The sequence below is a fragment of the Pelobates fuscus genome, chromosome 1 (assembly GCF_036172605.1).
Source record: "Pelobates fuscus isolate aPelFus1 chromosome 1, aPelFus1.pri, whole genome shotgun sequence".
Lineage (NCBI taxonomy): Eukaryota > Metazoa > Chordata > Amphibia > Anura > Pelobatidae > Pelobates > Pelobates fuscus.
Genome location: NC_086317.1, coordinates 81,106,229 through 81,178,317, shown reverse-complemented (window position 1 = coordinate 81,178,317; position 72,089 = coordinate 81,106,229). Strand labels below are relative to the sequence as shown.

Here is a 72,089-nt window from a genome sequence, read left to right as displayed (position 1 = left end):
CTACAACTCACTAACCATGTATACAACAGGGCATACGCTTCCAGGGCACTATGTAAGCGGAATGGGGTGGAGATACTGATCCATAAAAACTGCCCGTTCACGATGACTCACACCTATGAGGACGGGGAGGGCCGGTACGTGGTCCTTTCGGGCACGCTTCACTCCAATACTTACCACCTCGTAAATGTATATGCCCCCAATGCTTCCAATAGGGAATTCTGGACTGAATTAGAGACCCTGATTATGGGCCTCCCTAGGGGACTTCTGATACTGGGGGGTGACTTGAATGCCACGCCATGCCCAGCACTAGATAGGGGGGGAGGCCTTTGTTTGCCTAGGTCCCAGAATAGGGGAGGTCAGGACAAACTCTTGCACACATTTCTCCAACGCACGGGCCTACTTGACCCGTGGAGGCTCCAACACCCAAGCGTGCGGGATTACACCTTCTATTCGGCAGTGCATACAACGTACTCCCGTATAGATATGTTCCTGGTCAACCCTTTAGCCATGTCGTGGATCACAACCTCTAACATAAACCTCATATCATGGTCTGACCATGCTGACATTGCCATAACCGTCAAACTACCAGGCCCACACGCCCCATGGAAATGGAGGTTAAATGCCACATTACTCAGGCACCCCCAAACCAAAGAGACAATACTTACAGAGCTCACACGTTATTTCCAGGAAAATGATACCCCAGACATCTCCCCCACTACACTATGGGCGGCCCATAAACCAGTAATCAGGGGTTTGCTAATTAAGACGGCCACACACTTAAAAAAACAGAAACTTGGGAAGTTAGCGGACTTACAAGGCCTCTTACGCAGGGCCGAACTGAAAAACAAACAGGGAGCCACCCCGCACACGATTAGAGAATTAACAGACATCAGGCGCCAACTCCGAGAGCTTATGCTTGATGATGTTAGCAGAGACATGGTCCGCACTAGGCGTTTTTTCTACGAAAAAGCAAATAAAATGGACACATTATTAGCGCGAGCCCTTAGACCTAAGCGCACAACGTCTAGTATCACAGTCATTAAAGACACGCAGGAACGTATCCTCAACAGCCTTAAGGACATTAGCGAAGAATTCACCAAATTTTACGCCCAAGTGTACAACCACTCCCCAGCCCTTACCTTTGAGAACAGAACACACATAGCTCAAATTACAGAATTTCTGCGGAAAGCCAACCTACCACTCCTACCGACGCATGACACCGCGCCCTTAGGAGCGCCGATAGAAAATTATGAAATAGACAGGGCAATTACAGCCCTTAAAGGAGGGAAGGCCCCAGGCCCAGATGGGTTCGACGGCTCCTACCAGGGCCGCCATCAGGGGGTGACAACCATGACTGTTGTCATGGGCCCGGCGGTCCTGGGGGGCCCAGGCACCCAGGCCCCCCATTCCCAATGTGCATACATATATATAGCAGTTATCGCTATATACATGTGTTTTGGCAGTGGCAGAACTACCTGAGGGGGCCCATCGGGTGGCCCATGCACTTAGGGCCACCCGATGGGCATATCTCTGAAGGGGCCCGATCAGTGCCGTGGATTTTTAATAGCTATTCCGGGCCCCTTTAAGGATCCTGGCACTAGCAATGCTGGGAGGAAGTGAGCTCACTTCCTCCCAGCTAACACCCGCGCGGGAGGAAGCACCGGAGAGTGTGAAGAGCAGAGGAGGACAGGAGGACCCACACCCACATCAGCCCCAGGCCCCCAGCCAGCAGAGTCCACCCTCCTGCAGCCTAAAGGTAAGAAACAGGAGGGTGGGAGGAAGCATTGGGGAGTGTGAAGAGGAGGACAGAGTCAGACCCACACTCACATCAGCCCCAGCCAGCAGAGTCCACCCTCCTGCAGCCTAAAGGTAAAAACATGAGGGTGGGGGGAGAGGAGGACAGAGTCAGACCCACACTCACGTCAGCCCCAGCCAGCAGAGTCCACCCTCTTGCAGCCTAAAGGTAAAAACATGAGGGTGGGGGGAGAGGAGGACAGAGTCAGACCCACACTCACATCAGCCCCAGCCAGCAGAGTCCACCCTCCTGCAGCCTAAAGGTAAGAAACAGGAGGGTGGTTAAAAAAAAAGTGTCAGTGTGTCTGTATCTATGTGTACCTGAGTGTTTGTGTGTGTCTGTCTGTATCTATGTGTACCTAAATGTGTGTGTGTATGTGTCTGTCTGTATCTATGTATCTATCAGTGTGTGTATCTGTGTACCTAAATGTGTGTGTGTGTCTGTCTGTATCTATGTATCTATCAGTGTGTGTATCTATGTGTACCTGAGAGTGTGGGTGTTTGTCTGTATCTATGTATCTATCAGTGTGTGTATCTATGTGTTTGTTTGTATCTGGTTGGTAGTGTGCACCTGAGTGTATGTTTTTGTTATTGTTTTATTCTTTGATTTTTTTTTTATAGCAGTGCTGCAGCTTTTATGTTCATGGTTTTATAGTGTCTGTGCTTTTGATTTTTATGTACACTTTTTGTCCACAATCATTTTCACTACTTAGTTGATATTCCCCATTTATTTTAGTTTTAGTTGTGGCTCTATTTAAATGTTTAAACAGATTGTTAGTTTGTTTTGGTAACTTTGTTGTAATGTATATCTTTTCTATTTGGCGCTGCCTGTCCATGTTGTGTACGTTTTTATCTTGCATAGCCTGTCTTATATTTTATTATGTGCATGGCCCATTTTCGGTCGTTTGCATTTATTTTTGAAAGTGTGTTAGTTAGTGCAATACATAATATATATATAGATATAGATATAGATATATATTTTGCTGGAGCGCTCACGCTTTCTTTGTTTTCTGAGATTCTCAACTAAAGCTGTGTTTATTTGGTGTTAATCTGCCCATAGAATTGATTACTTTATTGTTGTTTTTCTACATTTTTACACATATATTTTATTTATATTTAGTTTTTACGTGTATCTGTTTATGTGTGTCTGTATGTATCTGTGTCAATGTGCACCTGAGTGTGTGTGTGTCTGTATCTTTCAGTGTGTCTGTATATTTACATGTATGTCAGTGTATGTATCAGTGTTAGTGTGTGTATCTGTGTATATATGGGTGCCAGATTGCACCTGAGTGTGTATCTCTGTGTGCGTGTATCTGTGTGTCTGTATCTGGGTGTCAGTGTGTAACCGTGTCTGTATATTTCCATGTATGTCAATGCATGTGCCTGTATCTCCTATGTGTGTGCATGTATGTATATCAGTGTGTGTATGTGTCTGTGTGTCAGTTTGCACCTGAATGTGTCTGTGTATATGTTTGTATGTCTATGTATCTATGTCAGTGTGAACCTGAGTATATATGTGTGTGTGTAACTATGTGCCAATATGTGTAACTGTGTGTCTGTGTATTTGCATGTATGTCAGGGTGTGTATCTATCTGTGTGTGTGTATACACTACAGACAAATGCACGCTTGCATTCAAACACCAACATTCAAATACACACATGCTCCATTCAATACCATGTTTATATTCAAACACACATACACTGCTGAGTGCTAAATACAGCCCTGCAAATTGTAGATCCCCAGCTAGCAAAGCATTCTGGGACTTACAACAGATTCAGAACTACATTTGGCCACTTTACACACACTGCATCCACTAAACACACACTGTGCATTGACTACACACAGAGACTCTGCATTCACTCTACACACATACAGCATCCTTGTGGGCAGATTCAAGGACAGCCCTGTGGGCGGACTCGTGAGTGGGCTCTAGGGGCCCAGACCTTGAACTTTGTCAGGGGCCCCAAAATTTCTGATGGCAGCCCTGGCTCCTACTATAAAACCTTCAGGGAGCTATTAGTCCCCCGCCTAGCTGCGATGTACAAGACCTGGACGGAAGACGACCAGCCCAACGCCGACCTAGCCACAGCAGATATTGTCCTGATCCCCAAGCCCGATAGAGATGCCACGAATGTGGCAAACTACCGCCCCATCTCCCTCATCAATTTTGACCTTAAAGTCTATGCGAAGATCTTGGCGACTAGACTTAACCTCGTTCTCCCCAAACTGGTCCACGCGGACCAAGTGGGGTTTGTCCCCAACAAACAACTCTATGGTAACACTAGACGGGCGGTGGACATAATGTGGTGGGCGGGCAAGACGCGAGCGCCTTCTCTGGTCCTTTCCCTGGATGCAGAGAAGGCGTTCGACAGGATTCAATGGCCCTATATGTTTGCCCTACTAGAGGCAATGCACCTCCCCGCCGCGTTCATCACGGCGACAAAGGCACTTTACACCTCCCCAAGAGCGCAAATATCAATCCCAGGGGTCCACTCGCCCCCCTTCGAATTGAGAAATGGCACCCGTCAAGGCTGCCCCCTCTCCCCCCTCCTCTTTATCTTAGCCCTGGAGCCCCTATTACACCTCATACGCACAAACCCGGAGGTTCGGGGAGTGCGGGTGGCCACCGAAGAATTTAAAATATCGGCTTATGCCGACGACATCTTGCTCACTGTCACAAGCCCTCGAACCACCATCCCCCACGTACTAGGGATCCTAGACAGTTATCACCAGGTATCTGGATACAAAATCAATATTGACAAATCCGTCGGCATGCCGATAGGGCTGACCGAGGCGGATATTCAATGGCTGCAGCAGACGACAGCCCTGAAGATTAGCACACAACCCATTAAATACCTGGGGGTTAGGCTAACGCCAACTTACGAGGACCTGTATAAGGAAAATCACCAGAGGATGATCGCGGCGCTACGGCGGGATTTGGATAGATGGCATGATAGGCCCATCTCATGGCTGGGTAGGCTGCATGCCCTAAAAATGAATCTCCTCCCACGCCTCCTTTTCATCTTCCAGGCATTGCCGGTCGCCGTGACTAAATCTGACCTTACACCCCTACAAACCGCAATAGACAACTTCATCTGGGCGGGAAAGAGACACAGAGTAGCACGACACACACTATACACCCCGAAGAGCAGGGGGGGACTGGGGCTCCCACACCTCCACCTATACTACTTGGCAGCCCACTTAGCGCAAATTATAGAATGGCACTCACCACCTGACACACATCGATGGGTTGACCTAGAAACGCACCTCATGAGGACTGATCTCCCCCAGTTCTGGATGTGGGTCCCGAAGCCCGACCGCCCGGAAATCCGCACCTCCTGCCCCGCCATCCTTAACTCGATTCGGATCTGGAATGCAACCGCACACAAATATGCACTTACGCACTCTGTCTCGCCATTGACACCCTATCTCCGCAACAAAGCGTTTCCACCAGGTATGACCCCTAGAGACTTTCGAGGCCTTGAGAATACGGGAGTACAGCGCTACTGTCATTTGTTCCATGACGGTTCCTTTCACACCTTTGACAACCTCAAAACGAGGGCCCCACTAACCAATAAAGACTATTTCCGCTATCTCCAACTCAGGGACTTTGCCAAGAAACCTGAAATAGCGATAGCGGCCAAGGCAAAGCCCACATTCTATGAGGCGTTATGTATGTCTGACGGACCACGTGACGGCCTCATCACCCGCCTCTACGAGCAATTAAGTGCACCCACCAAAGACTCCCACACACCCTCCTATATACTACAATGGGAGGCTGAACTCCAACAAACCCTTGACAGTGGGGACTGGCAAGATATTTGGGAGGCAGCGGCCAAATCCTCAATCTGTGTCATTCACCAGGAACAGTGCTATAAAACACTGATGAGGTGGTACACCACCCCAGTGAAGCTACACAGAATGGGGAAAACACCCTCAGATGTCTGCTGGAGAGGCTGTGGAGCCAAGGGTACTTACCTCCACATGTGGTGGATGTGCCCTAAGGCTTCCCTATACTGGGAACAAGTAACTAAACTCCTGACTGACGTACTCCACCAACCGATTAGACCGGACCCCTGGACGTGTCTCCTAGCCAAACCCATTGACAATCTCCCACCCAGGGAACAGAAGCTAGTAAACAAAATCAACTTGGCGGCCAGACGCGCTTTGGCGCAAACGTGGCTCCAGGTAGACACGCCACCACTGGACAGAGTTATAGGTAACATCAAGGAAGCATTCCTCATGGACAAGCTCACTGCTCAGGTGAGAGACACATACACGCAATTTCTCAGGGTCTGGGAACCATGGGAGGCATACACAGACCCGTGAGCCTACACTCCACATCCCCGCACGGGGACGGAGACTACACCCCCTTTTTCTCTTTTCCTGCTGGCCCCTGCCGTCTCCCGACAGGGGGCCCCACCCCCCCCTTCTTCCCTTCCCCCTCCTCCCCCCCCCCCCATCCGGGGCCACTGCCCCCTCCCTTATTGGTAGGTCTCGGCCTGTAGGCCGTACCGGCTGCAACACCCGACAGAAGTACCCCACCGAGGAAGAGGTTGACCGAACTGACATGCACGGGGTAACTGAGTGCATAAGCAGGCTGAGCCGGGGGCTCAAGGGCCATGGTTGAGGCCCTAGTAAGAACCTCACTACCAACTAGCGCGGCCCCTTACTTTGCCTGGAGTTGAATAGGAGGAGACTGGCACAGGCATCTTCCTGGCCCCCTTCCCTCTCCTCTGCATTTCAGGTTAGGTGTTTCAACTTCTCCACACAGTTTTGCAGTTTTTAAAGTATTAAAATCTAACAGTGACCGTACAGTATGTTGCAGTGAACACTGGAAACACCACAGAAACTCTATGTACCATGAGGTCGGTGGAATACGTCATAACTGAATCCATATGCAGCGCAGGGGTGTGGGAATGGGGCAGCGGGCTTCCGCACAGGCCCTCACGGGGCTGCCGACCGGGAGGCCTTCGGGTGTCACGGCGTCAATGTACCCCATCTTTGGCAGGTCCTACTCTCACAGTCTAATGTCTGCTCTTATGAGATTAACCACTTACTTGGGAAAAAAGTAAGTAAATCCCCCCATGTTTCCTATATATATTTGGGAGTCTAGCCAACTCCTTGGTTTTGCACCCCTCCCTGTTACAGGTGCCTCATCTCAGGTCCCTATTTAGCCTTGTACTGCAGAGAGCCTCAGATGGAATTTTTTCCCAAGTAAGTGGTTAATCTCATAAGAGCAGACATTAGACTGTGAGAGTAGGACCTGCCAAAGATGGGGTACATTGACGTTGTGGCAGGCTTATGCAATGTATGATCATATAATGTAACTAAATCCCCATTATTTTTTTGCCTAGATATCGGTGTTTTAAAAAAAAAAAAAATACCTTTACAAACTAATAAAATCTGTCAACATTGAAGTTGCTGTTTAGTAGATAGGAGAGTGCGCTGGATCTTGTGTATTGTTTATTGTATAATATGGCCCCCAGCAGCACCCCATTTAAGCATGTTTAGGTGAGTGCAACCATCCCCCCATGTTTCCTATATATATTTGGGAGTCTAGCCAACTCCTTGGTTTTGCACCCCTCCCTGTTACAGGTGCCTCATCTCAGGTCCCTATTTAGCCTTGTACTGCAGAGAGCCTCAGATGGAATTTTTTCCCAAGTAAGTGGTTAATCTCATAAGAGCAGACATTAGACTGTGAGAGTAGGACCTGCCAAAGATGGGGTACATTGACGTTGTGGCAGGCTTATGCAATGTATGATCATATAATGTAACTAAATCCCCATTATTTTTTTGCCTAGATATCGGTGTTTTTAAAAAAAAAAAAAAACCTTTACAAACTAATAAAATCTGTCAACATTGAAGTTGCTGTTTAGTAGATAGGAGAGTGTGCTGGATCTTGTGTATTGTTTATTGTATAATATGGCCCCCAGCAGCACCCCATTTAAGCATGTTTAGGTGAGTGCAACCATCCCCCCATGTTTCCTATATATATTTGGGAGTCTAGCCAACTCCTTGGTTTTGCACCCCTCCCTGTTACAGGTGCCTCATCTCAGGTCCCAATTTAGCCTTGTACTGCAGAGAGCCTCAGATGGAATTTTTTCCCAAGTAAGTGGTTAATCTCATAAGAGCAGACATTAGACTGTGAGAGTAGGACCTGCCAAAGATGGGGTACATTGACGTTGTGGCAGGCTTATGCAATGTATGATCATATAATGTAACTAAATCCCCATTATTTTTTTGCCTAGATATCGGTGTTTTTAAAAAAAAAAAAAAAAAAAAAAACCTTTACAAACGAATAAAATCTGTCAACATTGAAGTTGCTGTTTAGTAGATAGGAGAGTGCGCTGGATCTTGTGTATTGTTTATTATATATATATATATATATATATAATTATCTTACATATGAAAAGTTTTAGCAAAAAAATCAGTTGGCTTAGTCTGGCAATTGTTTCTATGTGATAAGAGTCAGCTTACTTATACTGTACTATGAACCAGTGCTCTGGCATTCTGTGATCAGAATTCCCAATCCCAATGTATTAACCACAAAAAAGTGTCCAAACAAAGGCCTGCTCTTTGTGTAAAGCTGAAAACACAAGTCACTGTCAGGAAGACCCAACCTTATCACTGGATCTGTTCAGGAAAAATGTGTTTCCTACAAAACTGCTGACTGCTCTGAGCAATAAACTGTGACCAGGACAAGTAGAGACTGCAAGAATCGTAGGGACGTGCAGTTAAAAGGGTGAAGTGCATGCTAATGGCTTAAAACACGTTATCCTGTACCGATCCCAAACTCCTACCCTTTCAGTGCCAGGCCGCTGGTCAGAGCTCGCTGTTCAGAGCTGGTCTATGGTTTATTATAATAGTGATTTCCTAACTTGTTTTTGTTTCATAGTCCGGTTAGATCCGTACAGGAATGACTAATCCTGACCTCACTGAAGTCTAGACTGTAAACAGATACTGAAATCTCCTTCCAGTGTACAAATTATTTTTATGGTTATTTACGAAACTAGGAATTGTATAAAGCTGATAAGGGATATGCACATTTAGGCAATCAGAAAATATAACTGAACTTGAGCATTTTTTTTTTTTATTCTTTATTTTTGCGGGTATGCGTAGAGATCACTTTACATCTTGTGCATAAAGGAACAATAAGCATAGGGTATAAAAAAAAAACGTGTTTAGCATGCATAACAGCACAGATAATGTTTCCACCCATTTTTATGTTATTAAGTCAAGTTGAGCCCCCTCATGTCTACGCAAAGGTTGTTGCCTAGGAGGGTACGGATAGTTTGCGTTATGTGCCCTACTGAGTAATGGTGGGGTAGTACGCCGTACGTAGGTTAATGCACGGGTTGGTTGGAAGAACTTGGACATAATGGCCTTTAGTTACCTAGGGCCTTGGGCAGTTATCTTGTAATAGTTAAGGAACTCCAGGTAAATAGCCGAATGCATGGCAAGGAACTTAGAATGAGAAGAGTGGAACTTAGCACGTTTGAGGTGGGGGAGGGGGGAATATTGCTTAGTGGTCTAGTTGGCGCTCTGCTTACGGAGCCAGATTATAAATTTTATGGCAAGACAGGAGGCTTCATATTTGCTTTACTTTCTTTACTGAATCCTCCCAGCAGCAAAGAAACAGTTAAACAATTGAAAACAAAATCAACCAATCAGAAGACATCCATACAGTAATATGTGGCTATGAGATTTCTCCCAACTCCTCTTTCTTTGCTGCTTGCCTCCCAGGTGAGTCTATTCTAATTACATTAGCCTTAGTGCTGTATATTTACCTCAGTTTTTTACCATTGTTTTAATTGTATTTTTTGGCCTTAATTATTACTATTACATCTTTATTTATACTTCATTATATAGATTCTCCCTTTAGGGCCGACCTCTTGTCTGCCCACAGGGTTTTTTATTTCACTCCCACTGTCTTTTAAGCCATTTTATCCTGTTACCCTCAGCTCTAATTTTCCCCCTCCCTTTCGGTTTAGGGTTTTTTGCTGAGCTAATCTAATCGCATTTTTTTCTTATCTTCCCGACGCTCTACTAGTCGGGCTTCACTGCTGCGAGTATTGCGCAGCCAATCTGCCCGTTTTTCCCGCCTTTTTCCTGTGACGCGGGTGGCTGCCGCCTCCTTCAGTGCTGGCGCTTGACGTTTGTCAGGGTGGCACACTGTTTTTTGTAACGGTCCCAGGGCTGCGTCTATGGCCGTTCGTGCCACTCTGGAGCTCTTGAGGGTCTCCTCCACAGACACCATGTGACCATTAAGCGTAGCAATTTCCTCTCAGGCACGCGCCATGTCGGCGTCAAACATCGCCTTATAATTTAGCATCAGCGCCTTTATGTCTGCTTTTGTGGTAGGAGCTGCGTCTCCTGGCTCGGTATGCTGCTGGGGCACAGTTGTAACTTGGAGGGTGCAGATAAGGAAGTAGGTAAGCTGTCGTCGTCCGACAACTGTGAGGAGTAGGACTCAGCCGGCGCCATTATAAAAGGGTCAGGACGTGGGGTCAGGTGCATGAAAACGCCAATTTCCCTGGATCCGGAGCCAGGATCTGCTCTGTGTTTCTTTGTTTTTTACATTAAGCTCTAGTTGTTCTGGTGACTATAGTGTCCCTTTAAGGAATACAAATCCTTCAAACTGTGAATGTCTTATTTTTTTAATTTCCCTAGTAATATTACTCATTTGTTTGTCTTTTTTTTTTTTTTTTTTTAATAATTCTTTATTTTTGCAGTGCAGGTCCTGAGTTACAATCAGTATAGCTCAATATGTTATGCTTTAAGTAAACAAATTAAGTCATTGTCTTTTTTTTGTGATTATATTCAATGGTAAGAAGCAAAAAAACAAACAAAGCAAAGAGGACTACTGTATAACGTGTCAAATAACAAGACAAATTTTGTCGTATTGCAGAAAAGGTGGGGGGGGGGGATTTACGAAATGTTAAAGGTGTAGTAACAGTTTTATACATAAGAAATTGGTGCGTTCTCACAAAACTGATGTGAAAGTGAATTAAACTTTTTTCCTTCTTATGTTTTTGTTTTGCACTTCTTGTTATTGCCCCGTTTGTGTCATTTCTCCTCGTCACTGTATGTGTTCGCAATGCTGACTGCCAGGTGCAAAGGACGGAGCTTAGAACAATGATTGAAACAAAGCCAAGATGCAGATATGGATTTCTACATTTAATTTTTTACACCTCACAAATACATATTTGAAATATAGGGATACAGAAATATCATATTAAGAATCATGGCTAGTGACATTTTCCCAAAATGGAAAGATTTTTTTAAGTCCACTGTGTTTTCGGTTCGGACTCGGGCCTTACATTTTAAATTCGATTTGAATTCACTAAGCATTACCAACAATTCTCACTTTAGTAAGTAACTTTGTAAAGTGCCAATAGTTGATAATTTAAAGTGAATTTCAAATTTACGCTCAAAATTGCAGAAACTTTGTACAGATTGTCTGTTACTTTGTAACTCTTTTCTCTGTACTGTACTGACTTTTTCCATACATAAAGAATTATTTAAAAAAAAAAAAAAATTGCTGAAACTGGATGAATACTGACTGGAAGAATTTGTAAATTTTCCCCCCAAAGTTTCTATTTTGGCATTACATTTCTAAATTCACTTTCAATTCCCTTTCAATTCCCCAAAATTCTCACTTTTGTGAATAAATGTGATGTGATAACACAGCAGCCGTGGCTAATTTATTCAGTTCAGCTATTCACCTGTGCTGTTGGATTTTTTTTAAACTATGCTGCAATTATTTTATGGCGAGAAATAAATGCAGTCTACTTCTATTTTTGGTGGTGGCCTATGTTGGTCACTACAGAGATTACTACATGATTAAAAAAATATCCGTACAATCTGTAGACAAATGGAAACCTCTCCAATTTTATAAATAGATGCCATTTTTTGTAGTATTAGTGAGACATTTGGCATGTGTCGTGTATTGCTTACTACACTATACTTCAGATCCTGTGTCACTGTTCCCCCCTCCCTGCGTTTTAGATTCAATGGCAGGAATTGTGCACCCACCTCTGCTTCCTCAGGAAGACGAAATATCAAGAAAGAGTTTGATCCAGAAGGGCATTCACACTGGGCTGTGGAGAGGGAAATCGTATCTAGATATGGGACTATGGTGGAAGATTTTTAGAACAGCTATTTGCGCTTATGCCTAAAATCACACTTGGCTCTTACACTTGGCCGGCTCTACCAGTAGTCGCTGGGGTTGCCAAGGATAATGTGGAAACTACAGCTGGCTGTCTTGTTTGGGAGTTGGCTTCAAGGAATGTGTTCCCCTGATCTAGATCCTGCTGGGGCAAATGTTTGTAAATCTGAAAGGTATGTACTAAATTCTCAAAAGACCACAACGTAGATATATGGATAAATGTACGACAGAGTCACAATTAGCAATGTGCCAAGTTTGGTTGTCACTACCCCACGCTGTGGAAGCGACTGCCACAATACTCAGCCAGCCGCGTGGATGGGTACGAATCCCATTAACCTTGGTCAGCTGAAAAGTTGGCTAAGAATGATGAGAGTAGTTACATATATTGTCCACTCCTGGAAGAATTACATAATAAAGTTAATATTAAAAAAAAAAAAAAAATTCACTTAGCACTGAATTGTAGTTCATTTTTAAAAATGTACAGCATGATTTTGGCAGACAGATTTATTCACTAAAGTGTGAATTGACAGGATTTTAAAGTAAATTCAAAGTGAATGTTAAATTGTTTTGCCTAAATAGCTAAACTGAAAACATATCATTGTTTCTGATATGGCTATTGTGGCCTGATGTGTGAAATTCACAAAAATTCACTATTTACTGGATAAACCCAGGAAAAATGCTGATTTGGAAACTATAACCAACTCCGCTATAGTACCAGCTTGGCAATTTTAACTTAACTTTCACTATTTGGTTGTCAATCCTTTACAATATACAGATTTTTTTGTTTTGTTTTAGCGAATACAACTCTATACATTTTCCTAAAATAAAGGGATAACACGGTCACATTATTTATAACAGATTCATAGATGCAAGGGTTACCATGGTACCTATAGAAAATGCAATTAAAGTTGAACAATTGCAGTTGTCCCCCACACTCTGCGGCTCTTCCAGTGTACAGACCAAGCAAAATACAGAAAAAAGGCGGGAAGAGCAAATATAGTATTGCACAAAGTGCTACCTCAGATTTATTTGCAGAACAAGCAAGAATACAGACATTTCGGGCAGTGCCCTTTCTCAATGCATCTTCTTCTCCAACTACTATAGTTGCGCTTCCCTCCGTTTTTCCGTATTTCACCTGATTTATAAACTGCCCTGTTTTAGTATGATAGACACTACCCTTAGTAAAACGTACATTATATATTTTGCTTTATATGTAAAATAATAAAAATGAATAAAAAAAATGTTTCCGTGTAATTTTCTTTTCCTAATCATTCAACATGGCAGCATTAAAGAGATACTGTAGGCACCATAACTGCTTCAGCTCATTGAAGTGGTTATGGTGTCTGGAATCTCTTGGCGCTGCCGTTCCATTCAGCATTAAAACATGTTCAATGCTAAACAAGAGTCACCAGGAACTTCTGTGCTGCTTGGGCTTATAAGGAAGCATTAACCTGCACTGTAATGGTAGCTATGATTGGCTGAGATTGTCAGCTGACTGCATTGCTGGTATGAATCAGAATGGCTATAAGGAAGTGTACAATATCTCTCTGAGCTATACCTCAAATGGGGGCGGGGTTATGGGATGCCAGGGATACTCATTTAATGTAAAACTGGTCAGAAATGGTTTACCACTGAATGGTGGGACAGTACCAGGGGACTCCAGACTCTATTAGCAATTCAATTAAATTATTATATTGCCTACAGTGTCCCTTTAACAAATGGGTTAGCTCCTCCCCCCATAGGACAGGAAACCGAATTCTGAAAGTAGTGTAAAAAGAACCTCCCCCAGAACATATGTAAACATCTAACCTGGTATAATTATACAGACATTGCAAATGAAAACTAGCAATTGATTGGGATAAAAAAAAAAAAAAAAAAAAGACTTGTGAGCTTAGTCATCAGTCTTTTTATTAGGCAATCAACGACTCTCGTTGCCTTTACTCGGTTTTTGGACGACACTTCTTAAAGGCCTTAGTCAACCTCATGTACAAAGTTTTTTTTTTTTTTATTTGACTATTATTACTACCCGTGCAACACCAGCTACTGGTTGTATCACACAATGTATTCATCAGGCTAAGCTGCAACTCCATCACACCTCACTGCCTCTGTCTATCTCACATAGGATGGTAGTTGTACATTTCCAGCTGTAGGCAGCAGCATAAGCCCAGCCAGAGGAGAATATGAGCCTGCTTTGTCCTGAATGTGTGTCAGATGTACTCACTTATGCTTTCTACATTAGGAAACATAGTTTCTTGGCCTAGACTTTGTTTTGTTTTCAAATGCACCATCCATCTTACTGAGACATCACATAGTGTGACATGTTTTCGTACTTGTATGAATAGTTTTTGTACTTTATGTTCTTCAGGGCAGAGCACCGTGTTATTGTACTGGCAAAGCTTGTTTTTTGTTGTTGTTTTTTTAAATTCTTTATTTTGGTGTGGATGAAGTCACACTGTGAAACTGTGAATGTGATATTATGGGCAGTCTAGGGCTGCTAGCGTATACTTCTTGTTCTTATTCTGTAAAGATTTCAGACCCTCATATTATAATTCCTATTCACTCCTTTCATAACTAACATGGCTACTTACTAAAGTAAGAAGCCAAAGTAAATTCAAAGTGGATTTCAAATTTAAGGTCAAAATAGACAAACTGGAAAACTTCTTCTAACTCAGCTCAGGGTTTCAGTTTGACTGCTCTGGCCTTAAATGTCTAAAATCTCATGTTGGTAAATAACCCTGTTGTTGATCGTATACAATGTAATAAATAAGAGTCGCATTTTTTTTCACTATGACAAATTTGTGTTAAATCTCTTTATTTTTGTATGCCATATGAACTAATTCTTCCTCAGTATGACAAATTTGTAACTACAACTCCCAATATGCACATCCCTAACCACAGTTAATCTGGAGGGATTACCCTGATTTGTAATTGCTGTTCTGCCAGCCGGGGTTAGTTTTCGACTATTCAGCGAACTGGAGAGAATTGTTAAACATGTACATTTAGATACACCATAGAAAACACGTTGATATTTATGATAGCCCATAGAAGAATGTGATACTTCTCTGGACATTCTCACAAGGCTCTCTGCATATAAGGTCAATACGTTTATTCCGTAACTGATAAAACCCATTTTAGCCATGTCTCCACTGCACCTCAGATATCCGATCTCTAATGCTGGACGGCGAATGTGTCTGGCTGGCTCAGGATACTGGGGACTGTAGTCCACAGTATGTACAGGGTTAGCCATTGTCATAATACGCATTCACTTTTTCTGCTTGATTACTGTTCATTTGAAAATCTGGATGAGAATGCTTTTTGTTAATAGTAAATGGTTTGACAGAGGTTGTCTCTGGTTGCTGAATATCATTTTAAATTTGAAATTAAGCCGGAGTGTGCTTGGGGTTGTAGTGTACAAAATGGGAGTGGAAGAGCGTGTCTGTCTCATACTTCTTCGATTTAACAACTTGAAAAAATTTGCCCTACTACACTACAGTTAAACCAAGAAGATACAATCAAGCTGCCTGTTTAATTCTAGTCTGGGTTTTGTAACAGTGTATCATAATGTTTTAGAACTTAAAGGGACACTGTACTCACTATAATCATTTCATCTCTTTGAATTGGTTATGATGCCTGGAGTCCCCTGGCACGGTCTCGCCATAAAATGTTAAATCATTTTAGAGCAGTTTAACACTAAATAAGGGATCCAGGCCACCAACAGTCAGGCCTCTTCTGGAGATGTGGCCAGGGCAGAGATTATACACTTCCTTGTAGTCATACCCTTCATACCGTCAGTTGGAGCTCTGACAGGCTAAAAACAGACAGCTGACACTCTCAGCAAATCATAGCTGCCCATTGCTGCTCATGCAAATATTTCCTCATTCGCTGAAGCAGCACAGAGGGGAGGGGCTGCCGAGGACTCTAATTTTGTATTTAAACATAAAAATATGAAAAACTATTTAAAGGGACACTATAGTCACCTGAACAACTTCAGCTTAATGAAGCCGTTTTGGTGTATAGAACATGCCCCTGCAGCCTCACTGCTCAATTCTCTGCCATTTAGGAGTTAAATCCCTTTGTTTATGAACCCTAGTCACACCTCCCTGCATGTGACTTGCACAGCCTTCCATAAACACTTCCTGTAAAGAGAGCCCTATTAAGGCTTTCTTTATTGCAAGTTCTGTTTAATTAAGATTTTCTTATCCCCTGCTATGTTAATAGCTTGCTAGACCCTGCAAGATCCTCCTGTATGTGATTAAAGTTCAACTTACATCTGTTTGAAAGTGAAACCAGTTTTTTTTTTCATGCAGGCTCTGTCAATCATAGCCAGGGGAGGTGTGGCTAGGGCTGCATAAACAGAAACAAAGTGATTTAACTCCTGAATGACAGTGAATTGAGCAGTGAAATTGCAGGGGAATGATCTATGCACTAAAACTGCTTTATTTAGCTAAAGTAATTTAGGTGACTATAGTGTTCCTTTAATGCTGAATGAAATTATGGAACTGGGGAACTCCGGACATTATAATCAGTTTCATGAAATGAAGCAGATACAGTGTCTACAGAGTCCCTTTAAGTATTTTATTGAATATAAATATGATTTCTGTGGGAAAAGCAAGTCTTATGGCATGACTGGTGTGCAGATTTTGTTAAACATTGTATTAACTATATATATGTCGATATGTCTATAATTTATTTAACACAGCTCAATCCTAAATTCTGCCTGTAACTACTGTGATAACAGTCTGGGAAATCTGCCAAATTGAATGTCGCTAGATATTTTTGCATTGTTTAAGCTTCTGCTAACTCTTGTCCTTGAACACACAAGGCATGGCTGGACAAGAAGCATCCTCCCTCGGACACCCCATCCCTCCCTCCTAAATAAATTTCACTTCATGATAATGAGATAGACAGGCGTCTGGCTTCTCCTCAACTGGCGTCCCTAGGCAACCTTCGACTTGGATGCCATTTGTTGCAAAATTTGTTGACAGCTTTTTTTTCCCCCCCACCAATATCCTAAATGTGCTATTTTTATATATATTTTTTTTTTTAATCTTCAGTAGAAATTTATTTATATTTATAAGAAAATAACATTTAGACAAAGTAGAATAATGGAAATCTGGATACAAAAGTAATAAGTGTCCAGGTTTATATATAGGTATCCGTCATGCAGGTTTCATGTGTATGACATTAATATGCTTCCAAAACCTTGAGATCAGGGCCTTTTCTGAGTCCAGGTGACAAGACACAACCAACTTTTTATATGTGCGCTAGTAGGTCTCATTGTGATGTAAGAGAAGTGATTCTGTTCAAAAGGAAGGGGGCTCACCAGTGACTCTGTTCACCATATCATACATTGTGTGCCAGAAATCCTGAGTCTCAGAACACTGCCACTAAATATGGAGAAGGCTGCATCAGGAACCATCTCTGTAGTATTTATTGGGTGTAGTACCAGTGAGTCATACATTTATATTATAGTTCCTGTGTTTTTGCATCTTTGGAGCGTTTATGGGTCAGCTCTACGGTCTTATCCTACTCATACTCTACGTTAGCCACAGGGCTTCCTCCCACTGCCCCATGAAAACTGGTGGTAGAGAATATCTACTCTTTATCAATATGCCAAATAGTAGAGATATCATCCTACGGGGAGGGGTCTCATCACAGCATAGCTTTACAAGCTCAGTCATCGCTAATATGTAGAGAAATAACTGATGGTGTGTAAGAGTCTGCAGTACTGTGTGTGTCTAGGGAGCAGTTCCTCTAGAGAGTGGATTTTATCACCAGGTAAAACTAAGTGCTTCACCTTGGGCTATTTTATCTCGGGGAAAACTAGTTTCTGTGTAACTCTGTTACCTGCCGGAAGTACTGGGTTATCCAAAAGAGGGAGCATGGGTTTTGGGTGGGTTGATAAAAAGTACCTTGGGTCTGTGTGATGCCAGAATGCTATTATTGCCTCCACCAACAGGTGAGCCTTTGCTGTCCCTGCACCCTCCTACCCATGGGCGTCCGCAGGAATATTTTCAGGGGGGGCATAATTGTAATGACATCCATGCTCGACCCTATTTTGACAGTGTCATTAAGGGGAGAGGCATAGTCATTATCACATGAAGCGCAAGCAGGCAAAGAGTTAAGAAACCTGATGCAAAATCTTATTAGAAGAAGGGTGGGGGGAAATGTGGAATACCCCCCCAGGTGACTAGGGGTCCCCAAGTCCCTAGTCACCCTCGCACCCAAAAAAACCCTACCCCGTAACCCTAAAAATAGTGAGGGGGAGACCATAAATCTAAATCCCTGTAAATAAAAAAATAAAATACTTACCATTTCATGTCTTCCTTTTTCTAAAACCTTCTTTTTTCAGCCCCAAAAAAGGCCAAATAAAAAACCATGATACCCGTCGAACTTATTTAAAAAAAAAAAAAAAAAACAGAGTGCAAAAAAAAATAATCAGACGGAAAAAAAAATCCCGACGCTAAAAAAAATAATCCTTCTTCACTCAGCGAGGGCATGGCACAGACTGAGCTCCGCAGGGCGGGGAAAGGCTTATAAAGCTTTCCCTCGCCCTACAATTAGGCTCAGAGCGCTCCGATTGGTTGGTTTAAGCCAACCAATCAGAGTGCTCTGACAGGTAAATGAAGAGACTGACAGGTAAGTCTCTACATTTACCTGTCACAGCACTCTGATTGACAATAGGTCCCAACCCCTCATTTTCATTCAGGGCCCCCACCCGCTGCTCGGGGGGGGGAGGACAATAGGTTCTTCCCCCTCATTTTCATTCAGGGCCCCCCGCTAGTTAATAGATGCCCCACCATGGGATCATTTTTTAGAAGGGTGGGGGGCTTTTTTTTTTTACATCATGGAGCAGTTTAGTAGACATGCCCCTACTGCTCACTGTTTAGTAGACATGCCCCTACTCACGGCATAGCGGAGGTCATGAGGGGCTTAGGAAGTGACGGGGAGCACAAAAAGGTCTAAGTTCATTTGTTTGAAATTTCTATTCATTTATTTGTCTTTCGAATGCCCAAGTGTTTACCTGGGTATACGCAGGAATCTCACAGCGCTATCTAGTGTGGGCAAATGACGTGTCCCACAGGGACTTCATCTACCCACACAAAGCGGGCGGCGCCCATGACCTAGGTCCGGCAGAAAATAAAGATTTTTTTAAAAAGGAAATATGGTAGGCTTAGGGGCATTTGGGGTTGACTAGGGGGACAATTAGATGCAGTGTAGTCAGGACGGGGGGTTAAAAAAAACTGGATGACAGTGCCGCTTTAACAGACACAATAATGTGTGTGTTATTATTACTTAAAACAGACTGTGTTTGTTGATTACTGTAACGTAGATGAACATCAAACCAGGTTTTAAGACAAATTAACTTTTTCAATGTATATGTTAAGTATAGAGACTTTTGGAAAACACTATCTCATGGCATTATTTGTGGAACCAGTCTGAAATTAGGTGTACTGACATGTAATCCTTCTGGAGGAGGTCTTTACAAGATGGTATAATGTAGACTGTCTGTCACCATAGAGAGATGCATGTGGTTATCACTGATTATGGAATGTATATCATGTTCAACTGTTAAAAGAAAATATTCCACAAACCATTACACCTCAACCAACAGTCGTAATCATTGATGCAAAGCAGGGTGGGTCATCGATTGATGTTGTTTACATCAAATTCTGACAAAACAATCTGCATGTCACAACAGAAATCTAGATACATCTAGAGGTAAAATGTTTCCAATCACCTTCCCTATAGTGTGATATGGTGAATGTATTGTACATTCGGAGACGCTCTTCTGCTTAAAATAATATGTGGTTATTTTAGTTATTGTCACCTTCCTATCAGCTTGCACTAGTCTGGACATTCCCCTCTGCCGAGTCTAGCTAGCTAGGCAAATCTGCCCACAGAACTTCTGCTCACTTGATATTTTGAATTTTCACATCGTTCTCTGTAAATTTTAGAAACTGCTGTCTGTAGAAATCCCAATAGATCAGTAGTTACAACAGTGGCTGCTCTGCTGTGTGTCCATGGGGTGTGAGTTAAGGCATGTATAAATAGTGTAACAGCAGTACAAGAAAATATGTTTGTATTTATTGCGTTAATGCTTTCTATTATTTATTCTAATGTCATACAGAGTTTTTCAAATATAGCAACCATGCAATGCTCAGATAAATAACTCTAGGCATGACTTTTTTGACTGGCACACCACCGTACATGAACAAGCACCCATTTTCACACAATAAGAGGGGGAGAGATGTCTCATCCTTTCTGTATAATGTACCTAATCTTAAATTACTGGTCATTTATCCAAAATGTGATCTTAAATCCCAGACATAATTTCCAGGAATTCAATGAGAAGGGGAACATGTTCATTAACCTGCCACTTAGTAAATACTCTTTATCTGTGTGACTACACTACATTGTACATTAAGTGTGCTAACAAGATTTTTAAAAAGCATCCATCTTGATAACAGACGTCTTAGGGGGGCTCTTACAAACACCAGCTGCCGCACAGAATTAAGTGAAATTATTTCATTTACATTGAACAATAACAATTTTTCCTGTTATGTTTTTCTTTTATTTCTTTGTTACTGCAGTCCACCGTTAGAAAAACACGCCAAGCTCTATCACCAGTACAGCCCACTATAGTGGTTATGGTGCCAGCAATGCCCTGACACCCTCCTAGAATAATTTAGCAAACATTTTAAGAATGTTTGATAACTTACCTGGGATCCCCAGGCACCCCAAGGGAACAGCAACAGCTAATAATCATGTGTGACAGCTTCTTTTCAAATGGTTATTACGTAACACAGACCAGCACTTTCCATGTAGTGCCCAGTAGTAGCATTTGCCCAGGGAAACACTGCAGATTGAGCAAATCAATATTATTATCCTTATCAATGTATTCCACCCTTGCATATGTAAACTGCTATTGGATATCCATATATCAATGTATCAAACATGCTACAACCACTTTAATTTTATGCAGCACAGGTTAATAGTTTTTGCACGACTAGCTCTAGTTACAAGATGTCATCAAAACAAAATGGCAGCATTAACCCACTTCCTGTTTCTCTTTTCTCTCAGTGTCACCAATGGACTGGTGTGCTGTCCAGGCTGGAAACAGGAAGGGCGAGCATGTACGGTGGGTAAGTTATAATGCACATCCTTAAGGAAAATCCTTCACAGATAAAGCAGCATGTCTGAGGGGAAGACAAAAGCCTTGATCAGAGCCAACACTTCTGCTTCCTCTGCTTTTTTTTTAAATATTCAATTATCCTAGGTCAATGAATGCATTTACTTACAAACAAAATACTGGGGGGGAAAAACCAACGCAAAATTAGGTTAGAAGAAGAGTTATAAGTGGACTATGCAACAAAGAAAAAATATACATTTTATTAGGCATTCTATTCTTCGATTTGCTTAGATTATTCTTAGAAATGCTTCTGGGAATCATTTTCTAGTAATTTGATAATGAAGACATTGAAACCTTGTAATACAATGATGGCAGGAAATATTGCACAAGTAACAAAGGCTCACTATAGGTTGGGTGTCAGTCCCCTTCACTACGAATGTGAGTCATGAACTTCATACAATGTGTTATTTTTATAAGAATTCATGCGGGCCCCCGCCTTTCATTTTTCTTATGTTTCATTTCTGTTACCGGACTCCAATGAGTTCATGAAAACATTCATGTAAGAATAAACATTTCTGCATATTGAGTCAAATCAGCAACTCTGTATATTCTGGTAGATGTTCGGTTGTTTCTACAGACAAGCATCCATCAAGGGCTGTTAGTGATCTAAAATCTAAAACTACTTTAAATCACTGAATCTGAGCTGGTGAATTGCTATTCTTATATTTATCAAAACTGATATTAAACTAAGTAAAAAAAAAATGTTTAGTGAATAAACCCTGGTTAGCAAAGAGTAATACAATGCAGCCGTATTCATCAAAATGAAAACTATTATTTGCACATTCCCATTACCGTGAAATGAAAGAATTGAAAAATATTAATTTCAAAATTAAATTGAAACACATTTTCAGTGGCAAATATGTTAGTGACACAGCTAGATTACATGTTATTAAACAAACATATCTTTCTAGTTATATTCTTGTCCTTCAAGCCCACATGATCCAATGTATAAATTGTAACCCCCCACATGTTTATATATCTCTCCTATAAAAATCATATTGATTGAGTTGGAGAGATCTGTCCCAAATGAGTCAGGACTATTTTCATCTGGCATGTCCTAGAATAACATTTCATATCTGATAATCTCACTAATAATGAAATGGAACCCTCCCTAGATCCCTTTATTCTATTTAACTAACTGCTTGTTCACTTAACTCAAATTTAACTATCGATCACTGTATATAACTGACTAATAAGAAGCTTGATCAGTTCTCTTCACCCTGTGTTATGACTCCTTGATATTGGTAGATCTGTACCAAGGGAAGGCATGCTGATTTTCCATAATCTTTCCATGGAATTCAGAAACGTTAGCCTCTAGATTGTAAGATTCTAGATTGTGTTCATTTGTAGATCAAACAAAACAAAACTAATTTGCAATAATAGCACTTTCCCCAAGAAGGACTCACAGTGTCATACAATAATTATTTTCCACTCTTATTTTCTCACACTTTAGTTTTTTTCTGTACATTTACTATCGTATCCTATAATATTCAAAACAACTCTCCATTATATTCCTTACATTATTTCACCTCTTAATACCTTTACTGACCATTTTATCCTATAACATTATATCAGATCTTCAAACCTTCACCCATGATTTTAGCCCATAACCTCTATACCATTATAGCCCATAACATGATATCGTATTTCAATACCCTCGCCTATCATTATAGCCCATAACATTATATCGTATTTCAATACCCTCGCCTACCATTATAGCCCATAACATTATATCATATTTCAATACCCTCGCCTACCATTATAGCCCATAACATTATATCGTATTTCAATACCCTCGCCTATCATTATAGCCCATAACATTATATCGTATTTCAATACCCTCGCCTACCATTATAGCCCATAACATGATATCGTATTTCAATACCCTCGCCTACCATTATAGCCCATAACATTATATCGTATTTCTTTTTTTAGACATTCTTTATTTATAATAGTTTTCAAAATAGGGAGGGAGACAGAAAAAAGAAAAGGGGGGGGGTGGGGGAGCAAGATACACTTTACAGAGTACAGTACACTGATGAACAGTTTGATTGGCTACCTCAAGTCAAAAGCAATTTCTGTAAAACCTGTACGATTGACAGCTAGCCTGCCCGTACCTTTGCTGCAAGGGCGGAGTCCCGCCGGGGAGCGGGGCCATGGAGAGGGCAATTGACTCATAGAGCAGGCCGGTCCGGGGTAGCAGAGGAGTGTGTACCCAATTCTGGGTCGGCAGGTGGGGGTCACCCTACCTGGGAGAGTACCTGACTCGTAGGGGGGGCAGGGCTCTAGTCATTGAAGACCGTGTCCTGGGTCAGGCACAGGGGAGGGGGGGAATGGGAGGGAAGGAGGAGAGAAGAGGAAAGGCTGAGACCAGGGCTATCCCCAGGGGGCGCGGAACAGAACTGTAAGTTTAGTCGCCTATGGTTTGTCGGAGGCAGAGTAGGCCGGTCAGGCCTGTCCACGGGCGATGTAGGACGTCCATGGAAACCACAGGAGAGCACATTTGTCCGAGCGTTCCTGCAGGGAAGCGGTCAACATTTCCATGTTCTGAATTTCCTCTACCTTATCCACCCATTGTCTATATGTGGGCACTGCCTGGCTTTTCCAGAGCAGAGGGATGAGACTTTTCGCGGCAGAGAGCAGGTGTATCGTGAGCGTCTTCTTATACCTTTGGACCGACATGGCTGTGTGGTGCAGAAGCATTGGTAGCGGTTGCAGTGGGAGGTCCGGGTCTACAATTTCGGTGATCTTAGTGTGTACCAACTGCCAGAATGGGATAATGCGGGGACAGGTCCACCATATGTGAAGGGTGGTGCCCGGGGCAGAGCCACATCTCCAGCATTCGCCAGAGGAAGTGCCATACATACGTTTAAGCATGTCCGGGGTTCTGTACCATTGAGTGAGCAGTTTATAGCTCATTTCCTGGTACTTAGAGCTAATGGAGCACTTGTGGGTTAAGAGGAAGATTTTGTCCCACTCCTGGGCCGTCAGGTGCATCCCTGTCTCCCTTTCCCATTTATCCGTAAATCCTAGTGGGCTTTCATTGCCTAGGGCTTGTAGCATAGTGTAAAGATATGATACGGCATGGTCTAGGTGTTTCCTGTCAGTACATAGGCGCTCGAAGTCTGTCAGTGGTCTGTGTAAGTGGTCTATACCTTAGAGGCTCATGTAGTAGGTCTTCACCTGGTGATAACGGAACCTGTCCAGTGTGATTGGTCTCTGTGCCGTAACTACGTCGGTCAGTGGTTTAAGGGCTCTGTCTCCTGTCCATTGACGAAGGTAGATCCAGTCCGTCTGTGTGAAATTTCGGAATGCCGAGGGGGGGGGAGACCCCCTGCTAGATTTGGGTTGTATGCTAGAGGAGTAAGTGGGTTCGGAGATGTGGTGAGTCGGTGTGCGTAACGCAGTGTGCACCATACCCTGAGGGTAGCATCGATGAGTGGGTTGTGGGTCCGGAGTTCCGCGAACGTGAGGGATCCAAGCCATAGCCTGGCCGGGATCGTCCCCCCGGCCTGCTGCACCTCCATGGGTACCCATCTTTTGGCCCCAGGGCGCGCATGCCAGTCCACTACCCGTTGAAGGTGTGTGGCGCGATAGTATTGCTGCATGGAGGGCAGCCCGGCACCCCCCGCCGATTTTGGTCTTTCTAAAGTGGATCTACGGATGCGGGATGCGGAGCGATTCCAGATAAAGTTGCGTATTTCCCTCGTAAGGATGCGGAAAACCGCTTGGGGTATCGCGACAGGTAGAGCCGCGAAGAGGTACAACAGTCTAGGGAGGACGTTCATTTTAAGTGCCTGAATGCGGCCAAACCCGGTGAGATATTGTGGTGACCAGCGAAGGAGATCTTTTTGAATGTTCGTTAGGAGGGGCGGAAAGTTAGCTGTGTACAATTGTGTCAGATCGCGTGGTAGCCAGGTGCCTAGGTATTTTAGTTTGGTGGGTTGCCAGGAAAAGGAGAACAGACTTTGCAGGCGGTCAGCGAAGCCGGCGTCACTCAGCAGTGACATGGCTTCAGATTTATCTAGGTTGAGTTTTAGATTGGAGACTTGACGGTACTCACGGAACGCTTGAAGGAGGTTAGGAATGGAGATTAGAGGCTGTTCTATAAAAAAACAGCATATCATCCGCGTAGGCGGCCAGTTTGTGTTCCTCGGCTCCCATCGACACCCCTGTAATGCCCCCATCCCGTCTGACCGCCTCCAGAAATGGTTCTAGAGAGAGGGCAAACAGGAGGGGGGACAGGGGGCATCCCTGGCGAGTGCCGTTACTGATGGGGAATGGTTGTGTAAGGGTCCCATTGACTCGGATCCGCGCTGTCGGTGTCGTGTACAATGCCGACACCCAGGTGCATATTTGGGGGCCAAATCTAAAGTGGCGGAGAGTGGACGCGAGGTATGTCCAGTCTACCCGATCGAACGCCTTTTCGGCGTCCGTCGAAAGTAGGACAGCCTCGCGCCGCTCGGATGTAACCGAATGTATTATATTGAGCGCACGTATCGTGTCGTCCCTGGCCTCCCTCCCTGCGATGAACCCGACCTGGTCTGGGTGGACCAGATCCGGGAGGAGTGGGGAGATCCGTCGAGCTAGGGTCTTGGCAAAAAGTTTTAGGTCTGAATTTAACAACGATATTGGGCGGTAGCTCGAGCAGTTAGTCGGATCCTTCCCTTCTTTGGGGATTATCGTGATAGTGGCAGCTAAGGTGTCAGTGGGGAATTGCCCGCCCTCACGGATCGAATTCAGCCCCAACAAAAGTTTGGGCAGGAGGGTGTCCCTGAACGTGCGGAGGTACGCAATCGGTAACCCGTCAGGGCCGGGGGCCCTGTGCGGTTTCATGAGTTTCAGTGTGCCGTTGAGTTCCTCGAGTGTTATGGGTTGCTCTAGGCCGTCTGATTGATCTTGGGTGAGTGTCTTGGAGATGTGTTTGGTGAGGTAGTCCGCGACCCTCTTCTGGTGTGTCTGGGTGTCTGTCCCTGGTGTGGTTTGCGATCGATTGTACAGGTCTCTGTAGTATGCCTGAAAGGCGTCAAGTATCCCGTCCGGTCGTCTCGTGCTATGTCGGTCATGCGTGTTTATTTTGTGAATGTGTTGTGCCCTCCTCTTTGCCTGAAGCATCCTCGCCAGAAGCCTACCGCTTTTATTGGAATGTTCGTAGAAATACCTGGCGGATTTCGTAATAGTGTGTGAAAGACCCTGGGAAAGGTGATCTCTAAGCTCTCTCCGTGCAGCGATCAGTCGTAGGTAGTCGTCGTCGTCCAACGTTTGTTTATGTATGGCTTCCAGGGTTGACACTTTAGTTGTGAGGTCTGTGAGTTGTCTGCGTCTGTCTTTTTTGCGCTGCGTACAGAGGGCGATGTAATGGCCCCGTATAACACATTTATGTGCCTCCCAGACCGTCAGGGGGGGGTGTCGGGTCCCTCGTTCGTGTCAAAGTACTGTGAGAGTGTTTGGAGCGTAGATGCACGAACGGCTACGTTGTTCAGCAGGGATACATTGAGTTTCCATTGTCTGTCCCTAGGTCTGTGGAGGGGCGAGCTCGTACGAATTTTAACCGGTGCATGGTCAGAGTGGGTCGTGAGCCCGATATGGGCATCGTGGAGTAGTGAGAGGAATTCCTGAGGCATGAATATATAGTCGATACGACTGTAGTGGCGGTGGACATGGGAGAAGTGGGTATAGTCGCGTTCATCGGGGTGTGCGGTCCTCCAGCAGTCCACGAGGCCTAAGCCGTTCAACGCTCTAGCAGCGGTTCTAAGGCAGTGGGGGGGGATTGTGCTGGTCCCGCGAGACGTGTCTCGGAGCGGGTCAAGGGGCATATTTAGATCGCCAGCAACCAACAAAAGGCCCTCTCTGAATTTACCAAGTTTGGTCAGGGTGCGGGAGAGGAAAGTGTGTTGTCCGCGGTTGGGGCAGTATATGCAGGCAAACGTGTATTTGTGGTCAGCAATGGTCCCCTTAACGAAGAGGAAGCGGCCCTCGGGGTCAGGGAGAGTTTCCGTATGGCTAAAAGGTACAGAATTCGCAAAGAGTATCGCTACACCTGCTCTCTTAGACGACTGGTGGTTGGCATAGTAAGCCAGATTATAGCGGTTATTTTCGAGTTTGGGCGCGTCAGGACCCCTAAAATGCGTCTCCTGCAGGAAAGCCACAGACACCCTCTCCGCCCAAAGACGGCGTAGCAGGTGGGAGCGCTTCTCCGGTTGGTTGAGGCCCCCGGTGTTGTTGGACCAAAACGTGAGCAAGTCTGGTTTAAATCCCATCCGTACCCCCGTGGGGAGAACCCTGGTGGGAGGGGGATCCATAGGTGGGGGGCGGGGAGGGTAGGGTCAAAGAGGCAAGGGAGGTAAAGGCAACTAATGAACCTAGACCGGTATGTGGTGTTCAGGAGACAAAGAGAACTAAAGGGTCTCACCGAACCCCGGTCCTATGTACAGGGAGAGGTCAGTTGCGTGAGGTGCGAAGAAGTCCGCACACGGAGACTGTCGCGTTAAAGTGTGGGTGGTCAGCGCCCGCATCCCTCGGCACCCAACCCGCTGTCCGAGTTTAGGTGTCAGGGATTTCACATGTCGGGGGGGGGGGGGGGGGAGGGGACAAGTCCTGAGATGCCGTGGAGTGTGGCCGTCAACTTCCCTAGGGAGGAGAAATACAGCGTACTCCAAAAAAGCAATTAAAACAGCAAACAGTTACAGTACATAATACGACAGAGATCAAAGCTTAACCCAAGGGAGGTATCCGGGGCAACGCTGGGGGTATAGTTACTATCTGGGTGAGCGTTGTGGAGTAACATCGTAGTAACATAACATTCTAAGACCGAAGCAAGACTGCAAACTGTCATTAGTGTTTTAAGTTACGTTCACAGAAATGCTAGAGGTATCCAGGGGTTAATTTAGTAATCACATTACCTCATGTACTGCATAAAACAAATATGTATACCATAAGCCTTTCAGAGAACGTTAACGTGTGAGCCATATAAACCTCTACACTGCCCTGGGTAACCCAGGCCCTCACGAGTCTCGATTCTGCCCTTGTGGACACCACGTAGAATGCGGATAGGTCTGCGTAGTGCATTCAACATAAACTGTACTACCTGCACTAAGGGGATACTTTTATGGCTAGGTCCGTGCCCCGGGGGCGTGTAAGTGAAAAAACCTGGTACATGAGGCGAAATTATAACACACACCCTGGGCAAATTCAACGACTTGTTCTAGGCTTAAGGGGCAGCACGGGGCGCCATGAAAGCAGAGGGGTGTCCCTCCCCCGGCGGCATTACTATATACAACGGGGGTGAGATGAGTCGAGGTTGAATCATAGAGGCCATCACAGTAGCCACAATAAGTAAATGGGAACGAAATATATAATGGCGTTGTAGCGTGCGGAAGGGGGAAAAAGCAACTGCTCGGATCTGGCTCATGGCACCACGTGGCGAGGGCCCCAAGTTGTAGGATATGTGCTATACAAATACTAACTTCGCCCACCCCAGAGGGAAGTATATGGCGTTAGTTAGGTCCCCCGTACCACGTAGGTAACATGTGAGGCAGTTTAAAAAACATCGTACAGTACCCTCGTGGCATGTTCCCAAAAAAAGGGGGGGCGATGGTCCAAGGGCAGCGAGGGCACTGTAGGAGGCACAGTAGGTTACGCGGCTGCCCGCTACCAATTGGGAAATTCGTGGTAACCTAACCAGCAAAGTGAAGAACGAGGAACATATAAATGCAAATGTGAATATAATAAAGAGAAAAAGCGACTGTTACAAGGAGTAGGAACCATCACCCATAAGGGCGTTTAACTTACAGGTCGCAGATACAGGTTCATGCATACGAAGTCCAGAAATGCACGGCCCAGTCCCCCACCCCATACTGGCCGAAGCAAAGCGGCTCGCTGCGTGCGGCCTGCCAATCAAGCAGCATCCCACCCTCTGTGAGTCCCCAAGACCCGTGTTGCTGGGTGATGTTCTCGGCTTCGGCCCGTTCCCCGGTGATCTAGGCCTGTAGGTCATATCCCCCCTTGTGACACGGTGTGGAGACGCCAAAGGCCAGCAGCAAACAAATGTCCTCTCCTGATGAGTGGGAGAATGTTTTAAGAAGTGGTCCGTGGTCCGCAGGGCAGGGGATCAGCAAGAAAGCGTTAGTGCCTCATTCTTCCGGGCCGTCAGGGCCGCCACGACGTTGCGGGGGGGGTGCAGCGTGTCCCCCTGTGAGGTTCTCTGCCGCCGGGTAAGGTCCGGTGGGGCGAGCAGGTGGGAATTCAAGAATCCAGTTCGGGATGTGGACATGTGGCAGTCCAGTGGACAGTAGAAATCGAGGAACGTCATTAGGCCAGCGTAGCGTGTGCCAGCGGTTCTCGATCCTAGCTTGTAGGCTGAACGGGAAACCCCATTTGTATGGAATCCGTTTTTCAAGCAGCATGTTCGTCAGGGGTTTCAGCGCCCGACGGGCGTCCAGTGTGAGAGTCGACAGGTCCTGGAACAACCAAACCTGGGTGCCCATGTAGGTGATTGTGCGCTGGGCCCTGGCCGCCCTCATTATGGCGTCTTTCTGTGGGAACGAGGAAAGGCAGCAAATTACGTCTCTGGGTAGGCCGTCTCTCCTGGGGCCCCGTAGAGCCCTGTGGGCACGTTCCAATGGAATGTCAGCCGGTGAGTCCTCACCAAGCAGTTGCTTGAAAAGGCCAAGCAATAAATCGCGGGGAGACTCGTCGTCCGCTTCAGGGAGGCCCCGCACCCGTATATTGTTACGGCGGCCTCTATTGTCCAGGTCCTCGACCTGTCTACGCATTTCGAGCAGGATATTCCCCTGTCGCGTCGTCGCCAGGTCTGCGGCTTGTTGGTGGTGCGTCGAGTGGAGGCGGTGTTCCTCTAGGTCGGTCACCCTCTGTTCCAGGACCGTTAAGTCTCTACGCACCCCTGCAATTTCCTCTCGGATGATGGTGCGCAGTTCAGTGATCATGGCAGCTTTATCACCCCTCGTAAGCATGTTTGCCGATATGACTGCTAAATCCCTGGACATCTGGGTTAAGGCATCGGCATCGGGTGTTCTCTTCGCGGAGCCAGCCATGCTGCTGGTGCTTGGGGAAGGAGGGGAGGGAGGCGCCATCTTGTCTGCGCCTCGTGTGCCTCCAAGTTGTTGCGGGGTGGACATAAACTCGTCCATGGGACCCAGTCGAAGGTTCGTGTGGGGAGTGGGAGGATGGCGGGGGGTGTTCCGTCTGGGTTTCCCCATGTGGGTCGCGGGTTCTGCTCTGAATTCGGGCTTATGCGGGTTGGGGCCTGGGAGCGAGTGCAGCGTGCGACTTACTCCATGAGTGGTCAAGCCACGCCCCCATTATATCGTATTTCAATACCCTCGCCTACCATTATAGCCCATAACATGATATCGTATTTCAATACCCTCGCCTACCATTATAGCCCATAACATTATATCATATTTCATTACCCTCGCCTACCATTATAGCCCATAACATTATATCGTATTTTAATACCCTCGCCTACCATTATAGCCCATAACATTATATCATATTTCAATACCCTCGCCTACCATTCTAGCCCATAACATGATATCGTATTTCAATACCCTCGCCTATCATTATAGCCCATAACATTATATCGTATTTCAATACCCTCGCCTACCATTATAGCCCATAACATGATATCGTATTTCAATACCCTCGCCTACCATTATAGCCCATAACATGATATCGTATTTCAATACCCTCGCCTACCATTATAGCCCATAACATTATATCGTATTTCAATACCCTCACCTACCATTATAGCCCATAACATGATATCGTATTTCAATACCCTCGCCTACCATTATAGCCCATAACATTATATTGTATTTCAATACCCTCGCCTACCATTATAGCCCATAACATTATATCATATTTCAATACCCTCGCCTACCATTATAGCCCATAACATTATATCGTATTTCAATACCCTCGCCTACCATTATAGCCCATAACATGATATCGTATTTCAATACCCTCGCCTACCATTATAGCCCATAACATGATATCGTATTTCAATACCCTCGCCTACCATTATAGCCCATAACATTATATCGTATTTCAATACCCTCGCCTACCATTATAGCCCATAACATGATATCGTATTTCAATACCCTCGCCTACCATTATAGCCCATAACATGATATCGTATTTCAATACCCTCGCCTACCATTATAGCCCATAACATGATATCGTATTTCAATACCCTCACCTACCATTATAGCCCATAACATTATATCATATTTCAATACCCTCGCCTACCATTATAGCCCATAACATGATATCGTATTTCAATACCCTCGCCTACCATTATAGCCCATAACATGATATCGTATTTCAATACCCTCGCCTACCATTATAGCCCATAACATTATATCGTATTTCAATACCCTCGCCTACCATTATAGCCCATAACATTATATCGTATTTCAATACCCTTGCCTATAATTATAGCCCATAACATGATATCGTATTTCAATACCCTCGCCTACCATTATAGCCCATAACATTATATTGTATTTCAATACCCTCGCCTACCATTATAGCCCATAACATGATATCGTATTTCAATACCCTCACCTACCATTATAGCCCATAACATTATATCGTATTTCAATACCCTCGCCTACCATTATAGCCCATAACATTATATTGTATTTCAATACCCTCGCCTACCATTATAGCCCATAACATGATATCATATTTCAATACCCTCGCCTACCATTATAGCCCATAACATTATATCGTATTTCAATACCCTCACCTACCATTATAGCCCATAACATGATATTGTTTTTCCATATCCTCATTTACCATTAATGTTCCTTTCTAATATGTTTTATTTGGTTTTCAATAATACTCTTTGATAATCCCATCCAGATTTACCATGAGCTCTCTCACCCGGATTTGCTCTCCTGTCCCATATCAGCAGCTAACCCTGCATTAATCTGTTTCCATCCGCAGCAATCTGTGATGGAGAGAATACCTGCCAAACAGATGAGGTCTGTATAAGACCCGGGGTATGCCGGTGTAAGCCAGGATTCTTTGGAGCCAGCTGTACCTCACGTGAGTATCACTCCTTCACTTGTGGATTATCATAGCAAGAAGTTTAATATTTATAAAATCAAATGCATTTGGTGGAAACAATGTCAATGTTGAGTAAAGGAAACCAGTATGCACCCCATAGAATGAAATAAATAAATAAATAAATATTATTATTAAGAAGGTTTTTTTAATGTGTGAATTGTTGGGAATTCAAAGGGAATCCAACGTGAATTTAAGTCAAAATAGTTTAATGCAAATCGCAGTGGTTTAGGGGAATTTTTCTGGTTTGACAATTTTAAACCTAAAATTAAAATTGCACTTTGTATTATCTTTGAATTCCTGACAATTCATGTTTTAGTGATTAAATGGATAATCCACTGCCAAAATACAACAAATAAATAAATAACGGTTTAGTATGCATTTAATTGTGCATTTTTGTTCATCGAGGTATAACTAAAAACAGCTTGCAAGAGCTGCAGTTCTCCTGTTTGCAGCCTTTGCAATCCATCCTCTTCTTCCCCTGCCCAGACTTTCTGTGGCTGTCCAATCACAGACTTCCTAATGCAGCTGAATGAGAAGTCTTCACAAGGCAGGTGCTCTGGGCAATTGCTGCCTTGCAAATTTAGCTGCACTGAGCTAACGATACCAGGAAGTGTTGTCTGCTTGAAAGCCAAAGATTGTACCAAGGGTAATTTGTAAACGTGTCTCTTTCTATTGTAATGTGCACTTTTTGTAAAATGAAAAAAGAGGTCACAATCCACATATAAAGCATTCCAGCAGGATAAAGTGCTTTAGTGTTCATGGCCGGGATATATTATATTGTCCCCCAACTCAATAATACTAATTTTATACTAAGGAAGGTTTTAGTGGACCTTGCTGGGAATATGATCTCTGATTATGGTGTTTTTAACAGGTACAATAGATAATGCAGAATATGATATATGTCCAATAGAGTTCAACAAAAATCTATGCACTCACAAGTAAATTGGCTGCAAACGATGCTCTATATAAACTCATGGCATTAAAATATAAGTTTATATGCTTAGATTATCATTTTAAACACCGATTCAAATTGCAATGTCCAGTTTTAGTAAGAGTTCAGGTTGAGCATAACTGGGCCTTAATGTACCCACAGAGGACATTATATACTGTACAAATATAGGAACATTTATATTTTTGCTTTGAACACAGGTATTTTATAAACTGGATATAAAATGCTATTCATTTTATATTATGGATGGTCGGTCCAACAACACCCAGCCAGCATGCAGTAATTGTATGGAGATGCCTAGCTATCCTCTTCATCAAGGATGGAAACGAAAAGAACCTTCAGGGTTATAGAACTACAAATCAAATGATATTATTCCAGCCTTCACTGGAGTCAGAGCTGCCTTTTTGCCCATCCATTTTCTAAATAATACATATAGTTTGTAACATTTTTGTACTTAAGTTGTTAACAATAAATCCCACCAGTTGGTTTGGTACATTTATTAACCCTTTCACACTGTTTCCTGCTGTAGGTTGCCCAGGTCAATACTGGGGCTCAGACTGCAAGCAAAGCTGTACTTGTTTCCCCAATGGAAAATGTGATCCTGTGACTGGTCAGTGCACCTGCAATGCCAACCGTTGGGGTACCAATTGTGAGAATAGTTGTGTCTGTGCTCACGGGGCATGCAATCAGCTCACAGGAGTCTGCGAATGTGAATCTGGATGGTGGGCGCCACACTGCAACAAACCGTGCCAGTGCAACCTGCAAAACTCCCGCTGCCACCATGCCACCGGGATGTGTATATGTAACAGTGGGTACTGGGGGCAGAGGTGTGGCGTGAAATGCAACTGCAACAAATCCCCCTGCTTTCAGACCAATGGAAAATGCAAATGTCAAGAAGGCTGGTGGGGGGTTTCCTGTGAATTTCAGTGTGATTGCTTGCATGGCAAGTGCAGCCCTGTCACCGGCGAGTGTGAGTGCCACGCAGGCTACCATGGAAAAAACTGCGCTGCTCCATGCCCATCTGGAACATACGGACCCAAGTGTAAGATGATGTAAGTTTAATGTAATGCCCCCAAATTCCTGGTCCCTACATCATTAACCTTCGCTACTTTCCAATGTGTAACACATCCCCTGATTGATCAATGCAAAGAATATATACATGATAAAAAAATCTGCACTAGTCTGGAGGAGGGTTTACAATATCCTGTCCTCATCAAAAACATAAATGCTGGAACTTAAAGTATTACTTCTCAAAGGATTCAATTTTTTCTGTAATATACATATTCTCTATAAAAGGACAGATCAAATACATTTCAATACACTGCCCTTCAAAATGATGTTATTTATGACTCATCAAACTGCATTCTCTCTGATTGTTTCTTGTTGCCAAAATGCCAACTAGGCAAAGGCGCACAGACCATCACACATTCACAGAACACTCTAGAATGCTCCACACACAGTCACGTACTCACAGAACACTCCACAGACAGACCATCACACACTCACAGAACACTCCACACACAGACAGTCACACACTTACAGAACACTATAGAATGCTCCACACACAGACAGTCACGCACTCACAGAACACTTCACAACAGACCGTCACACACTCACAGAAAACTCCACACACAGACAGTCACACACTCACAGAACACTCCACACACAGACAGTCACACACTTACAGAACACTCTAGAATGCTCCATACACAGACAGTCACGCACTTGCAGAACACTCCACAACAGGCCGTCTCACACTCACAGAAAACTCCACACACAAACAGTCACACACTCACAGAACACTCCACACACAGACAGTCACACACTTACAGAACACTATAGAATGCTCCACACACAGACAGTCACGCACTCACAGAACACTTCACAACAGACCGTCACACACTCACAGAAAACTCCACACACAGACAGTCACACACTCACAGAACACTCCACACACAGACAGTCACACACTTACAGAACACTCTAGAATGCTCCATACACAGACAGTCACGCACTTGCAGAACACTCCACAACAGGCCGTCTCACACTCACAGAAAACTCCACACACAAACAGTCACACACTCACAGAACACTCCACACACAGACAGTCACACACTTACCGAACACTCTAGAATGCTCCACACACAGACAGTCACGCACTCACAGAACACTCCACACACTGTCACACACTCACAGAACACTAGAACACTCTAGAATGCTCCACACATAGACCATGACACACTCACAGAACACTCCACACACCGTCACACACTCACAGAACACTAGAACACTCTAGAATCCTACCCACACAGACCATAACACACTCACAGAACACTCCACACACAGACAGTCACACACTCACAGAACACTCTAGAATGCTCCGATACAAACATGAGTGTGTACTTTGACAATTACATGTGCATTTGGATCTGATTTCAGAGATATTGGTCAGAATATTGATTGGTCACTTTAAATTTTTAAAGGTACATATTTGCACTTTAAATTTTTAAAGGTACATATTTGCACTTTACATTTTTAAAGGTACAGCGCATATTTGCACTTTAAATTTTTAAAGGTACAGCACACCTTTTTTATTGGTAATATTGGTCAGAATGTTTAAAGTTCTAAAAGGTTTTAGTTGTATTTGGCCATTTTTGGCATTACCTTGAAATGGTTTGTGGGGTTTAAACACGAGAGCAACTCTTTTTAGGTGCAGGTAATTACCATACACATGCAGCCTGGCTCAGCATTGATTCAGTTAATGTGAACTCTACTATTTTCATATGTATGCTCTTTATGTCAAGCTTTCCTTGCTGTGGAAAGTGAATGTGTACTTTGTATGTACATGTGTAGTTGTAATATCCTATTAAGAATATTTAGTTGATGTTCAACCACATGTATCTAATGTTTGGATGGTGTAAAGAGTAGAGTTCATGTCGGTTCATGAGAACCAACCATTGAGATCATCTGATACACTTTTATAAAGATCTTGGCAAAGACAGGTGCCAGAAGGCCATATAATACTCTTGTTTATATTTATCAGATTTGTTTTTGTTGGTCTTTTTTTAAATTTATTTTTAGTATCCTAAGAAGTGATAAATCAATCGAGTTTCTAATAAAACATTAATAGTTTGGCAACATAATTGATATAGCTATACTAAATACAGCGCAATACCTGTAAATTGTTACTAAAATTACTGAGACAAATTGGGGATATTATTAGATGGATGAAGTGGTAAATAATGAGGGTTTATTGGTGAAAGTTTTCCGGTCTGGCATTGATCTGCATAGTCTGCCTCTATTAGGTTGCCTAGAACTATAATTTGTTCTATAAATGTGTCCTACGTGGTAACAAAATCCTGAGAATCAGCTCTAGCATTACCATGAGCAACACCGAGTAATCAAGGTGTTTGATATCTGAGATGAACTGTAATTTGTACTATAAGTGTGTCCTACGTGGTAACAAAATCCTGAGAATCAGCTCTAGCATTACCATGAGCAACACCGAGTAATCAAGGTGTTTGATACCAGAGATGAACTGTAATTTGTACTATAAGTGTGTCCTACGTGGTAACAAAATCCTGAGAATCAGCTCTAGCATTACCATGAGCAACACCAAGTAATCAAGGTGTTTGATACCTGAGATGAACTGTAATTTGTACTTCAATGCAGCAAAATCTATTGGTTTTGGACTTACTTTGCTTGCTTAGAACCCTATAACATCCTGATTTGTCCACGGCTTTGTTTCACTGCTCAATTCTCTACCATTGAGGAGTTAAAGGGATTCTCTAGTGCCAGGAAAACAAACCCGTTGTACTTGCACTGTAGAATCTTGAAGTGGCCCCTATCCCATGTCACATTCAGACACTTACCTGAATCCAGCGCTGATGTCTGTCCCCGCTCTCCAACCCCCCTCCCCCCACCGTCGGAAACCTAAAGCGCATCCGCGTCAATTCAATGCTTGCCTAAGGGGATACCGGAACTTAAGCCTGCAAGGTAATTATTGCAGTTTAAACTTCAATATTTACTCTTGTAGGGTTAAGGGTGATGGGAGTTGGCACCCAGACCACTTCACTGGGCTGAAGTGGTCTGGGTGCCTACAATGTCCCTTTAAATGACTTTGTTTATTCTGAATGCAAAAAAAAGTTTAATTTAGAATTTCTTATCTCAATTTACAGATCAGGAGATAAAAACGTATAAAGCAAGTTAACTTCTGATTGAAAACAAAACCATTTTGTTTTCATGTAGGCTGTGCCAGTCACAGCCAGGGGAAGTGGGGCTAGGGCTGCATGGACAGAAAATAAGTGATTTAACTCATAAATGGCAGAGAATTGAGCAGTGAGACTGTAGGGGCATGATCCAAAAGTGTCTATAGTGTCAATTTAAATAAAACTCATGTTAAAAACTCTTACATAATATGTATGTTAGTCTCGTCTCCAAAACTCATTTAGCAGGCATAGCACACAGGGTTATATAGTGGCTCCTTATCAGATCCCCATACTATCTGCCAATAAAACCGGGATGCATATGTGCAGGACCACAGAATGCCAAAGAATGCTGCTGTTGGATCCAAGCAGTGTTAAAGAAACACTATAGTGCCAGGAAAAAAACAAAAAACTTGTTTTCCTGGCACTATAGGGTTATTAGGTTATAAGGTCCCCACCTCCCTCGGAGCCCCCCTCCCGCTGAGCTGAAGTGGTTAAAACCCCTTAGGCCACTTATCTTAATCCAGCGTCGGGCTCCCTGCGGGATGCAGACCCTGTAGGTCTGCATCCCGGCTTTATTGGCAGATAGCATGGGGATCTGATAACGAGCCAGGGAGAGCAGTAAGGAGAGTGGTAAGGAGCCGCGATATAACCTTGTTTGCCATGCCTGCTTTGTTAGTTTTGGAGACGAGACTTACTTCCATACTGTTAGAGTAACCAGAGTTTTATTTAATAAATGTTTCAGTATTACGCTATTTACCTCTCTTGTGCTTCTTAAGGTGTTTAAATTTGGTTTTGCACACTGAACACCAAACACAGCAATGCAGCATCGGATACATACAATTGATAGCAGCATCAAGATACTATGTGCTGCATTTAACTCCATTTACATATACTTTTGTGAGGAGTGTTCTTAATATAATTAATCCAATTGTTTTACCTTGGCAGGTGTGGGAAATGTACTGAAGTCGCGTTATGCTCTCGTTTCGATGGCTCATGTCCATCTTGCAAGCCTGGCTGGAATGGCACCCACTGTGACCAGCCTTGCCTGCCAGGATACTATGGGGTTCAATGTTTGCAGAGGTGTCCAAAATGCCGTGGGAATGACGTGTGCAAAAAAGAGTCAGGTGTCTGCCAAAACTGTGATGCTGGGAGAATGGGACCCAGGTATGATATTAACTTATTAAACCGGCCTGCAAAATAGTAGTTAAAAGTTGCAAAACACAGATACTGGTATGTGTCAAACGTTACCATAAGTGTCTAAGAAACCATATTCTTTAAGGAGCATTTTTAAAATACTTTATTTCACTCTAGTCCAGCCCCGGTGCTTCTCGACGCAGCCCCATCTGACATGAGGGAAGCCGCGCCGATGTCCAATCAAAGGCTTCTCATAGAGAAAGGAGGGTAGAGGGAGGGGGTAAAGGAGGGATAGGAATTTAAAACATATTACATAGGAGATAGGGAGGGTTTCCTCAGGGTGAGGGGGAGGGGAGAAGCAGTTATGTCTGTCACCAGAGCGCAGTGCGCGCTGACAATAGGTGGTATTTATGGACAGAATTGACATTAGGCAGCCCGGAACAGACTTCTGGACTGTCTAAATCAGGTGCATCAGGGAAGTAGCACACAAGTGCAAATAACTCTGGATGTGCAGTGTTTCAAGCAGAAACACTGCACATCCAGACTCGTGACAGTCACCACCATGACCACTTCAAAAAGCAGAAGTGGTGATGGTGGTTAGAGTAACCCTTTATATGACGACTCAATCAAATGTCATACTGAATGAAAGTGCTAATTCCGAACCTGTTCACATGCAGGTGTGACTCCCCGTGTCCTATAGGGAGATACGGAGAAGGATGCCAGTCCATGTGTCCCGCCTGCGTACATGGAAGCTGTGATCCTGTTACAGGAGACTGTATGTGTGACCCAGGGTACTGGAAATACAGGTAAATATCTGCTACCGTTATATGTTGTCACGTAAAGTCAATACAGTCACATTGTACAATCTGATAACTAAGGCCTGGAAATCATATCAACCATACTTTCAACACAAATGTATAGATTTGCAGATATAAGGAAAAGTATTTATCTCACATTATGTTCCAGCAAGCGTGTCCATACAAGAATGTAAGTAATGCATTGTGGGAAATCCAGAGAGCATGTCAGGTAGCTCAAGACATGTGACTTAATGTTGCAACATCTTGAGATGGTTTGTAATTATTCATTTTTGTAAATTATTTATATTTTTCATAGAGACACAGTGTAATAAGCAGTACATGCTTAAAAGACCACATAGGAGATAGGGAGGGTTTCCTGGCACTATATAATCCTTAGGTCCCCCTACTCTCAAGGCCCTCTCATGCTGGGTTGAAGGGGTTAAAACCCATTCAGCCACTTACCTTAATCCAGCACTGGTGACCTCTCATCCCCCTCCGACATCAGCTCCTGAGTGGAGCCGAATGCGCATGCGCAACCAGAGCCGCGCGCGCATTAAAAACGCCCATAGGAAAGCATTTCTCACTGCTTTCCTATGGACGTTCTGTGTGCTTAATGCGATTTTTGCATTGAGTGTCGGGGAAGAGCCTCTGGCAGCTGTCAGGAAGACAGCCACTAGAGGCAGGATTAACCCTGCAATGTAAACTTAGCAGTTTCTCTGTTTACATCTGAAGGGTTAAAACCTGGGGGACCTGAGAACCCAGACCACTTCATTGAGCTGAAGTGGTCTGGGTGCCTATAGTGGTCCTTTAATAAACAAATCATTCAATCATACATATGATTGAAGGAGTATATTTGATACAGAATTTCAGTATATACAGACTTGTTCATAGACAGAGTGAGCAACACAGAGAGAGAGGTGGTAGAAGTGGGACCAAACGTGGCGGAGATGTAAATGTTTAAAAGAAAAGAAAAGCAGTTACTTGGATATATTGGCCATTATTATTAGTGTGACTATACGTATAAAGTGTGTACTAAAATGGCGTCTGCTGAGGGAAATAGGCTTTGAAAATAAATACTTTTTTTATATCTGCAAAGCTACATAATTACCAGCTGTTCTACTAACACAATATATTGATGAAATGATTTGCAAGATAAAATAGGTATTTGTCATGTGAATAAACCCTGGGGGTCACTTCTGAGCAAGATAGCGTAGGGGTGATGGTGGTCTTAGCTAACTGTCATTAACATCCAAATGTGTACAGATATTTCCAGATAATATAGAAGTGAAATGTCTGCATTATCTAAGTGGCAGGAGAGGGTTGGACTTTCAGTGCAGTGAGGGCCTCTATTTTTGTAAAACAAACTGGACTCACAACAACAAAGCTTGTGTACACAAAAAATAACCAGCAATCTCTGTATTTACTCAGAAAACCGCAGTCTCCTCTTTGTCCCAAAAGCTCTAGTTGTACTATAGTACTCTAGTTTGTTTACATGGTTTTCAGATGTACATATTCATCCATCCATGGTTTAGTCATGCCTAGGGCAGCACAAAACCAAAATACCGATCTAGATACGTGGTGAAGTGGGGGGAGGGGAGGGGGAGATAGGGGCACCGCACATGCCAAAATTGGAAACTTTTCTCTCCCAGCTTATCTGTAAAGGGACACTATAGTCACCAGAACAACTACAGCGTATTGAATTTGTTCTGGTGAGTATAATTACATGATTTTGCTATTACATGACGAAAAGTCATGATTTTATGAAAGACACGGAGGCAAGTATTGCTTAACCCTTTCTTTACTGTCCACCAATAGCAGCAAAGAATATAAACAGTAAGAAAAAACGGTAACCATAGTGATAGACCACTCCCACACTAAGTCCCAGTATAATAGGCAGCACCTCCCCACACAATTCCTCTTTCTTTGGAGATGCAACACCGAACAAGTCAACAGGAACCGGAGAACAGTCCAGAACAGCGAAGGGTAAAACGTCCTGAAGTCCAGCCAGATACTGTCAGGAACCATCTGCGAACTGGAACTAAACCAACGATAAGTGACGAATTGTCAACGATAGGGAGTCCATTACAGCACCAACCAAAGATCTCCAGCCAATGTGGTGAAGTCTTGGGAAGAAGTGAGGATCTCTGAACAGCATCAAAAGCGCAGAATCAACCTGTGAAAACATAAGAACAAGAGCCCAAACGTTAAATCGGTACTTAAACCAATTGCACATGCCAAGATACGAGACATTGGAAATCAAAGGCATACATAACATCAGTAGTACAGATGCACATAGCAGGTCATGAAAATGCGGAGCACAATGCAATACTCACCAACCGGGGATATAACAACAACAGGGAGGGAAAACAAATATAGAAAAACAATGTATAGGGTTGGACAATACTCGCCTCCGTGTCTTTCATAAAATCATGATTTTTAGCATCTAATAGCAAAATCATGTAATTTTATGTCAAGACACGGAGGCTCATATTGCTAGTTTAAAGCTGAGCAATAATCGAAGAGAAAACATGAGGCGGAGGCCTAAAGTAGAATTCCCTGAAGGTGGATTCTCTGGACCAGTCCGCCATCCTCATCAGGTCTTCCAAGCGCGCTCCTGAAGATGCCATAGATGTGGCCGATGTGAGCGCAAAAGATGGATGTATCCACACCAGCCAGGGACATTATCCATTTCACCCAACTAGCCAAGGTAGTGCTTGAAACCGAATCGAGAGAAAGAGCTGAGGGCACGATGCCAACCGATGGGCCTTCGTCCGAAGTTCGTATTCTCTTAGACAGGCCACTGGGCATAACAGCGGGGTAGTTGGAAAGCTCGGATACGAGACTTAGGGTATGGCTGTCTTAGTCCGTCTGGAGATGTTAAATGTCACATTGTCCGGGGTGAAAGACCTGGCATCGTAGTCCAGGGACCGTACGTCCGAGACCCGTTTGCACGAAATGAGGCAGAACAGGGAAACCAGTTTGGCCGACAGCTGTCGCAGGGTGTGTTCCGCATTAGGAGGCCAGGAAGTAAACAGTGACAGGACGCAGGAGACGTCCCATGTAGCCGTGTATCGGGGTCTGGGGGGACGCGACAGGCGTGTTGGCCTGCCGGACAGCCGTCGAAACCGTGGTGAGCCGAGGAGATGGCTGATCTATACAGATTAATCGTGCAATATGCCCGATCCGCTTCGAATAGTGAAGTGAGGAACTGGAGAATCGCCGTCACAGGAGCTGATACGGGATCCAAGTCCCGAGCCAGGCACCAGCTAGTCCAAGCTCTCCAAGCGGTCCCATATGATCGTCTAGTGCCGGGAGCCCATGCATCTGCCAGGAGGCGTCGAGTTGCGTCCGAAACGCCTTGGATTTCCCAGGGGATCCCGAAATCCTCCATGTGAGTAGTCGCAATGAACCGTCCAGTAGGAGGGGGTGTCGTTGGCCCGATGGGTCCAGCAGAAGGTCCCGGCAGGGAGATAGAAGTCTGGGAACATCTATCGCCAATTCCAGGAGTTGTGGGAACCATGACTGGGTGTCCCAAAATGGGGTCAGCAAGACCAAGTCGTCATCTGGCGACGTACTTGGAGTAGAACCCGAGGGATCATGGCAAATGGAGGGAAGGCGTACCGGGTGAGCCGGACCAGTCTTGCCGGAAGGCATCCACTGCTTCCACGGCCGGGTCCGGGCGCCAGCTGTAGAACCGGGGCAGCTGGGCGTTGAGCCTGGAGGCGAAGAGGTCGATGGCAAAAGGACCCCAGAGGGACGAGATAGTGGAGAACGCCCCTAAATCCAATTTCTAGTCGCTGCTGTCTGACAGATAGCGAGACCTCCAGTCCGCATGGGTATTGTGGAGACCGGGGAGGTATTCCACCTGGACAATCAGATCCCTGGCCAAACAATAGGCCCAGAAGTCCTTCGCCAAACGGGCCAGCATAGCTGATCGTGTGCCGCCCATGTGGTTGACATAGCGAACTGCTGAGATGTTGTCCATGCGCAGCCTGATGCACGCACTGGCGGTCCCGTTCGCGAAGCTCCGGATCTCAAGGAAGCTGGCCATGAGTTCCAGGGCATTGATGTGGAGCCGGGATTCGGCTTCTGACCAGCGTCCTCCGGTAGTCACACCGTTGTAGTGGGCACCCCAGCCGTGGAGACTTGCGTCCGAATCCACCGTGAATTCCGGTTGTGAACCGAAGATGGCCTTGCCATTCCAAGCGGACAGGTTGTGGATCCACCAGGTCAGTTCGTCTCGGGTTTCCGAATCCAGGGAAACCAAGTCCGCATATGAAGCCCCGTTGCGAAGATGTGCTATCTTCAGGCATTGGAGGGCACGATAATGGAGAGGGGCTGGGAACACAGCCTGGATTGAGGAGGCCAGTAGGCCAATAAGTCGTGCCAGGTGCCGCAGCGACAGCTGGGGGCGCGCAAGGGCGCGGCATAGTTCCTTGCGGAAGGAGCGTATTTTGGCCGGAGGGAGGCTGAGGGATTCCGCTTCCGAGTCCACCGTGAACCCAAGGAACTCCATGCGTCGGGAACGGGATAGGCAGGATTTTTCCCAATTGAGGAGAAAACCCAAGCGAGAGAGTAGATCCATCGTCCACTGTAGGTGTTTCAGGAGGACCACACGGTCCTGTGCCATGAGGAGGATGTCGTCCAAATAGACTATCAGTCGTACTCCTCGGCTGCGCAGCCAAGCCATGGCAGGGCGCATCAATTTGTTGAAGCACCACGGAGCTGACGAGAGCCCGAAGGGGAGGCATGTGAATCGCCAAGTGTCGCCTTTCCAGAGGAAGCGTAGCAAGTCCCTGGATGCTTCGGTCACTGGGACCATCAAGTAAGCATCTTTGAGGTCTAATTTCGCCATCCAGTCTCCCCGTAGGAGTAAGTCCCGCAGGAGATGAATGCCTTCCATCTTGAAGTGGCGGTAGCGCACTAGGGTGTTTAGGGCCCGAAGGTTGATAACTGGGCGCATCTGGCCGCCTTTCTTCTCCACAAGGAAGATGTTGCTGAGAACACCTGTGGGGGACATCGGGGCCCGTTCTATCGCTCCCTTTGTGAGGAGGGCTGCTAGCTCCTCATCTATTAAGGCGCAGTCCGCCCTTGACAGTATAATAGGGTGAGGGGGAGGAATATGGCACGGGGTGTCTACCAGTTCTATGTGAAACCCCCTCACTGTGGATAGAACCCAGGCATCTGAGGTGATGTCTGACCAGGCATGGAAAAATGATGGAGTCTGCCCCCTACACAGATATTGGAAAAAGGCTGAGGTAGATGTAAGCTTACCGTAAGGGCGTCTGGAACCAGGGTTCCCTCGGAAGCCTCTGGAGCGCCATGGTCTTCTGCGAGAGGGGAAGAAAGGGGACTGGTGTCTCGTCTCCTGATAGGGTGGTCTCTGGTTGTAGGAGCCCCGTCCCGATCCACGAGCGTAGTAGTTTGACCGGCCGGACAGACGGCCCCTGAATCTGCTGGCCCTGGTAGAGACCCGTCCCTGAAATACCCTCTTCATATGGGATTGGGCCTTGTCCAGGGCTGTGAAAGCACCCACAAAGCGCCCCAGATCCTTAATGAAGGATTCTCCGAATAACAGGCCCTGAGCATCTTTGCCCGTCTCCGTGAGGGCGAGGTTAGCCAATTTGGGCTCAATTTTAAAGAGGATGGCTTTACGCCTCTCCATGGACAGGGATGTGTTCACACTGCCTGCTATGCAGATGGCCCACTGTACCCAGCCGCGGAGTTCCTCCGGGTCAACCTGCCTGTTGTCCGCTCTGGCTAGTTCAGCCAGGTCAAATAATTTAGCCAAAGGCTAATAATTTAACCAAAAACGTCAAGGTGTTTGTCCTGACAGGACTTTAATGCGGAATCCAATCCCTTGCAGGGATTCCAACCCATTTTGGAAAGAAACTGTGTCATTTTAGGGTCAACAATGGGGGTCTCACAGACTTTACTTGGAATCAGGGGTCTAGGACATTCTGCCCTGAGTTTGTTGCGCGCCACCTTACTAAGGGGGCGCCGTACCTAGTTCCTAAGGTACTTTGCTACATGGGCGGCTGGGAGCCATTCTGCCGACCTCGGATGATGGAGAGCATCCGGATCAAACATAGGTTCCCCAGATGGATCCTTGAGGGTGGAACCCGCGGTAGCGGGGGAGTCGCTGCGAGAGACACTCATTACTAACCCTGATAGGGCAGGGGCAAAGGGGTCAGTGTCCTGCCCACCAGTTTCATCATTGGAGTCATCTACAGACTCAGCTTCAGCCTCCTCACAAGACCCGATTTCTGAGTCGGAGTCGCTCTCTGCATGTGCTCTGGCACATTTCCAGTGCCACGCCCGTTCTGCCTGGCGCGGAAAGGCTCTCTTGCGTGACATAGGCACGCTGTCATGGGTGGGTATATTCACACCAGTCGTAACGGTTCTGGAGGCAGGGGGGCTTAAGTGTCTGGATTTGGCCGTAGCCTTTCTAGGAATGTCCCCTGTAGGGCTTAGAGCCGAACGCGCTAAGTGCGTTGGCGTGGCCGATTCCTCTGCGGGCACAGGGCGTGCCAGTAAGGCCTGAGAGATAGTCTGGGAAAGGGCCGAGGACATGGATCCCATGGTGGCCATAATGGCGTACGTAACGGAGTGTTGCAGTGCAAGGGCTTGGGCATCATCAGGTACCGACATAGGGTCACCTGCAGAGGAAGGGGGGCCAGAACTGGCCAAGTTGGGGTTATCCAGCACATGGGGTACATCCATCTCCCCAGGGGAGAGTGGGGTGGCAGACCCTTTAGATTTGGGCATATTAAAAGCTGTGAGAATAATCCCAATGACACAAATGTAAACAAAAGGTATAATATATAAATATATATGCTGCTGACGTTAAATTATTAAGTTAAAACTGACAGGGAGAGCAACAACTAGCAGGAGTTAATCACCCCAGGCTAGCTATACTTATAGGAGGGTAAAGTTAGGGAGCTCACCAGGGTCCAGACCAGCAGACAGGAAGAGGACACGAGGAATAGCAAAAGACAGTGAAAACAGGATGTTAGAAAATGGCCGCCGGCAATCTTGCGAGATTCGCGGCAAAATTCTAACAAGTTGCCGAATAACGGGTCAAAAGTTCGGCAGAAAGAAGCGAATTTGAGTGATAAAATGGATGAAAACCATAGAAGGGGAAAAACAGACGAAAATCGCCGGCCGTTCGCATGAAAAATTTAACGCGTCAATAGGCGTATCAGGTAGTGAATGAGGAAAACAAACGAATAGTAAGGGATTCGTGAGAATAGCCGAACGGCAAGGCACATTCATGAAGAAATGAGCGCAAAGGGCGCCAAAGAGACAGGGGAATGAGTAATGGAGGCAAACACAGCCTGAGAGAAGTAAGTGGAAACGGAGGGGTTTAAGTAATAGGTGAAAGTAGAAAATTAATGCCAAAAGGGGTCTGGAACTCTGGGCTCAAGGATAACATATACAATAAAATTCCACAATAGGAGAAACATAATATATGGAAAGATAAATAAGTAAACCATGAAGTAACAGCAATAAGGCAATTGAATGGTATGAGAAAACAACTGAGATGATGTCAAAATGCAAATAAAACAGTATACGCCAGGGCTGTGTTTGAATTGTGCTGGCTCTGCCCCTGATCTGCCTCTTTGTCAGACTCAGCCAATCCTATGGGGAAGCATTGTGATTGGATCAGACTACCACTTCTGATGATGTCAGCAGACAGCTTGTTTTTCTGAGGCAAGACAGCATGCAGCTTCTGGCTTGGATACAGTTAGATTTTGCTATATTTATGGAGGCATGAGGGGCGCAGGGGGGCTAGATGGTGGTATTAACACTATAGGGTCAGGAATACATGTTTGTGTTGGTGACCCTATAGTGATCCTTTAATTATTTGATATTGTCACGTTAAATCTTTGGGTGAATGTTAAATGTTGTGCCTTCCTAGTGCAGATCTATGGATACATAGTAAATGTTATGCATTCTCAATCGAAATCTACAGGGAATATATTCTCTTACTGCAATGCTGTGCTTTCTCAATAAACATCTGTGAGCAAAGAGAGCTACATAATTGTATACATCTCTGATTATTGACTGTCTTTGAAATTTGCATTGATGAAAAACATTTAACAATATTAGAATATTAAACACACTTAAATAGCTAAAGGATGTTAATTTGGTGAGCAAATGTTTCTAATGACATTTATTTAAACCTGAAAAAGACTGCATCAAATAGTTTTTCTTTGTTTTCTTATAGTTGCAATGAAACATGTCCTTATGGAGTTTTTGGATCTAATTGTTCGGGCAAGTGTAATTGTAGCGGAGGTCCTTGTAGTCCAGTCGATGGGACATGCCAATGGAGTAAGATTTATTCTCTGAATTATGTTTTGAACGTATTTCACTCTAATGACCTTGTAGTGCCTATTCAAGTCAAGGCTTTAGGGGGATGATACAACAGTCATTATTTGTTCATGTTTATTTATAATTTCTTTCTGTTTACAGCGCAGGTTAATGATTAAATGTACATCCATTATAAATCACGGGTCATGTGTATCAGAAATACTGTAGATTAGTTTAATGTTTACACTAATACATGTATATTAAATCAAAGCATGATCTTGTGGAATGCGAGACAGGTAGTAAAACTGTTTCCTGGTTTATAATGCTTTGTGTTCTTGAAGTATTTTGACATAGTAAGTACACTATAAGGATGCGAAATGCCTACTCATTGAATTATATTTCACCCAACTGGTGCATAATATCCAGCATATGAAAGCCATGAATCTCTATAGACAACACTGGCAGAAAAATGAGTTGTAATAAACACTTCAGTGACTTTAAATCTAGTACTGTCATAGGATGCCGCCCAAGGCTGGATTTGCCATAAGACCACTGGAGCTTGGGGAATGGAATAGGGAAGCTGGAGCATAGGGAATATATTTTCTAGCATAAAAGTTTATTGCTGACCTAAATATCACAAAATCCCCTACTTTACAGAGGTTTATGGGATATTATAATAAGCACTCCCATCAACAACAAGATAAAAACTTCTAAAGTATGCACCCTGTGCTGTCCGATCTGATTGAAAATGAACTTATTATTTTTTCCATGCAGGCTGTGTGAGTCAGACGTGTATTTTGAAATGGTGCTGCCCTAGGCATCACAGATTTCGGACACCCCCCAATTTAAATTTACCTGCCTCTTCCTGCCAAGGCCACACCTGTTCCTGTTAACTAACACACATTTTGACTGACAGACACACACTCACGGACCAGCACACACTCTCAGATACACTGACATACACACACAGACTTACTGATTTGACACAATCTGAGAGACACAAACAATCATTCAGACAGCAGAAAAGAACACTTGGGAGGATAGTGTTAATAATCCAGGAGCTACCAAGTAGGAGTGGCTCAAAATAAATGATGAAAAACAAGGAGGGGTAGTACACCTTTAAGGGGTATATATATATGGATAAATCGTAGTGATATAAGAGCTAGGATAATAAAGGCAACAAATGCAACAAAAAACTCTGAAAGGTACAAATAACAAACTATCTCTGATGGATACAGAGTAGCAAATATTTGAACCAAGATAATCTACTTTGTAACGAACAAAGATAGAAATGTTGTAAAAATAATAATGTTATGGCACTACAGTATAGGGAACTGCATGCTAAAAATAGTAAAATCGATGATATGTGCAACAATGGTGATGTGATAATAACAGGTTCAAAACTGGATAGAAAATAAGAGCCAGTTTATTAAGAATACAAAATATAAAAATTAAAAATTAAAATGCATCAAGAAATACAGATCCGTCTAAAATCCAATATAGATTACCAGTCTATGGGGGTTAGAAAATCATTCGTAGACCCTCAGATGCACCAGGATGGGAGTGGATAAGGTTGTGGTATTCTGTGTTTCCACTCCGGTTATCGGTGAGGACGGCAAATAGATTGAGGTATGCGTCCTTGTTCAGACCTCTCTCCAGAGAGCGTGCACAGATAGTGCTGCAGTGAAACACCGAAAGTCCCGGGCGAATGGATGATTCTGCTGGCAACTGTCGACAGGATCTGTATCCGGATGAATTAGTAATGCCTTACGCGTTTCGTGGGGAAATAGCCCCACTTCTTCAGAGGCAGAATGAAGACCATTGTTGCAGCTTCGTTTAAATATACTCTATGTCAATTAATCAATTAAAATAAAATTGCAAAAACGTAATTCACTTAAAATATATTGAGCAAAGAAAATGAAGATAGTGGTATAGGTAGACATATATGGATTCCCTATAAATATAAGTTTGTTGCATGTTTCACTTATAATATATTAAAACATAATTCACTTCGATGGAGCAAAGAAAGTGGAAATAGTGGTAATAATAAATATACATGGATTCCCTATGAATATAAATTGGTTGCATATTAATACACATTAAGATAGTCCTCCTACCCATAGATAGTCATTATATATCTAAGTCATATAATATGTCATAAATATAAAAATATAGACTATAAAATTATTAAGTTGGTACATACAAAATAGAATGAAAACATAACTTCATGAGATATTAAAATAAATAGTATCTAAAATAATATAATAAAGAGAAAAAGCACAAAATGAAATACATAGGATAAAACATATGGAAATTCATAACATTGTGTTGTAAATCGATCTTGTTTAAAATGCTACATTTTCTTAATATACTTATGTGTAACGTTCATATAATATATGGGACTGCTCCATATAAGGTATAATAATCAATAATAATATGGAATTAGATAATCCATTTATACATTCCGACAGTCATTCTTAATACATAAAGATGCAGCAGATATAGAGTGAGTTAAATATCTAACATAATAATTAGTTGATAAATAAAAAAGTTACAATATTGATGGATCCGATCTGAAAACGAAAAAAAGAGTAGATTAAATGACACTTATTAAAGACATATGCTTGGGAATAATCCAGAGGAGTTAAAAAAATAAAATTAAAAAAAGGGATCAGTTAAGAGGAACAGGTATCTAGAGAAATGCGTTCAACTCAAAATCTACGTTGAGTACTTTAGGGATCAGAGTGTCCATATGGAAAATCCACTTGGCTTCTGTTTGATCCAATATTTTATCGATACTGCCCCCCCCCCCCCCCCCCCCTCCAGTGGACTTTCACTTTCTCTATAGCTAAGAAGGTTAAACCAGTGGGGTCTCTGCCATGTTGCTCTGAAAAATGCATGGAGAGGTAATGGGTTAATAGTCCCTTTTTGATGTTCCTAATGTGTTCTGCAATGCGTACCTTCAGGGGTCTCTTGGTACGTCCAATATATTGCTTAGAACATGGGCATGTTATAAGATAGATGACCCCTGAGGTGTTACAATTCATATTGCTTCTAATCTTGAACTCTTCCTGATTGGTCTGTGATGAAAACGTAGTTGTCCTCTGTTCTGCAGTTGGGTTGTTCCTACATGGTAGACAAAAAAAAAAAAAATGATTATCACACCAAAAATAGTTATGAGTTAAAATAAAAGCAATACACTGGATTAAAAAGTCAATTTGATCATTTTTAAAATCTCACTAGGGCTCCCAACCTCCAACTTCTAGTGGCTCCAACCATGAAATCTTCACATAAGACACCAGATCAAGACCATACACATGGTTTTACACGATGTAAGAAGTGTCTACCATGTAGGAACAACCCAACTGCAGAACAGAGGACAACTAAGTTTTCATCACAGACCAATCAGGAAGAGTTCAAGATTAGAAGCAATAGGAATTGTAACCCCTCAGGGGTCATCTATCTTATAACATGCCCATGTTCTAAGCAATATATTGGGCGTACCAAGAGACCCCTGAAAGTACGCATTGCAGAACACATTAGGAACATCAAAAAGGGACTATTAACCCATTACCTCTCCAAGCATTTTTCAGAGCAACATGGCAGAGACTCCACTGGTTTAACCTTCTTAGCTATAGAGAAAGTGAAAGTCCACTGGAGGGGGGGGCAGTATCGATAAAATATTGGATCAAACAGAAGCCAAGTGGATTTTCCATATGGACACTCTGATCCCTAAAGGACTCAACGTAGATTTTGAGTTGAACGCATTTCTCTAGATACCTGTTCCTCTTAACTGATCCCTTTTTTTTTTTTTTTTTTTTTTTTTTTTAAAACTCCTCTGGATTATTCCCAAGCATATGTCTTTAATAAGTGTCATTTAATCTACTCTTTTTTTCGTTTTCAGATCGGATCCATCAATATTGTAACTTTTTTATTTATCAACTAATTATTATGTTAGATATTTAACTCACTCTATATCTGCTGAATCTTTATGTATTAAGAATGACTGTCGGAATGTATAAATTGATTATCTAATTCCATATTATTATTGATTATTATACCTTATATGGAGCAGTCCCATATATTATATGAACGTTACACATAAGTATATTAAGAAAATGTAGCATTTTAACCCCTTAACGCCGTTACGGCGTTCCATGCCGTCACGCTTTAAATGGGCTTTAAAGCCGTTGCGGCGGCATGGAACGCCGTAACGGTTTAAGCCCCCAGGAGCCAGCAACTACTCACCTCCGCCGCGATCCTCTTCTGGGGGGCTGCCTGAGAGCCCAGGCAGCCCCCCTCCGGCAAATGAGGCCCCCGGGGGCCATGTGATCGCTCTCAAAGAGCGATCACATGGCCCCCTATAGCTGGCTATGGATCTGCCAGCAGGGGGACTGTTTGAAATATCAGACAGTCCCCCTGCTGGTAGGAGGTGTAAAAAAAATAAAATAAACATGTTTAAAAATAAATTAAATATATTTTAATATATATATAATATGTATATATATTATATATATAATATATATACATATTATATATATGTAACGTCATGCAACGTGTATTTTAATATTAATATAAGTATATAAATTAATATTAAAATACACTTAGAATGACGTTACATATATATAATATGTATATATATTATATATATAATAGATGTACATATATATATTATATATAAATACGTATAATTAAAATAATAAATAAATAAAATAATAAAATAAATAAATAAAATATTGAAACAAAATTTAATATAAATTATATATGCATATGTAATTTCATTCTAACTGTATTTTGTTATTAATATATATATATCGGTAACAAAATACACTTAGAATGACATTCTAAATATATCTATCGTTGTATAAAATACAAATAACCGCAAATATATATATATAGATAAATACATAGAATTAAAGAAAAGATTACATTAGTATACACGTAGAATTTAAATACCTATAAATGCATATATATTAAAATTCTACGTGTATATTTAAATAATCTTTTAACGTAATTATGTGATTTGATTAATTAAAATTTGATTGACATGCCTGACAACACAGGGAGAAAGTGCAGAGAATTTAATTCGCAAGCACTATATTTGACCCTGTAACTCTCCAAGACACCATAAAACCTGTACATAGGGGGTACTGTTTTACTCGGGAGACTTCACTGAACTCAAATATTAGTGTTTCAAACTGGTAAATTGTATTACAACAATGATATTTTAAGTAAAAGTGACGTTTTTCACATTTTTTACAAGCGAACGGCACTTTTATGGTCTATATTATTGTTGTAATATGTTTTACGGTTTTAAAACACTAATATTTGTGTTTAGTGAAGTCTCCCGAGAATAACAGTACCCCCCATGTACAGGTTTTATGGTGTTTTGGAAAGTTAGAGAGTCACATATAAGGCTTGCATTTCATTTTTTTCACATTGAAATTTGCCAGATTGGTTATGTTGCCTTTGAGAGCGTATGGTAGCCCAGGAATGAGAATTACCCCCATGATGGCATACCATTTGCAAAAGTAGACAACCCGAGGTATTGCAAGAGGGGTATGTCCAGTCTTTCTTAGTAGCCACTTAGTCACAAACACTGGCCAAATATTCGTTTTTTGCTTTTTTCACACAAAAACAAATATGAACGCTAATTTTGGCCAGTGTTTGTGACTAAGTGGCTACTAAAAAAGACTAAACATACCCCACTTTCAATACCTTGGCTTGTCTAATTTTTCAAATGGTATGCCATTATGGGGGTAATTCTCTTTCCTGGGCTACCACACCGTCTCAAAGGTAACATTACTAATCTGGAAAATTTCAATTTGAAAATGGAACGTTCTATATTTGACCCTGTAACTTTCCAAAACACCATAAAACCTGTTAATGGGGGGTACTGTTGTACTCGTGAGACATCGCTGATTACAAATATGCGCATTTTTTTGCAGTAAAACCTAACAGTATTATGACATTCACAGCTAAAATGGCAGACGGAAATACAAATTTAAAAAAAAATCTTATTTTCTCACCTTTTTTTTTATTTTATTCATAATAAATTATGTTCCATATATGAATAGTTAATGATAGATTAAAGCCCTGTTTCTCCTGAACAAAATGATATATAATAAGTGTGGGTGCATATAATTTGAAAGAGGGGAACTACGGTTGAACAGACATATAGCGCAAATTCCAGTTTTTGTTTACATTTTGTTTTGATCAGAACGTGCACTATTGACTCCGTCCTGAAGGGGTTAAACAAGATCGATTTACAAAACAATGTTATGAATTTCCATATGTTTTATCCTATGTATTTCATTTTGTGCTTTTTCTCTTTATTATATTATTTTAGATACTATTTATTTTAATATCTCATGAAGTTATGTTTTCATTCTATTTTGTATGTACCAACTTAATAATTTTATAGTCTATATTTTTATATTTATGACATATTATATGACTTAGATATATAATGACTATCTATGGGTAGCACTATCTTAATGTGTATTAATATGCAACCAATTTATATTCATAGGGAATCCATGTATATTTATTATTACCACTATTTCCACTTTCTTTGCTCCATCGAAGTGAATTATGTTTTAATATATTATAAGTGAAACATGCAACAAACTTATATTTATAGGGAATCCATATATGTCTACCTATACCACTATCTTCATTTTCTTTGCTCAATATATTTTAAGTGAATTACGTTTTTGCAATTTTATTTTAATTGATTAATTGACATAGAGTATATTTAAACGAAGCTGCAACAATGGTCTTCATTCTGCCTCTGAAGAAGTGGGGCTATTTCCCCACGAAACGCGTAAGGCATCACTAATTCATCCGGATACAGATCCTGTCGACAGTTGCCAGCAGAATCATCCATTCGCCCGGGACTTTCGGTGTTTCACTGCAGCACTATCTGTGCACGCTCTCTGGAGAGAGGTCTGAACAAGGACGCATACCTCAATCTATTTGCCGTCCTCACCGATAACCGGAGTGGAAACACAGAATACCACAACCTTATCCACTCCCATCCTGGTGCATCTGAGGGTCTACGAATGATTTTCTAACCCCCATAGACTGGTAATCTATATTGGATTTTAGACGGATCTGTATTTCTTGATGCATTTTAATTTTTAATTTTTATATTTTGTATTCTTAATAAACTGGCTCTTATTTTCTATCCAGTTTTGAACCTGTTATTATCACATCACCATTGTTGCACATATCATCGATTTTACTATTTTTAGCATGCAGCTCCCTATACTGTAATGCCATAACATTATTATTTTTACAACATTTCTATCTTTGTTCGTTACAAAGTAGATTATCTTGGTTCAAATATTTGCTACTCTGTATCCATCCGAGATAGTTTGTTATTTGTACCTTTCAGAGTTTTTTTGTTGCATTTATTATCCTAGCTCTTATATCACTACGATTTATCCATATATATATATACCCCTTAAAGGTGTACTACCCCTCCTTGTTTTTCATCATTTATTTTGAGCCACTCCTACTTTGTAGCTCCTGGATTATTAACACTATCCTCCCAAGTGTTCTTTTCTGCTTTCTTATAGGTTTTTGGTGAAACCCTATTTTTCCAGTTTGAAGCTACCTGATATTAGCCTTATTCCCTCTCTCTGTGTGTTACTTTAGGTACACCAGATCTACTGTTTTAATCATTCAGACACACTGACAGACGCGCCCATTCACTGACAGACACACATAAGCACTGATAGACGCGCCCACTTACTGACAGACACGCACAATCACTCAGACACACACATTCACTGGACACACACTTATTGACAGACACATGCTCTCACTGACAGACACACACACACACATTCACTGACACACACTCACTCACAATCACATTTACTGACAGACATACACACACACATTCACTGACAGACAGACACAAACTCACTGACAGAAACACACTCACACAATGATACACACATTCACTGACACACACTCACTCATTGACAGACACACACTCTCACTGATAGACACACACACACATTCACTGACACACACTCACTCACAATCACTGACACACACACTAAAATTCACTGACACACAGACACTCACTTACATTCACTGACACACACACTCAAATTCACTGACACACACTCAAATTCACTGACACACAGACACTCACATTCACTGACACACACACACTCACTGACACACACACTCACATTCACTGACACACTCATTTACGTTCACTGACACACACACACACACACACACACTTACATTCACTGACACACACTCCAATTCACTGACACACAGACACTCACATTCACTGACACACACACATTCACTGACACACTCATTTACGTTCACTGACACACACACACACATACTCACATTCTCACACACACACACACACACACACACATTCACTGACACACACACTCTCTCACATTCACTGACAAACACACACACACACACACATATTTTCCCCCAACACTCACAAGCTCAGGGGAAAGTGTTCCGATGCCACCCGCCCGTGGAAACAACTGGCCGCCTGCCCCGGGGGTGCCCAAAGGTGGCAAGCTGGACAACTCTTGGGTCCCCATAAAACGAGGCAAACAAGGCATTAGCCAGGGCATTTGGGGGCAACGTTGTTTGCCGCCCCCTGGAAAGTGCCGCCCAAGGCAAATGCCTTGTTTGCCTAGCAGTAGATACAGCCCTCGTGTGAGTCACAGGCAGGGGAACATATACAGAAACAAAAGTGATTCACTAAAACGTAGAAAGAAACTGTCCCACAGGCCAGAAATAGGATCAGGGGCTGGTGGACTGTTGCCACAGAGTCACCTGCTTCTGTGCTCACTCTAACAGGGGGTAACTCTAAACATACAACTATATAAAACAAAAACAGTGTCCATCCAGAACAAAATGGGGGCCCAAGGGAGGGAGAACAGTTAACAAACAAGAGGAAACCCCAACTTTTATTGCATTTAAGATATTAAAAACTAAACAAGACAAAAGGACTTAGTCTAAACTACATGAAGGTTTATGTAATGATCAGCTCCCAAAAAGGGGGAAAATGTATATATACTGATCCTACCCAAAGGCAACCCGAATAATCAGATACAAACAACCAGATAGGACTTACGTGTTGGGGCATTTGCAAAAGGGAACAGAGGAGGTATAAAAAAGAGGAAACCTCAAAAAACCTCTCAACTAGCCCTGGAATATCTCTGCACCATACTGAACATACAAGTTTCTACCTGAATCACTATTCCTAATAGCCAAAGAAATCTACATATAAATAAAAATAAAAGTGTAAAATTAAGTGCTACCCATAAGTATTTCGGAGTATCAGCACGCCGTCATCAAGGGCAAGTGACGACGACTTTCCCCTGACGATGGTGTCCTGACACGCACAAGCGCATTTATTGGGGTTGCCTTTACGTGGGATAATAAATCTATATAATATAATATAATATTTGTTTTATGCAAAAGTGATTTTTTCTCTCTTTTTTTTAATATATAAATCTTTATTTTTCAATCATCTTAATAAAAGGACAACCATAAAGAACTGTGTAAAATACATTTTAAACAATTGTTACTCAACATTATTACTCCATCCAATTATTTCCAATAACACAGGATAAAAATAAGAAAAGAGCAAGAGGTTAGGGAAAATTCCTCAAAGTACAACAAAGAATATGGGCAAATTAACCAGTTATTACAATATGAAAATATTTAAGACAGAACTTCCTTCCTTTCCCATAACATTCTTATCATTCTTGGCCTTCCCTTCCCCATCCCTACACTTCTTCTTGCCCTTTCCTTGTCCCTATTTCCACAATACCACAATTTTCACGAAAGCAGGTGTTTAACATGTAAAACCCATGCCAGATATATATTTTTTTTAATTCTTAATTTTGGTCATTACATTAGCAAAATAAGACATATTCAGGACATGCAAGGATGAAACCATTACCATATAGTCAACATGTGGAAGCATACAGAATGTTTTTATTTTAAAGAAAAATTAAAAGGATTCTCCAGGGCCAGGAAAACAGAATAGTTTTCCTAGCACTGCAGGACCCTGGAATGCCCCTCTCCCTGACACCCCCCATACCAAGTTGCTGAAGGGGTTAAACCCCTTTAGTGACTTAGCATAGTCCAGCGCCGGTGTCCCTCGGCGCTGGGTCAGGCCTCGCCTACTCTCCACCACTGCTTACGTCAGCCGGCGGGGAAGACCTAAAGCGCATGCGCGGTAATGGTAATTATACAATGCTTTCCTATGGGGATTTCGGCGACGCTGGAGGTCCTCACAGTTCTAGTTTTAAAACACTTTTCGTGTTCTATGAACATGGAAGTCACTCTAGTGGCTGTCTAGTAGACAGCCAATAGAGGAGGACTTAACTTTGCAATGTAAATATTGCAGTTTATGAAAGCTGCAATAATTACGCTTGCAGGGTTAAGGGTAGTGGGAGTTGGCACCCAGACCACTCCAATGGGCAGAAGTGGTCTGGGTGCCTGGATTATCCCTTTGTCCCGCATGTATATAATAATTCGATAATACTAAATCCCCATAGGGCATCACCCTCCAGGAACAACACTAAGTAACAATAGGTTAGTCTTTAAGTATCCCGAGTGGGAGGAGGGAGGATATTGGAGATAAGCATAAGGCTATATACCCTAACGTGGCAGCTACAATATGGTAACACTGGCTGCTGAATATAATGCTATTCTTTGGCTGCATTGACAGAGGGAGAACAGAGTAATGTACTAAAACACACTTAGATAAAAAGGAACACAACAAAACAAAAAGAACCAAAAAAAAGAAACCTAATACTAAGATCAGTTTGGAGCTTCCATGAGGATAGTGCAACTATTAGTTCTGGATTTTGGCAATACTCAACAAGACAGGAAAGTCGACCTTTCCGATTGCAATCTTTCAGGTTGCTGCACATGTGGACGCTGGTTGCTGAGCCGCTCGGGGAATAAACTCCACCACATTGGAGGGGTCAACTTGTGACAAGCCTGATCCATCTTCATTCAGGGCTTTGAAATGCCCAACTTGTAGAGATGAGACTCCAGTTTCGCATAGTTACGAGAACAGGAGCAGTTTGGGTAGTACCCATCTAAATTGTATATTCCTGGAGCGAAGTAGTTGTAGGAGAGGCTGTAGGGTTCTTGCCACCCGATGGTGCTTTGAATGAAGTCTGGAAATAGGGACAGCATTAATACCTCAAACAGTAAGGGGCTCTTCTCTTTAACAGCAGCCATAAGAAGAGCCTTGTCTTGCAAGGATTGGAATCTGACGATTAGATCAGTATGTGCTGCTGGCAGTGCCGTCAATGGTTTCGGCAGTCAGAACATGCCATCGAGCTTTGCAACTTTGGTTTGTTTAGGTGGCAACATGGCATGAAGCAGTCGTCGGACAAGATGTGATAAGTCAGTGAGGCTAACGGAGTCCAGAATGCCCAGAACCTTTAGGTTATAACGCTTCTGCTGGTCTTCTAGAGCATCAACTCTTTCATTGGTGGCCAGTTGTTGTATGTGATGTTCCTCTATTTTATACTCCACATTAGTTAGCCTGGAGTCTTGTGTGCTGGACGTTGCTTCATGAGTGATCTGAGAGGTGGAGCCTTCAATGGTGTCCTTAAAGAAGGCCATGTCGGCCACAATGTTAGATCATAGCTCTGCCAGCATGCCTTTTTTAAAAGATATTATATATCAGAAGGGTCATACTATGGTGAGCTAAATACAATTACTGATGCATAGAAATGAGCAGCTCTGCGAGACACAACCTGTTCAGACATAATAATTGGCTTTTCGGTCTGCGGGAGAATAAGTGTGCTCCATCGTTATATATAACTACTACAGATAATTTTTCATGACATACATGAAATTGCAAGCCCCTTAAGATACATTAGGTTTCACTTTCCCCCTGTATCATAAAATAATATCCATCAGAATGATAGAGGTTAGGATATTAGATCCAAAAGGGCACCAATTGTCAATTTCTTGAGGTAAATAATTACGTATTACTGAGAGCTTTTCAACTATTCAATGGATAATAAACTACTGAGCTAGTATATGAGCTTAAAAGCTTGCTTAGGCTCTCACAAGTAAGAGCAATTATTTATTGATGTTGTAATGTGTATTAGCTGTTCTGCCATAATTTGTGGGGACATCTTAAATAATGTACACCATATCAGCTCAATCAATTCCCTCTCAGTTACAGCACACATGCCTTGGCATGTCCATCATCACTACCTTGGCATGGCTACCATCACTGCAACCAACAGCATCATGGTAGCCATATTGCAATACAGAGTGCATGGCAATGAATAAAGAAAATTATATACTGCACTGGAAAGTGGAGTTTATAAAATAAGTTAAATTGGTCTGTAAATTCATGTATACATGGGGGCGGAGCTTGACCACCAGCCTGAACAGACGCCATGCTTGCAGGCTCCTCCGAGCAACCAGGCACACTCCATAACGCCTCCTGAGGCGATAGATGCCTTACTACCATCGCACCAGCCTAGACGGAGGTGGAAAAACGGGGCCTACCCCACATTAACGCTCCCGAGCCTGGAGGCGCTCCTCTCCCAACAAGTAAGGGACGACTATCCCCAGACCTCACCTGCCACCCAGGCCCAAATGCCAGCAATGGGCCGTCGCTCGCAGAAAACAGTGACAGACAGCAGGGACATCGGGACAATGTTACAAAGGCCTGCGCAGCCCATACCCGCTCTCGCGGCAACTCCGCGACCCGACTCCCACACTTACCCAACTGAGCAAATAGGGCCCGAACACCCGCTGGCCACACAACCGACAACACCTGCAGCCCACACCGATGACCAGACACGACCTGAAGGTCTTACTGGCAGACTTTCACAAGATCCTGGCGACGGAACTCGCCCCTATCAAACAGGATATGAAAGCCATTACAGACCGAGTACAGGCCTCCGAGAGAGACATCTCGGACATGCAATCACACGTGTCAGAGCTCCAGACTTCTGTTCAACAAGTCTGGTCACAACAACGAGCTATATCTGCACAGTTGACGGCCATGGAGGACCGCCACCGCCGCACCAATATAAAAATAAGGGGTGTCCCAATGGCAGTCTCCGCGGACGAACTACCGCACTATGTCAGGCAATTACTAGCCTCTATCCTGCCACATGCAGTGAAAAAAAAGCTGTCAATTGAGGGGATATACCACCTACCTGGGCCAGCAAGCGCAGCCACCACAATGCCAAAAGACGTCATCCTCAGATGCCTCACGGCACACGACAAAATACAAATAATGGCAGCAGTCAAAGGCAAAACTCCGATAAACTTCGAAGAGGCCACTCTGACATTCTATCAGGACTTAACAAAAGCAACCCTCCTGTGGCGAAAAACTTTCCAACCAGTGACAACCCAGCTCCGATCAGCAAACCTAAGCTACAGGTGGGGAACAAACGGATCCCTGACGGTGACCCAAAACGGAAGCCTGCACACACTCACCTCGATAGAAGAAGCAGCACCATTCCTGACAGCGTTAGACCTGGCGCCCCTGGCGGTCAGCACACCCCAGAGAGTCTCCACTGCCGCGACCACTTGGAACCCAGAACGCATAGCATCATTCGTCCCGAGGTCTGAGAGCACACACGCGACGGAACCAAGAACAAGCTCAAGAAACGATCCAACATAGGGCTTTGGAGAACCGGACAGGGACTTACTTACCCAGCACAACGTTTCCAAGTTTCCCATGACACCACTTGTTCAGGACTCAAGGCTCAGAACAATAAGTTCAGTTATACTATACTAACACACACTTAAGTGCTTCCCATCTCTCTCCCCTTTACTTCACCCACCAAGATTGCTCAATAAGGAGGAGCTAGCTAGCAACATGGCGCACAGCCCAGGGTCGGGGACACCACCATGACACCAACCTTCCCCGCAACAGGGAATGACCACTCCCATCACACATAATCCCATGGGTGACCCCAGATTCTTGCACACACGCCGACCCCCGCCACTCCCTCGGTTAGGAGTGAACATACCCAGCGCATAGACCTAGCCACGGCACATCATACACACCCGCCCAGCCAACACAACAACCATATACTAACAAAGCCCGCACTGCTATATGCGCTCAATGCTGCCTCACCTCACAAACGTACACAGGCACATATGCCAAGTATCCAGCTTAGTAGCCCTCCACCGGCGCTTTCAGGCATCACCCTTAGGTCAGCGCAGGAACTCCGCATGCTCACATCGCACAAGCTACCTAGGCTTACACAAACTTGCAAAAATATAAATAGTGCATGAACCCAATGTTAACCCTCTATACTCATACAGCATGTTTTCTACCTACTGTTTACCACTGTATTATGTACGCTATGCACTGAAAAATAAAGAATTTAAAAAAAAAAAAATCATGTATACATGTCTTAGCAAACTGGCTACAGCAGTGCAAAAATAAAGCAGAAATTGCCTTAAATCAATGTTACCTTTGAGTTATTCTTCTCAAACTTCCCAGGCTCCTCTTAAAAGAAACAGCTGCACAAGAACATAATTTAAGTGTTTTTACTATAAAGACACAGTTAAATATTAACTTTAAAAAAAACAATCCTCCGACCATATTGTATGGAATTCACACAATGCAACGACCTCTACCCCGATCTACCGTTACAATAAAGGAATTCTATGGGCACTTAGACCACTTCCTCTAATGTCTATTTAACCCTGCAAATAAAAGCCTTGTTGTTTTGCTGAAACGACTATGTTTACATTGCAGAGTTAACATGCCTGTGGCTGTCTCCTACCCCAACAGCCCAATAGCTGAGTTAAAGTTCAATCAGATGGTCTTATAGAGACCATGACTATTTGACTGACGCAGCGCAGTGTTTTGCAGGACATGCACGTCAGTCTCCAATATTTCCCTATGGAGAAACATTGGATCGGCTGAGAATATCTACACTGATGAGCTCAACCAAAGAAGTGGAGCAGCAAAATGGAGGTCAGCATGGTGATCGCTGAAAGGTCAGAAATACTCACCTTTCAAACCATCCTTCGCCTGGGGGGGAGGGGGAATACATGTTTGATGCATGTATTCAATGCTTTAAGTTATATCACTTATAGAAAGAATATGTAATAATAATGTAATGGTTGCCTGTTTTCAAACACAAATAGCTTTATGTGATATATAGTAAGAAATTGTATTTAAATATCTTTGTATAGACATACTGCTACTACCCAGTCTGCTATACACACAGACACACACAAACATACTGTTACCCACACTACTACACATATACACTACTACACAAGTCTCTGTCCACACTATTACAAGCACACACAATCTACACAAACACACACTGACACACATACACGCTTGAGAATTCTGTGTCTACAGGATGTAAATATGGCATAGTGGCAGAAGAGGATAGTGGTCAGTGTAAAAGAGCGCAGTGCACTTCCCTCCTGCCGGACAGCCTGACATTGTGCCCCCAGGGCCGGTGCACCCTAAGGCCTTATGGTAGCGCCGGCCCTGACTGGAGGCCATTGCTCATAAGAGCTGCCATAAGCTGGTGTCTAGCTATGCATCTTGTGTGCAGCAGATCAGAACAGCAAAATGGAACTCTACTAAGTACTAAATATGCTTGCCATAAAGCGGTTAAACAATTTTGAGACTGGAGTTGCATTTTCAGTTGAATTTGGTGAAACAATTTGAAGCATTTGTTGTGTTGAGCCATTTCCATTGCTTTTGTTTGATTTGTTCATTGCAAACAGCTGAAAGTCTGTAAATGTTTATAACAGGAAGCGTAACCGGTCAGCCGAGTGGACCACTCTTTAATTATAATATGTGCAATGCAGCAATAACCCAGGGTCCCAGGGAGATTAGTCTTGGGAGTTACATCTTTCTGATACTCTACTCTACCTACTCTCTACCACCGTTTGGTTTTACTTGTGTAATATCTTATCCTGTCTTCAAAGCCTACTCTTGACTAACTGTCACGTTGTCTCGCACTTTGTATTTGAATGTTCTCTCATTCTTTGGTATTTAGACGTGTATACTTAAAGCTGCTATGACCTATACCAGGCATTGGCAACCTTCGGCACTCCAGATGTTTTGGACTACACCTCCCATGATGCTTTGCCAGCATTATGGGTGTAAGAGCATTATAGGGGATGTAGTCTACAACATCTGGAGTGCTGAAGGTTGCCGAAGGTTGCCTACCCCTGACCTATACATTATACATTTTTTATAATGTTACATGTTATGTAGTGGAATATGTTGGTGCTATATAGATGCCAAAATTAATCATTCAGACCCACCTTAAACCTGTATGGACATAGGACCCAAGTTCTTAGCCACCTAATCTAAAACCCAATACATTATATATATATATTTGTCCACTACTAGTTCACTCTTTAATAACTGTTTCAATATTTTTTTCCCTTGACGTTTGTCTCCCACGCACTACTTAACATGCAGCAGAACTATTGTCAGCAGAATAGATACAGTGCTTATTGCTCAGCAACTTTCATCGAACATTTGTGCTTATAACGCCCACTAGTAGAAGCATTAAATGCCTTGCAAAGAAAAAGAAAATAACAGGTGAAGGCAAAAAGAAAAAAAAAATTGTATTAACTTTATATAGTTTTTATTGGCCAACATGAAATCGTTGAAAATGTTTGTAACTATTTACCATGGCCTAGTTAGTACATTTCCACAGAAAGACAATAGAATGAACATTTTATACTTCATTTTTACCACTGGGGGGTGGTATATAACTTTTTTAATGTAATGTGATTTACAATGTGATTTGTTTTTGAACAGTGAAGCCAATTATAGCTTTGCTGCACAGAGATGATCGAGAGTTACCAAAGTTTGAATGCTACTGAATGTTGGATATAGCCCATATAATAATGTCCTTCTCTTTCACTATAAGTCCTCTATTGACTCTCTGGTCTCTACCTCTTCTATCTCACCGGTCTTTCTTTGATCCCTCTAATATCCCCTCTCTCATTATAACATCCTATCCCAGGCATAGGCAACCTTCGGCACTCCAGATGTTTTGGACTACACCTCCCATGATGCTTTGTCAGCATTATGGGTGTAAGAGCATTATGGGGGACAGGGCCGGACTGGGAAAAAAATTAGGCCCGGGCATTTTTCAATCAGAGCGGCCCCCTAAGAAGGGGGTGGGGCCAGAGAGGGTGTGTTTTGTCATCACTAATGACAAGCACGCCCCCTCTCAAAGTGAGCATGTTGGTTCAATGCGCAGAGCCCAGCTGAAGAGCTCTGGCATTAGAAAAAGGCCCTGAATTCGTTCTGTGCAGCGCAAGCAAATTTAATAACATGCTTGCGCTGTGTTTGCTTTTAAATTGTCTCTGGTGTCTCCACAAGTGGGATACCAGAGGACAAAAGGGCCAGGAAAGTGTATGGTGCATGTGTTTGGAGCCTGCTTGTGGGATTGCGTGTGTGTAGAGTGTGGTGTGGTATTGTGTAAATAGGTCAATTTAATTTGTGTTTGTGGTGTAATATGTGTGGCTAGGGGCTGTAGAGAGTGTGTGTATAGGGGGCATAGTGTTACAGGGGATGTAGCGAGTGTGTGCATACGGGCTGTAGTGTGTGTGTATAGGTGATGTAGTGTGTAGGGGTTGTAGAGAGGGTGTGTTTAGAGAATGTTGTATGTGTTTGCTGACAAGGAATGTAGTGAGTGTGTAGGTGGTGCAGTGTGTGTGTGTGTGTGTGTGTGTGTAGGAGATCTACAGTGTAAAGGACCCAGAGTGTGTGTAGGAGAGTGTGTGTGTGTGTGTGTGTGTGTAGAGGATTAAGAGTGCATATAGGGTAAGGGATCTAGCGTGTATATGGAGCTTAATGTGTGTAGTGGTGCAGTGTAAGGGGTGCTGTAGTGTGTGTGTGTGTATGTGTATATATATATATATATATATATATTTGGACGTATTGTATGTGTGAGGGGCGCTGTGTGTGAGGGTGTTTTTATGTGCCGTCACATTCTAGGTTTCTAATTTTCTTTGTCTGTTAACTCACTGAGGGTTATTTTATATATATATATATATATATGTGTGTGTGTGTGAGCGAGGGTGCTGTGTGTGTGTGTGTCTGAGGGTGCTGTGTGTGTCTGAGGGTGCTGTGTGTGTTTGGGGGTGCTGTGTGTGTTTGGGTGCTGTGTGTCTGGGTGCTGTGTGTGTTTGGGGGTGCTGTGTGTGTCTGAGGGTGCTGTGTGTGTTTGGGGGTGCTGTGTGTGTCTGAGGGTGCTGTGTGTGTTTGGGGGTGCTGTGTGTGTTTGGGTGCTGTGTGTGTTTGGGTGTTGTGTGTGTCTGAGGGTGCTGTGTGTGTCTGGGGGTGCTGTGTGTGTTTGGGGGTGCTGTGTGTGTCTGGGGGTGCTGTGTGTGTGAGTGTGAATGTATATTTTATTTAAATTGAAATATATATTTTTTATTAATTAAGAAAAATTTATATATTCCCCCTCCCCCCCTCCCTCTTACCTTTAGCCTGGGAGGAGGGGGGGGGGGGTCCGTTCTGCCTGGGGGGAGGGGGGGTTCCGTTCTTCCTGGGGGGATCCGTGTTGCCTGGGGGGAGGAGGGGGTTCCGTTCTGCCTATATATGTGTGTGTGTGTGTGTGAGTGTGCTGTATATGTGTGAGCGAGGGTGCTGTGTGTGTGTGTGTCTGAGGGTACTGTGTGTGTCTGAGGGTGCTGTGTGTGTCTGAGGGTGCTGTGTGTGTCTGAGGGTGCTGTGTGTGTTTGGGTGCTGTGTGTGTTTGGGTGCTGTGTGTGTTTGGGTGCTGTGTGTGTTTGGGGTTGCTGTGTGTGTTTGGGGGTGCTGTGTGTGTTTGGGTGCTGTGTGTCTGGGTGCTGTGTGTGTTTGGGGGTGCTCTGTGTGTTTGGGTGCTGTGTGTGTCTGAGGGTGCTGTGTGTGTTTGGGGGTGCTGTGTGTGTTTGGGGGTGCTGTGTGTGTGTCTGAGGGTGCTGTGTGTGTGTCTGGGGGTGCTGTGTGTGTTTGGGGGTGCTGTGTGTGTCTGGGTGCTGGTGCTGTGTGTGAGTGTGAATGTATATTTTGGGGGTGCTGTGTGTGAGTGTGAATGTATATTTTATTTAAATTTAAATATATTTTTTGTATTAATTAAGAAAAATTTATATATTCCCCCTCCCCCCCCCCTCCCTCTTACCTTTAGCCTGGGAGGAGGGGGGGTTCCGTTCTGCCTGGGGGGAGGGGGGGTTCCGTTCTTCCTGGGGGGATCCGTGTTGCCTGGGGGGAGGAGGGGTTCTGTTCTGCCTGGGAGGGGGGGTTCCGTGCTGCCATGCTTCCCTGGTGGTCCAGTGGTGAGAGTGAACTCTAGCCCCTGCAGGCTAGAGTTCACTCTCGCGATATCTGAGCGTTGCCGCGGTAACCGGCAACGCTCAAACCTCGCGAGAGGACCCGGCGGAGCTGCTGGCTAGAGCTCCGCCGGTACTCTCTCCTGCCTCCCTCCCTCCCTCTCCTGCCGGCGGCCGCCTAGAAGTGTCTCTGGGCCGGTGAGGGAGATCTTTGATCTCCCCACCGGCCCATGGAGACACACAGCAGGGCCGGCGCTCGGATAGCGCTGGCCCTGAAGGGGCTGGTAGGGGAGATCCTGTGATCTCCTCTGCCGGCCTCGGCCCCACGGCCATCGCGGCCCACTGGGCATTTGCCCGGTGTGCCCGATGGCCAGTCCGGGCCTGATGGGGGATGTAGTTCACAACATCTGGAGTACCGAAGGTTGCCTATCCCTGTCCTATCCCTTTCATTTAAAGTCCTTCTCTGCCCCGTTTGTTGCTTGACTTTTCTTATGTCTTTCTAATGTCTACTTCTGTCCCTCTAATATCCTCCCTTATGGCGTCACCCCCGTTTATCTCTTTGATCCTCCTCTTTGTCCTCTAATATTCCATAATATGACATTCTCTTCTCACCTACTGTACCTCCATTTCCCAGTAGTTCATGCTTATCCATAGACACCGATCAAAACCACACACTCCTTACTGTATTAATTGACACATTGGTTTTGTCTTCCTATTTACTACAATCTAGTCATTGTATTCAGGAGATTAATTTAACAATGAGTTTAGATGCATTCGCATGAATCCTGACTTTTTAAAATCAAACTGCTTATGTTGGGGAAGAGGGGAAAGGTGTAGAGGAAGATAAAATATTATCAGCATAGACTACTTGATGAAGAATAAAAATAAACAAACTATTCGTCATTACCTTGTCACAAACAGTTCATATGAATTTGTGTTACGACAAACAGCCCCAACGTTATTTTGCATTTTATTCTATGAACCCCAGTTTAATCGGTTTAGTTGGGATTTTGCTCCCAAATTCTTCCTAATGATTGTTAATATCTTCCTGTTCTTGTAGCAACCAACCAGAAAGGAGCCATGATTGCCGGAGTCCTTATACCACTGTCACTTATTTTCATCCTGTGTTGTTGCTGTTGCTGTGGAAATAACGAGTCAACTCCTAAAGACAGGTATTTATATGCAATAAACCTGATTAACAGAGTAGAAGTCTGTCTATTCTTTTTTTTTTTTTTTTTTAATTCTTTATTTTTGAGTGCAGGATAAACGGTACATACATGCCAATGATGCCCCGACAGCGGTCACTGACTATTATTGGTTAACAGAGATATGACATTACTGCACAATTTTTGTTTTTAGTATACAAGCGTGACTTGGAGTGATACAATAGGAAATGAAAAAATCAACATATAACATAAACGGTTATCAGCCCAACAGAGCAGTCTTATTGATTAAGTTAGGAACATGTCTGCGCGTCTAAAGCAAATGATTTAAGAGGGTCTGTCTATTCTTTTAAGTGAAATATTTTCAATTTTGTTTGGCATAAAGGAAGTCTACTTATTGTGCTTCTCCTAGAAATTTTCAGGGTATGTTTTCCAGTTTTCCATATAAAGAAATGGAAAAACATCTGAGCTAAAGTTTAGAGAGATATTGGAAAAAATAACCAAAGACAAAGTTAGTTCTCTAACAGAGGAGAAAACGACAACTCCCATTGTGCTTTGCCACAGTGGCAAGTTTTTAATTATAAATTGGTGTTCCACTTTTGCTATCCTTAATCTACGCCATTCATGCAGTGGGTATACAGGCATGCATTACCTCTATTTTCTCAAGCAGTTGGGTTGAAGGGCCATGGGGAGAGAAACTATTATAAAAAATGATATTCTCTGGATAAGGCATTAAATAATCATTCAGACATTCACACATGCATGGTACTATGGTTTCCTAGGCCCTGTCCCTCTCAATCTACTGAAAATTTATGTTTAAAAAAGAAAGTCTTTCAATCCTGTAACACTACAAAAACAGACCCAAATTGCAAGTAGGACAAAACCTTTTACTTGCAAAGGCAACCTCAACTATCGTCAGCTGATATGCCATAGGTTGTCCATCACATGATATTAAGTGATTCGCTCGTCTTAGTTCCAAGTAAAAGTTAAATTGTTCTACTCCATCATTAAAAGTGTAATAGACAACAGTTATATGTCTACCATTTGCTAAAACCCTAATTTAAACATAATTTTACTTGATTACAGGGTAAACAATGGAGACGGTGGGTCCTTATCCCGAATGAAGCACAATTTTCAGGGAGCTCTGGCAAACATTTATTCTGTGTTACCTTGTTGTTCTGTTGGGAATTCAAAACTTTCCTGGGTTACAGGTAAGAGGTTTTTGCATCCAATACCTTTTCCTTCCCAATGTACCCATCGCTATACATATTAAACACTGTGGCTTTTATGTTCCAGTGTCACATCATGATGCCGAGCTTCCCTTCAATCATAGCTTCATCGAGTCCCCTTCCACTGGCTGGTTATCAGAGAATTCTTTTTCCTCATTTGAGTCAGATGATGGGGGACCTGTGTATTGTGTTCCTCCCAGAGAAGGTAATACCAGGGCTTCACAGATATTTTCTTTGGGTTTAAATGTAATAAATGTTGATGTGTTCATTTCACCACACAGATACGATTACTTTAGTTGGTTTAATAATCAGTCTACGTGAGAACTGAATATTCTAAAATGTGGGGAACAAATGGCCAGTATTAAATGGATTTGGCCAATTTTGTGTCCACATATAGCCTACCATATTAGCTGCCATCATTATTATCATCACTAGCATTTATAAAACGCCAGCATATTCCAAAGCACGGTACGACTGAGGACAAGACAGTACAATATGCACAAACCAAAACAAAAGGTAAAAAACCCTGCCCGTGAGCTGACATTTTGCCAGATTAATGAGGGCACACTATGAGCACCATCATCACAAGGAGTTCCCTGTTCCATCTCCTATCTACCTTTTCACATTCACAAGTGGAGCAGTTTATTAGCCCCATGCTATATGCTGCATTGAAAAAAGGGGATTGCCCTAAAACATTTGCCTGTTTCTTATGTCCTTCAAATTAATTTGAGTAGAACATCTGATGCACATGAAGCTCAGCCTTCATTCTTTGTTTTTCTGATACTCATTTCACTTCCTGAGCAACAGTGGGAGGCATTTGCAGCACAGTGTGCATATATTTAACATTTAAAAAAACAAAAAAAAACATTTTATTGGATACTGCACTAACCTTTATTTCATTTTGACAATTTTGTGGCCACATTTTGAGTTTTTCAATTTTGCTCCTCCTGAGGTTTCTTATTTCTTTGTACTTTAATTCCATTATCCTTAAAATATGAGTATTTCGTGAAGATGTTTTTTTTGTAAAATACTCTGAAGTGATATATCGGTGAGAGACCTGCTTAAATATTAACCATTGATACTTCGTTTCAGGAATGTCTGTAGCAGATATCGATGGATTCCAGGAGATGAGTTCTAAGTGCAATGTATTTCCAGAAGCACTGGCTTTTAACTCAGAAGACTCCTGTCAACCATTTTCCATCCCCAGGACTTCCAGCATTGCCAAAGCCAAAAGGCCGTCAGTATCATTTGCTGAGGGAACCAGATTTGAAAGCAGAAGATCCTCCACCACTGATACACCAAATCTTACTCGGAAGCCAAAACTTGCTTTAAGTTTGCCCAAACTGCCTTCAATACAGTCAAATATACTCAATGGGGAAGAACTACAAAAATGTGAGCAAACCAATGGAAAACTGAACCCGGAACTGGAAGATCATCCAAAACTCCAAAGAAGCATGCCAGTTGGGCGCCGAAGAACTTTGTCTAATGCACAGAAAGTAGCCTTGAAAATTGAAATGGCAGAATCTGGCACAAGTGAAAATATTTATGAAATGAAAAGGAAGATCCCTGTTATATCAACTGTTTACGTGAGCGTTGGACCCCCCAAAAAGCCATATAAGCCTCGTAGAAAATCAGAAGGCAATGTGGATGGGGCAGTTCAGGCTGTGTTGAAACGTTTGGGCAGCTTTCAGAAAGGTATTCCAAAACCAGTACGGAAAAGTTTACTGCAGCCACCAAATTTCAGAGCTTCTCAAACAAAGATATATGAAGAAGAAGGCAAAACTACCAGCAAAACCTGTGACTCCTCAATTGTGCCCTCAAATGCCAGGTTGCAGGACAACACAAAAAGGAAAGCCCTTGTGCCAAGTTCCTCCATTCTTAAGAAAGTAGTAACTAAGGGTGAGGGGGACACTGAGTGGGAGGGAAGCACCGGTAATTTGGAGAATGTGTACTCCAGCTTGACTGATCCAGTGGTCTTGGAACAAAACTTAAATGAAGAGCATATCTATCAAAGCCCAGAGGGTACAGGACACTTGGAACCAAAGTATGAAAATATAACACTACCACATTCCTATGACAATAATGAGATAGAGACATGTCCTGTATATGAAGATGCCCAAATGACTAATGAGAGTTCTTAAGTGTAAAAAAGACTACAGCTATCCTCAGTAGTTTCACAGCAGTATACTGAATTGTCCAAAACATAGAACACATTTTTTTTTTATAGAAACCAATAATAAAAAAATATTAAAAATATTGACATCTAATTTTTCTGGGAGGAGGGGTAGTGAGAATGTGCATTTGATTTATTTTCATTTTTTAATACAAATAAGTGTATTAACAGTGGTTATTATATCATTCATAAATTAGAAAGAAACATAAATATAACACTAAAGTAAAAAGAAAGGGAATTTATTTTTAAAAAGTAGAAAACAGTGAAACAAGAACTAGAGTGACCGGGCACCAATTTATAGTATGAAAACTTGAGCCAAATCTAGTAGAATATCTGTCACTGTCTAAAATTAAGAAATTATGATCTGTGCAACCAAAAGGCTAAGTCACTATCATACTTATCAGAGGACAGATTTAATTTAGTTGTGTTGAGATATTCTTGTAGCTGTTGAATAGTTGGAGGCGTATCAAGGACACGGACAGTGGCAAAGATTGGGGGCGGGGGGAGAATCAGCTGACCTTTATACAAGGAAACCATACATTCA

At 43.2% G+C, this 72,089-nt stretch overlaps 1 protein-coding gene across 2 annotated transcripts; it reads left to right on the top strand.

Annotated features, from left to right (window-relative positions):
- The first annotated feature begins 11,875 nt into the window (after positions 1-11,875).
- SCARF1 (scavenger receptor class F member 1) lies at positions 11,876-71,628 on the top strand. 2 transcript variants are annotated; one of them, XM_063449928.1, is made up of 11 exons: positions 11,876-12,139; positions 21,051-21,112; positions 32,131-32,232; positions 33,732-34,254; positions 38,356-38,574; positions 39,222-39,350; positions 47,572-47,675; positions 68,041-68,152; positions 69,230-69,354; positions 69,440-69,577; positions 70,465-71,628. In XM_063449928.1, the coding sequence occupies exons 1-11, from the start codon at positions 12,039-12,041 to the stop codon at positions 71,511-71,513; spliced, it is 2,664 nt and encodes an 887-aa protein (XP_063305998.1). In that variant the 5' UTR covers positions 11,876-12,038; the 3' UTR covers positions 71,514-71,628. The 2 variants fall into 2 exon arrangements, with proteins under 2 accessions (XP_063305998.1, XP_063305999.1); XM_063449929.1 differs by having other exon boundaries at positions 12,120-12,139; positions 21,051-21,108.
- Positions 71,629-72,089: the final 461 nt, after the last annotated feature.

What these genes read in the sequence shown, in the direction of transcription:
- SCARF1 (XM_063449928.1), top strand. Translation starts at nt 12,039, where the DNA reads ATGTGGAAACTACAGCTGGCTGTCTTGTTTGGGAGTTGGCTTCAAGGA. An exon ending in GCTGGGAGAATGGGACCCAG is followed by an intron (nt 38,575 to 39,221) that starts GTATGATATTAA and finishes GTTCACATGCAG; the next exon opens with GTGTGACTCCCCGTGTCCTA. An exon ending in AAAACTTTCCTGGGTTACAG is followed by an intron (nt 69,355 to 69,439) that starts GTAAGAGGTTTT and finishes TTTATGTTCCAG; the next exon opens with TGTCACATCATGATGCCGAG.